At 34.5% G+C, this 72,089-nt stretch overlaps 2 protein-coding genes across 3 annotated transcripts in view; both read left to right on the forward strand.

Annotated features, from left to right (window-relative positions):
• The window catches only part of LOC145280070 (uncharacterized), a 24,733-nt gene extending 19,684 nt beyond the window's left edge, over positions 1–5,049 (forward strand). The window contains exon 4 of the mRNA XM_080131760.1: positions 3,957–5,049. Within this exon, the coding sequence (XP_079987886.1) occupies positions 3,957–4,011 (55 nt within the window). The 3' untranslated portion in view covers positions 4,012–5,049. The remainder of the gene's footprint in view (positions 1–3,956) is intronic.
• Positions 5,050–27,166: 22,117 nt separating this feature from the next.
• Positions 27,167–53,098, forward strand: LOC145280071 (uncharacterized). 2 transcript variants are annotated; one of them, XM_080131761.1, is made up of 4 exons: positions 27,167–27,508; positions 39,836–40,364; positions 48,204–48,347; positions 51,547–53,098. In XM_080131761.1, exons 2-4 carry the CDS (start codon positions 39,875–39,877, stop codon positions 51,942–51,944), a joined length of 1,032 nt encoding a protein of 343 aa, XP_079987887.1. In that variant the 5' UTR covers positions 27,167–27,508; positions 39,836–39,874; the 3' UTR covers positions 51,945–53,098. The 2 variants fall into 2 exon arrangements, with proteins under 2 accessions (XP_079987887.1, XP_079987888.1); XM_080131762.1 differs by having other exon boundaries at positions 27,451–27,595.
• The last annotated feature ends 18,991 nt before the right edge of the window (positions 53,099–72,089 follow it).

Below are 72,089 nucleotides of genomic sequence, written 5' to 3' on the forward strand. Positions count from 1 at the left end.
ACTCATTTGAACTATTTCTGAATTGCATGTAGTTATTCGGCACCAGTTAACTGAATTGCATGTAGTTATTCGGCACCAGTTAACTGAATTGCATGTAGTTATTCGGCACCAGTTAACTGAATTGCATGTAGTTATTCGGCACCAGTTAACTGAATTGCATGTAGTTATTCGGCACCAGTTAACTGAATTGCATGTAGTTATTCGGCACCAGTTAACTGAATTGCATGTAGTTATTCGGCACCAGTTAAACAAGATGCCTTAAATTTTAATTTCTTCTGAAGACCCATTAACTTTAAACATTTTTCTATAATCCAAAATCATTTATGGATTTTGATAAAAATTAGAATAAGGATTCTAGACATATGGTCTAGTAGCAGACACTTATGTATGTATGTATGTATGTACATTGTAAAGGTTATTAGCATATCAGTTTCCGAAGAAGCAACATGCTCAAACTATTAACACCTCCTTGTGAGCAACAGACAATCAGCCGAGAATGCTGTACACATCACAGTTAGTTTTTATTTGTGCCTTAAAAGCATTGTCTAAAGAGTTTTGTGCGGGTTGTCTGAAAGGAATGCTGTGTGCTAATCATTTAGTTTTGTCTGTGAACTTTGACTTTTGTCTTGAAAACGCCTTATTTCTATTATTATCTTGAAAAACTCTTGAAAATATGGAAAATTTCTTGAAAATGGTATTCTTTATGTCCAATAAAAATTTGTATGAAAATATTAAAAATAAATCAAAATAAATAATATTAACCCTTTCTAACCTGAATTATTATGTAGATAATTAAAAAATATCTATTTTTGATTTTAGAAGGCAGCATACTGAATGTAAGCAATGGCAAACAGTTACAATCTAGAGGTATCTGGCATCTACCCAGATACTGAACTAATATGTACAAGGCATGTTTGAATCAGTTCAAACTTTATTTATACCATTATATTCATTCATTTACAATTGAATGAATTAGTTCAACCAGGTCATAAAGGTTAAATTATTTTTTAAGTATTAATAAAAATACCATTAAAATATTTTTTAAATATTCAAAATAAAATAAAAATACATTGTTCTGAAATTAGCATAATTAAGTTTCATTTTAACGGCTTCAAGTACCCGTGACAGTTATCGAGTGAATTTCTACCACTATTTTGTATAATTTTTTATTTTTAAATCTTTGTCAACATTTCAAAAGACATTGCGGCTATTTTTTCTTGTTCTCGTGTAACGTTCGACACTACTTGTTTTTTAAACAGAATATACATTTACAACACCAAAAATTTATCAAGGTAGGTAGAAGAGTAACTTGCTATTGGTAACATTTATTTGTTTTTTGACCACTTTTTCATACCTCTGGATTGTAAAACAAACCCAATAAGTTATTCTTTTACTTAACTTGATAAGTAGTTTGTGTGTTTTAACTCATTTAAAAGTGTGGTCATTGTCGGTCATTCTATTTCAAAGAATTCATTTTTTTAAATATTCTTTTCTTTTCCATAATTAAAAACTTATGTTTTCTTATGTTAATAATAACAAAAATAAAATGAATACTTTATGTTCGTAAGTTAGTTGATGAACATTTTGTTTACAGATTTTTTTGTGTGCATCACGACGCACAACAATTCTCATGCTTATATGCGTTTGTCACTATTTCTGTTGACTTGTGCATAAGAAGTTTTTATCCAATTCTTTTAAAATTTTAGGACAAAAGAAAGTAATATATTCGCTATTCAATAGCGTTTGAACACAGTTTCTGTCTTTACTTATCTTTATGCTATAAAGCTTCAACTTTGAGGTATTCTAACTTTTGACTGGAAAGATATATTGTGTTCAAATTCTGTAGAAAAGACAATTCTTTTCTCTGATTTGCTAAAAAAAAAACCAAAAACTAGAAACATTGTCGACGGGTACAATTCTGCGTCGAGTATTCATGTGAACACACTATTTGCAAAAAATGATCTACCGCCAGCAGGCATATTATGCTGCCATGTTTCATCGCTAATAGTCGGATTTAAATAGTGATTTCTTCAAGTATTACAAAATCACAACAAAAAATATTGAAATATCATTTTAAAGTAAATTTTATTGTGAATCTAGTTATATAAGTTTTATTTTGATGGAGGTAGAAGTATACTTAATACTGATTTAAAGACTGAGTGTAAAATTAAGTAGCAGTGTGCCTCAGTCATAGTCGGAGCATATTTAGAATTATACTTGATAAAAAAAAAAAATGTTTTTAAATACAGAAAAATCTTTACAATGTATGTACTCATCATGGAACAAAGATGTCTTATTCCAAAAATCACATAAATTCATCAAATAGTTTTTTTTTTAATTAAGAAAATCAAATTTTACGATTTTTTTGTGATTAAAAAGATTCAACTAATTTTAAATACAAACAGAAGCTCTGCAGTTGAATTGAATTGTCACCCTCGAATTTTGGCAAAATTTAAAGCAATATTGTCACTTTCGACCTCCTCCTCGCTTCCTCATAATATTTGATTTTCTATATTTAAAAAAAAACTACTTGATCAAAGTATGAGTACATCACAGATATATACTGAGTTCGTTTCTTCTGATTTGTCTTAAAACATTATCCGAAGAGTTTTGTACAGTTCGTCTTGGAGGAATGGTTTATGCTGATGATTTGGTGCTTGTCTGCAAAACAATGGAGAATCTACATTTGATGAAAAGTTAGAGAAATTAAAGGTTTGAAAGTAAATGTTACAAAGTTTTTTTGTTTTTTGTTTTTTTACTTGGGAGTCACTGCTTATTAAGGCCCGAAGGCCACTCAAGGATAAGGGTTTATGGATGCAAGATGTTAGTGTAGTAATCATTAATAGTGTAAATTGGGTAGAATTTGATTATTTATCAGGACGGCTCAACAAGAACTTCTTTACATTGGATTTGAAGTAGTGTTGAAAATCTCCAAGACAGAAAATAACTCCTTGGCTCGGTTTGTGGAAAGGAAATCGGGTGTAAATAAATTTTTAATAGTACTTGTAAGCATTGGCTACATAAAAAATACAGTCAAATTACAAACGGGTTGAGAGATGTTAACGAGTTTATGTGCAAAAAGTGGAAGACTAATGAGAAGTCCAATGTGAAGAAAGTACTTTTTTTTTTTTTTTATGGAAATCGTTCCAGACAAAGCATGAAGCCACTTAATGTAAGGAGCTTTAAAAAATGCTACTTCAAGGTCAAAAAACTGTTAGATGAAATAGAAACAGCAATTCTTCCCTCTTTGTCAGAAATATCACTCTTGGAATTTGAGGAGTAAAGAACAACATGATGGCAGTGAGAATTTGAATGGCCAAACTATTGAGTTTGTCAAGAAGTTTTATTTTAGTGATAAACATTGGAGCACAAGGTAAAGCAGGTGCTGGTTTGATAGCAAGAGTTAGGAGTGGACGGAATAAGTTCAGGAAACTTCTACCATTACTAACTAGAAGAGGATTCCACCATTTAACAAAAAGAAGAATCTTTCAGGCATGTGTGTGCTGTAATAATTTATGGAAATGAAACCTGGCCTGTAAAGCTTCAGGGTGTGAGTTGCACAGAGAGAAATATGAAAATAATGCAATGGATGTGTAATATGATTTTTAAAGACAAATGTAGATCTGATGACCTCAAAGGAAGATTAAATCTGAAGAGTATGGTGAGATGTGTGCAGAACAGGAGACTTTGATGGTTTGGTCACATTGAAAGAATTAATAAGAGTGCTGAATCAGTTGGCAAGAGAAGGGAAAGTCCAAGATATGAGATAAAATGATAAAATTAGATTTTGGGAGAAAGGAATAAATGAAGACTTGGTCAGAGTTTGGAAGTCAATTTCTAAAAATCTGCAAACAAATGCCACCATGTAAAATGAATGTTAAATTAAATATGATGATGAATCAAATCTTAATGTATTTTTTTTATTTCATTTTATTTTATTCTATTTTATTTTGCAGAGAAGCCACTGAAATAGAAACCAACCCGATTTGGAATGGTACTGGTTTAATATGATGATGCAACCGGAAATTCAAACATAGTGGCCAATTAAAAGAAATATGTGAATGTTTTGTTGTTTTTATTTTTCAAATGAGTCTCTTGACTTTGTGGAACTTAAATTTCTTCAACATAATCTCTTGCATTTAATCATCCAAAGTAATTATTATAATAATAATTATTATTCATTGTGCATCTTTGTAAAAGGTTCTTTGGATTTCTGTGATGCCATTTTTCTACCTCAAGATCACCTGGTTTAACCAGTATCTTGTCAAAGTTTCTAAATCTTTTTTTTTTTCTCCAAGCTACTGCTTCTTCTTTATTGTTATTTATTTATTTTGGAGTTTTATACAAATTAACTCCAGTGATTTCTCACTGGCAACAATATGTGTTCCTTGAAATCTGAGTGACGCCAAGTCTCTTTAGATTTCTTATATACTCAGCGCTTCTTTTGATCACCTTCAAAAATCACTTTGCATTATTGCAACAGCAGTTTACCATTGACGTCTTGCTGGTAACAGCCATTAGATTTCTCTGGAATTTGAGTGGCAATAAGTATCCATGCATTCTGGTGGAGGTCTGACTGGTGCTTCTCTTCCTCCTTGGTCTTGACACTTCATGACCAATTTCTGTGGTACCAATTAATGCCGTTTTTTTTTTTTTTCCACAGTGAGGGTGCGTGTTTAAATTGCCTGGTTTGATAGGAGTGGTGATGGTAATATAAAAAAAAAAAAAAACACGCATTCTCTTCAGTGACTCTTCAGCTCAATTTATTATTATTAAACACTTTATCAAATATTGTGTAACTATGAAGATGTAAAAAAAAAAAAAATTGTTTTTGTTTAAGTTGAGAAAACAAAAACGGAAAATATAATTGCGTTATTTTATTTTTTATTATTAAAAAACAAATTAAGTAAAAAAAAAAAAAGTTTCTATCTGCTTTTCATGATTGTATCCTTTTATTGTGGTTTCTTGAAGATATTATAATTCTTATAAAACAACAAAAATCTCCAAAAAAAACAAAACAAAAGATAAATAAACATTGTTAAATATTTATTTTGTCTTCATTTTTTTTTTTTCATATTTGATATATGAGACTACACATTATTTTGATGGTTGAACGTAACAATTATCATCTTGGGTTGGTGCATAAGTTTTTGCCAATTTAAAATTTCAGCTTGGAAATGAAAGATTGTTTTTGAAAATCTTTATTCACAACAATAACGACCTTTGCTCTCTATAACTTGATTCCATCCATCAATAAGCTTTTAAAAATGTCTCACTTGCAAAATTCCTCAGGTTTTGATGTGAAATATGAACCTAACTTGTGTTCAATCTCCTTATGATGTTAAACCTAAGGCCATCTAAATAGTTTTTGTAATCCTTAAAATAAGTAATAATCTGAGGGAACTAGGTCATGAGAATATGCAGGATGGGGAAAGATTTCCCAACTAAATTCTTCTCAAAGATCTTTGGTCAGTAATGTGTGAGGATGAGCATTATGCTGATGAAAGATGACTCCCTTCCTGTTGACTAAAAAAGGGTTCATAATCAGCTAATGTACTTCCTACCTTCTGGCGTGGCTGCTACCGGAAGCAGTGACAAAACAAATCGGTTCCTTCACTTTTATTATTCTACAGTACTAGATGGGACTTACAGGTGTTGTATGCGCTTATCTCGGCATTGTTCCCAGCCATCTTGGACTTCTCCTTGCGACTGGACTCAAGCAATGCCGATTCAGGAGAGGTTGGTTGGAGATTGTGCAACCCTTGCCACACATGCACAGCTGCCCTTATAGGGGGGTATCCTTTGTCTTTTGAGACTGAACGGAGGGATCATCGACTTAACTTTTAGATAGAGATTAGAATCTCTACTATTATATAAAAGTCAGTTTGTGTGTGTGTGAGTTCCTTCCTTATAGGTTCCGAAATAGCTGAGCCTATCGTTTGCAAATTTCACACAAAGGTAATTTATGTCTGGTAGTGTTCTTAGATATGTTTTATAAAGAAATTTGTCCTATAACTATCAAAAATTGAAAAAATCCTATCCTAAAAATAGTGTTTCTTTCTTATAGATAAGAAAGAAATTTTACAGGGCAATATTTTAGGTTGCACCGGCAAGGGAGATAATAAAATCCCAACAAATAATTTCTTCTTAGAAAAAAACAGGTTTGTTAACATCTGGAAACATAGCTCAGTGGTAGAGCATTCTACTAGATTGAATGATCGCATGTTCAAGCCCAGATGCACCTCAGCATTTTATTTTAATTTTTTCTTATTTATGAATTCAATTTACGATAAAAGAAGTACCATTTAAAATCGCTGTAAATCATTTCTTTATTTGCATATTTTAAAAGTCAACAATCAGAAATGAGTTTCCAGAGTCAAGCCCAAATATCAGCTGACGTGATATTGTAAACACAGACTGAATTTGATCAACTACATTATCATTTATTTCATTTTATTCATTTATTTATTTTTGCAAAATAATCCACCAGGCAAATTTTTCCTCGTAATATATAAAATATTCAATAGAGGATTGATTCTATAATACATACACAATCCACAATCTGCATGAATTAAAATATGCTTAAGTGTATTGTACAACCAAGCAACGCCGGGTGTCCAGCTAGTTCTTATATAAAAGGAAAGAGACTTATTTTGCTGTCTTATTTACATAAGTATTTGTTTGTATGTAAATTATCTGAAAAAGTCACCTGTGCTCACAGACATCAAGAAATATTATTGTGATTGAATCAACATGGTGGGAGGGGAGGGACTGATCTAAATATATAAATAGCTGAAAGAAGTTGGTGATTTATTCGATTTACGTGACAGCTAATTAGAATAATTAAAACAGTTTTGTTGCTTTTTTACTATTAGTCACAAATGAAATTTGCATTTCAAGTAAAGACAATTTGATGTTCTTAACGTGTCATGCCAAAATAAGTATCCTCACTAAAAGTAGAGAAAAAAAAATCCCAGTATGAAGAATATTTTAGCACATAAATTGTGTTATCTATATATATAAAAGCGAAAATGTGTGTATGTATGTTTGTGTGTCCGCTAAAAAACTTTCGACAGACACAACGAAAATTCACAAGCTAGGTATCATATTGAAGCTCCATCCTTCGCTTGAAAAATTGGCCAAAAACGTTCATTTTTTTCACCCGAAATCGACAATTTTCGACAGGGTCGGGGCTCAACAAAAACGGTCCTCTTGTGACGACGACCAGTTCTACGCATGCGTCAGATGTCATCACCTGATTTACTTTAAATAGTTGAAAAAATGACTAAATTTTATGTACGTTGCGTTAGCTCAGTTGATTAGCACGTTGGTTCATTATCTAAACGTCTTGGGTTCGAATCGTGGTGTGAGATGTCTTTTTTTTTTTTTTTTTTCGATTTTTTAAATTTAAATATTGAACCAGTGTTATTTAAGCCATTTTTCACGTAACGTTCGTTTTTCTGTTTTTTTTTTTACTTTGCTTATCCACCCCCGACCACACACCCAAAAACACCCGGGTACCCACCGATTTTTTTAATTTTAATATCGAAACAGGCTTATTTAAGCCATTTTTCACATGTTCGTTTTTCTGTTTTCATCGTTCGTTTGCCTTATGTTATTTTTTTTGTGTGTTTTTTTTTTATGTTTTGATTACCCCCCCCCCCCGCTTAATTTTTAACATTGTTTTCTTTTTTTACTTCGCTTATAACAAACAAACCTGGTCATTAACCTCATTTGCTGAATAGCTTCTGTCGTCGATGTCGTAATGCTCGACGAGTTCCGTCTGCGCACCTGTCAATTTGGTTTTTACTTAAATAAATTCAAACATGTTTCAGTAACTCATTCTGACTGGCCGATTTTATTTTCAAACTTCGCCTCAGGGCTTCGGGTTCGATCTCCCCCCCCCCCCCCAGTTTCTTTTTTATTTAACACCACACACATGTACAAACACCCGGGCAATGCCGGGTACTCCCACTAGTCTATAATATAAATCTCACTTGTCTGTTTAAATGTATGTATGTTTGTATGTCTGCCTATAACTTTCGACAGTGGCGATGGATTTTTATGAGATTGGTATTGTTTTGAAGCTTGACCCTTTGGACAACAAATATCGAAAAATTGGCTAAAACACATTAATTCCTTTTCCCTCAACTGGGCACTTTTCTACATGGAGGGGTCGCTTTTTGCACCAATATTTTCGAAAGTCATCCCCTCTTTTCGATTGTCTAGCCTTAATTTAAACCTACATCACTTCCGGTTTGGCGATGGGTGCAATAGTAAACACACCATGTTTTTTTTCTTTTCCTCCTTGGCGATATGGGTTCGAGCCTGCCTGCGTACTATCACTTTTTTTTTTTTTTTGCTCAACACACACCTCCAAACACCCAGGCAACGCTGGGCACTCAGACTAGTCTTCTATAATATAAATCTCACCTGTCTGTTTAAATGTATGTATGTATGTTTGTATGTCTACCTAAAACTTTTGACAGAGGCGACAGATTTTCATGAGATCAGTCTCGTTTTGAAGCTCGGCCTTTGGATGACAAATATCGAAAAATTGACTAAAAAGACATTAATTGGTTCACCCTCCACTAAGCACTTTTCTACAGGGAGGGGTCGCTTTTTTTGACAATATTTTCGAAAGTCATTCCCTCTTTTTGATTGTCTAGCCTTAATTTAAACCTACGTCACTTCCGGTTCGGCGATGGCCACAACAGCTTACGAGTCACTTTTTTTTTTTTTTTCGCTTTCTTTTCCTCCTTGGCGGTATGGGTTTGAGCCTGCCTGCCTACTTCCACTTTTTTTGTTTTTTTGCGCCTCGCAATTTTCCTTTTTTCGCTCAACCAACACCCTTACACACACCTCCGTTTTCCTTTCTGCCTTCTACAACCATTTTTTTTTTTTTTGCTCAACACACACACCTACAAACACCCAGGCAATGCCAGGCGTCCAGGCTAGTTAAATTGTATAGGAACAAAAGCTTTAGAAAAACAAATGTTCACTCACATTTAATATAATAGATTTACTAACTTTTTTTTTAGATGTATTTTTCCAATTTGTTTTTATTACATTATTTACTCAATAGTAAGAAAGAATACTTACAAGACTGCTTATGAGGGGTGAAAAAAATAAAGCAGGGATACCCGGCATTGTGCAGGATCTTAATATCCATAAGTTACAGAATAATAATAATAATAAAAAAAACAAAACAATGATTAATTTTTTAATTTAAAATATTATTGGTTCATTTTTGGACAAAATCAGAGCAAAAATAATTATGCTCCCGGTGATATTTGAGCTCACAGCCTCTATTTCTAAGTGCAGCATGCTAACTGATTGACCCATCTCGACAAGTACAAAATTTTGATGCTGTTAAATAAATAGTGTCAGTGGTTCATGGTGCAGTGACATCAATAAAATTTGTAAAAGCAAACTCGTAGAGAGGATTTCCATTTCTAATATTCACATGAATTGAGGTAGAGCTGTAAGTTTTGGGTCTGCTGGAAGGAGAGAGTCTAATGATTGCAGGAGAACATCTCATAACACTGCTAAGTATATTTATGTTGTTGTGTCTTGTTTTATTTAAATTGGGAGGTACTGTTTTCAGCCTTTGTTAATTGGTTAACAAGCGAGATTTCATGAGAAAAAAACAAAAAAAAACTTTCTTACAAAAAATACCTTGGAGTAAGCTCCATTAAATTTTATTAAGAATCCCAGTAACGATAACGACAAATTTTTTTTTCCAGTTTCTTTAATAGATACTAGCCAGCATAGCCGAAAATAAATATTAGAACTAAAGAATGTTTAATATCGTAATTTGAAAATGTTTAAGTCCATTTTGAGACAATATTAGAATAAGATTGACAAATGCTGTCTCTACAGTATGTTAGGTGATTGACTCACATTATTCATTCAATACATAAAGCAGACTCTCTTTTTTGCTCTCTCTCTCTCTCTCTCTCTCTCTCTCTCTCTCTCTCTCTCTCTCTCTCTCTCTCAGGCTGTGGGGAAAAGGAAGCTAAAAGAATATCAAAACTTCCTTTCCATCTTTCTTTTTTACCCATAGATCTGCTGCTGACATCTAGGTCATTATTGAAAAATGTGTCCATTAATAATAATAATAAAAAAAAATTATTCCAAGGCAGTTAAATTATTTTTTGAAAGAAATTTTATATAAAATCTGTTTTTTTTTTTGTTTTGTTTTTTGTAATTAAGAACATGGACAACAAAATAAAACTTAGTAAATCAGAATTAAATGTCGATTTTTTTTTTGTATGAAGAAAGCTATTAACCTCACAAAAAAAAACGGACTTGCATTACTTTATATATTGGACGAGCTGTGTTATATATTTGCATCTTTTTCATCATTTTTGTGATGATGATGATGGTCGCTTAAATGATAATCTAATGAGTGCTGGACTCTGCATTATGATGAGTTTTTTTTCTGCACTGAAATATTAAAAGATAAACAGCTCTTCTTTACTGAATAAAACTGAACTGTTATTAATTCAAAATCAGGAAAAAAAATCAAAAACACAATTTTTCAATGGGATTGAGTTATGTTTTAATTGTTCTAATTAACTGTAACAGTTCAAGTCATCCACCTCTTTTTTAGCCAACTCCCCATACTCTGTTGCGTTAATCACATTAATATTTTGACAAACAATCAGATTAGCAAATTTTATTTATATATTTGCAGACTGTTATCCTCATCTTCAGAGTTGTTTTTGTTTCACCATGTTTCGGCCAACTCTTCCACTGGCCTTCTTCAGGTAGCACTGGATAGAGGCGTTGAATCTCTATGGTTCTAGGTAAGCATTGTCTGAAGATGGTATTTTCAGTCCTACCCAAATCAGGCCAGAGGATTAGTTGACCAAAAACATGAGATAACAACAACTATGGAAGGCAGTAATTACTGGGGATACAGTTAAGATACTCAGAATTCCTATTCTGTCGCAGTTAATCATCTGAAGAAGGCCAGAGAATGAGTTGGCCGAAACGTGGTGAAACAACAACTATGAAGATGAAGATAACAGTCTACAAATAAATAAAAGATACAAATTACTCATCTCAAAGGATTCCAATAAAAAATAAATATATAATCAGATCAGCATTAGAAACTGACTACAAAAAAAAGTGATATATAAGTGATCGGAATATGTTTTTTAGACTATGATATGAACCTTTTTGGAGTTAAAATCTATCTAGTATTGCATATGAAATATGAAGAAAAGCAGTAAATATGCTAGTATAATCAACATATTTCCAAGATCGAAGCATGATATGCTGCCATCTTGGAAATACTAGCATATTTACTCATTTGAAAAGTATTTTTCTTCAGATTTCATGTGTAATCTCTGTCTCTACTTATATAAAAGGCACTTTGTGTGTATGTCTGTACGTGTTCCTTATAGACTCCAAAACGGCTGAGCCGAGTTTTATGAAATTTTACACAAATATACATTATGTGCCTGTGAGTGTTTTTAGATATTTTTTGTATTGAAATACATCCAATAAGTATTGAAAACCTATAATTGAAAAAATTTAGTAAAGAACAGTCTGATTTTGATCAAAGTTTACACTTTTATACTGCCTAACAACATGTTGGTACGGGTTTAGGTTCTTCCAAGTCCCAAAACTACCGACCAGCTTTAATAATTACTAAACGTACAACAAGTATAAACGACAAGAATTTATTAACAAACATGAAAACATGACAACACTGCAATTCAGAACATTAAGGTAAAAAGATTACTCACTTCAATAGTGGGGTTTACGGGAGGAGTGAGGACTGTATTCTAGAGTTGTACTCTGCCTGTCCAACATTGTCTTTTAGGAGAAGAACTTTTTGCGTCCGTGCCTCATGTGTACGGACTCTCCTCTTCTTTTTTCAAGGGATCTCACTCCTTACCCTACACCAGTAATCCGGTGCTCTTATTTATTCCCTTACAGTACTCCCCCCCCAAAATACAGAGTACCTGAAATAAATGGGCAACATTTTTAATTTTATTTAAACCGTCACAAAATTTTTTAAATGTGCTGGCCATCTGACATGTCTACCTGACCGTGTCTTTTTCTTTTCTACTTTCTGAAGCGTCATATATACCGGCATGGCGTTTGGGGGTGATACTTTCAGATATGTCTCTTCCAGTGCTGCGGGTTTTAACCTGTCTACCGAAATGTTTTGTTCCTCATTCTTGATAAGCACCTTGAAAAACTTATTTTGTCTCTCCACAACCTTAAAGGGGCCACGATACGGCGGTTGCAGGGAATGCCTCCTTTCCGTATCACGGATAAAGACGTGCGTGCAAGTCTCTAAACCCTTAGGTACATATGGGGCCATGTTCCTATTCGAGCCTGAGGGAGAATATGCCATCTTGGCCATTTTTGTTGTTAGCCGGTCGACAAACGCTGTCATGTCCATAACTTTTTTTGGTGCTTCAAAAAAATATTGTGCTGGCAACCGCAATGTGGTTCCATATAGAGCCTCCGCTGCTGAGCACTCCATATCTCTTTTCACCGTTGTCCGCAGTCCCAACAATATTAGTGGCAGATGTTCTAACCACCTTGTATTGTCCATAAGCTGTGCCCGTAAGGAGGCTTTCAGACTGCGATGTAGTCGCTCGACCATGCCGTTTGCCTGGGGGTGATAAGCCGTGGTGTGTATACTCTTGGTGCCCAAAAGTTTTGCAAGTTTATGAAAAAGGTCTGACTCAAACTGTCGACCTCTGTCTGATGTAACATTTTGTGGTACACCGAATCTGGCCACCCAGCCAGCAAGGAATGTCCTGGCAGTTGTGTATGCCGTCATGTCTGGCATCGGTAGAGCTTCAAACCATCGTGAGAATCTGTCGATACATGTCAGCAGATAGCACTGACCTTCACATGTCGGAAATTGGTCCGGTGATGTCGATATGAATGTGCTGAAATCTCTCATCTGGAACTGGAAACGTGCCGAGAGGAGCCCGCGTGTGACGACCGACCTTGGCTTTTTGACACTCCACACACGTTTTCACCCACACTCTTGTATCAGCTTTTATTCGCGGCCAGACATATTGGTCTGTTAGTAGCCTTACAGAGGCATTGGCCCCTGGATGCGATAGACTGTGTACTGCTTTAAATATGTCTTTGCGTAGCGATGCTGGAACGTATGGTCGCAGTTTGTTTGTGCTTGTGTCACACACAACTTTTGTGTGGCTGGTAGGGTTGGTAATTGTCACTAGGTTCAATGAAGTTGGATTATTCTGCAGGAGATTTTGTAAATGTTCATCCTTCTGTTGTTCTTTAGACAAGGTGTCGACGTCAATTGCCGGCTGCAACAGGAAGGAATTAATTCCCCGCAATAAGGTGTCTGCTGGGATGTTGTCTGCCCCCTTGATGTGCCGGATATCCGATGTCAATTGAAGGATATAATCCATCTGGCGAATCTCTCTGGGAGAATATTTGCCCGAGGAAGACTGTAAAGCGCCTAACAGGGGTTTGTGGTCCGTGAGGATATGGAACTGCTGACCTTCCAAGAGCTGCCGGAAATGGCGTATCGCGGAGAATGCAGCTAACAGCTCTCTGGAAAATGTACTATAGCGTTTCTCAGTCTCTGTTAATTTTTTTGAGAAAAAGGAAATGGGTTTCCAGTCCGCATCACATTTTTGTTGTAGGACCGCTCCAATTCCAATTGCGGATGCATCCACTGCTAGGCACAGCTCCTGGTTGGGTTGGATGTGAGACAATTTTGCAGTCTCCTGCAACATAGCCTTGATCTTGTTGAATGCTTCTACCGCGTGCTCTGAAAATACAATGTCACACTTCCTCACATTTGTCAAATAAACTTGTCAATGGTAAAAGTACTTGTGCACAGTGAGGTAAGAACCTACGATAAAAGTTTATCAGCCCCAAGAATTGACGCAGCTGCCTCATTGTGGCAGGGATAGGGAAATTTTGAATGGACTTGACCATCTCTGGTGATGGGGATATTCCCCCCTCTGAAATATGGTGTCCTAAAAAAATTACTTCGGATTGACCAAAAGCACATTTTAATGGGTTTAGGACTATCCCATATTGCTTCAAACGTTCGAAGACCTGTCGCACATGACCGATGTGTTCCTTTCTAGTTTGGCTAGCAATAAGTACATCGTCAATATATGCACAGACGAATGGCAAATCTGACAACACCTGGTCTATGAACCGTTGGAATGTTTGTGCTGCATTCCGCAACCCAAAAGTAACTCGCATGAAATCGAACATCCCGAATGGAGTGATGATAGCCGTTTTAGGAATGTGTTCGGGCTCCACCGGTATTTGGTGATATGCTCAAATTAAATCCAATTTTGTAAAATAACGGTTATTTTGAGCCACTGCTGTCACGTCCTGGACATGTGGTACTGGGTATCTATCTGGTTTAGTGACTGCATTCAGTGCTCTGTAGTCCCCACATGCCCGCCATGTGTTAACACCTTTGTTGACAAGATGAAGAGGTGAAGCCCATTCGCTCTTTGAAGGGCGAACTATGCCTAACTTCATCATTTGCTGAAATTCAGCCTTAGTCGCTGTTACCTTTTCTGGTGCTAAGCGCCTAGCTTTGCTATGAACGGGCGGACCCTTTGTTTCGATATAGTGTGTGGTGGAGTGTGGCAAAACGTCCCTATGGAAAGAAGGCACTGAAATTGAAGGGTATTCCTTCAAGAGACTCAGAAAATCGTTATCCTGGTTTGCATGTGCCACTGCTGGACACAATGGAGTACCAGTCCTAACTACCCCACACGCTGTGAGATGCGTTTCTGGATCTTTCAGACGCTGGCCTGTTATATCCACCACCAAACCAAACGCCTGTAAAAAATCGGTACCTAAAATAGCACTGTCTACATCCGCCACTATAAAAATGTGGGTAAATGTTCTATGCAGGCCTAAATTAAGGTCCATACACTTCTCCCCATATGTGTGTATTAACGAGCCATTCACAGCTCGTAGTGTGAATTTACAGGGAGGGGATTTCTTGTCGGCTGCAGTCGCAGGAATGAGAGACACCTGTGCCCCGCTGTCCACCAAAAAGGACGTACCTGAGTTTTTGTCCACCACATACAATAGGTGGCCTGAACGAGATGCACCGACAGTTGATGCCGCATTCTTCTGTCGGTTTAAGCTTTTCCCGAACTCTTGTAACTACACGGTGGGATACAGGAGTTTGCCTTCTCCCCAAATCTCTTGTGCTTCCAGCAAATGGTCCTATCCTGCCTCCGTTCTCTGGAGTGGCTGTGTGCACCCCCCGCCTTTGCTTATTCTCGAGGGTAAGTCTCGCGATGTCCTCCGCCATTTTGTTCATGCGAGCTTCCAATCTGGTCTGTCCCTCCATTAGTTTGGAGAGTAGCTCGTCTTTCTCCGATGTCTGAACGCCAGCCACCGTTGACGACCGTGTCGACATTATATCGGCAATATGGTCGGCTATCTCAGCCACTCATTCCACTGGCATAGATTCATCTTGTGCAGCTATTACCACCTTATACTCGGTTGGTATGCGCTGTAGGAAGATGTGTTTGACAATATTATTGTCCATTGTCCCTTCAGCCAACTTCTGCAGGCGCTTTAGAAACTGTGACGGCGTGCTATCCCCCATCGTTTCCTGTTCTAATAATTGTGAGATTCGCCTGTGTGCTGAAACTGACACAGCAGTTGTGACTCTTTCTCGTAGGGTGTCATATGGTTTCTCCGTGGGAGGAGATATAATTAGGTCTCTCACCTCGACGGTAACATCCTGAGGTAATATAGTCGCCACATGGCAAAACTTTTCAGTCTGTCCTGATATCGTTTTCTGCCGAAAATATAAATCTAGCTGTGCGAAAAACAAAGCAGGGTCATTCTGTACATCCGTTGGAATCAGACTGAATGTGGGTGACGCCATTTCACATTTATTTATGATTTTTATTATTATTATTATTATTATTATTATTTATTTTTATCTTATTTATTCATTTATAGCGACAGTTAGCTAGATGACACCGTATAGTAGTAATAGTAGGGACAGAGCAAGAGGAAGACGAAGTGTGACGTAGTGTTCACATCAGCCAATCACGAGACTGGCGCCGCGTGCAAATTGAAGAAGACGCGGTCGGCCATATTTGTTGGGCGAGAAAAATGTGAATATCCCGATGAAAGGGTAACGATACTTGTATAAAATAAATCTCGGCACAAAAACGTAACTAGTCATTATTTTTTATTTTTTTATTTTTAACTTACGTACGTAAATGTTTTGTTTATTTATTTTTAACTACTCTGACGCCGGGATTCATGTTATGGATTATTTTTATTTAAAAATAAACTTTAATTTTACGCATTTTCCTTTTGTTATTAAAACATAAAAAAACGTTGCTTTGCGTATTCTATGTTGCTAGTTGGGGTCACCACTGTTGGTACGGGTTTAGGTTCTTCCAAGTCCCAAAACTACCGACCAGCTTTAATAATTACTAAACGTACAACAAGCATAAACAACAAGAATTTATTAACAAACATGAAAACATGACAACACTGCAATTCAGAACATTAAGGTAAAAAGATTACTCACTTCAATAGTGGGGTTTACGGGAGGAGTGAGGACTGTATTTTAGAGTTGTACTCTGCCTGTCCAACATTGTCTTTTAGGAGAAGAACTTTTTGCGTCCGTGCCTCATGTGTACGGACTCTCCTCTTCTTTTTTCAAGGGACCTCACTCCTTACCCTACACCGGTAATCCGGTGCTCTTATTTATTCCCCTACAAACACAAGTGCATTTGAGAAGTTTTATCACCACACAAACAGAAGGGCCCAGTGTATAAAATCAACAGTACCCCCCTCCCATTTGGATTTTATATATGCCGACACAGTAATTAGGGGAGGAGGAGGAGGAGGAGGTGACTGTAATTTGTTTTAACTATTTATTTTCAGGAGTCTATTTTCACATTTATTCTAAACCGACTTCTTAGTTGTTTTCTCATTGAGAAAGTCTTCCGACTTTTTTTTTTATGACATAACTCTCACATTATTCAGACTTTTTTCATTTCAACATTCTTGTCCTTCTGAACTCACCAAATAATCATTTTCACTGACGTGTACTTGAATGATACAAAAAATATTTACACAGAAACTAACAATTATATTGCACCAGCCAAAATGCATAACCTTTAATATACAACAATTGCCCTATCCAGCGTTGCCTGGGAATCTTTATTGTCATTTTATTTTAACTCTGACTTTGCTGTTTTTTGTTTTTTTTTAAATAGATTTTTTAAAGTTAAATTTGGTCATTAAATTATTTTATTGTTATAATTTTCAAACTTTTCTTACAATGTTTTTTGTATTATCTTTATGAAATTATTGGATGCATAAAAAAGTAATAAATAAGGTTCCAAAATTTTTAATCTTTTAATAAATAAGGATTTACTAATAATTTTAAAGTCAGAAATTATTTTTTATTTCAGTATAAGATGCTTTAAAATTTCAAAGTGTCACAAAGTAATTCATTTTTATTATTATTATTATCATTATTATTATTATTATTATTATTCAACTATTAACAAAAGATTAAAATGATTGACTTACTTAAAAAGAAATGGAAATGCATGTAGGTGGATTTTATTTCATAATTAAATCAAATTTTAAAATAGGATTTTTAAATACTCTCATCCCATCAGTCATAACTGGGTAGAAATCCTAAGTAATTCGCAATTGTATTTTTACGTGTCACCCTTACTAAGGATTGAACGCTCAAAAAGTGTAAATTTTACAACTGAATTTTACCAAGTACTCTATCCACTGCACCACGGGTGCTTGCGCAGGGAAAGATTCCCGAGCTCAACAGAAATATTCCCAAGTTTAACAAGATACACTAGTGAATGTGGCAGAAATGGTGGTTATAAACTACATAAGATAGTGGCTATCACGGTAGATGTATTGAATTTGTATGAGGCATCTGTTGTTGCAAACCTACAGTACTTTGGTCCGGAGGGGAATTTCTGCAGTCAAAATATTACATATGGAGATTATTGTATTTTTAAAAGTTCAGAATAATGATCCCTTGTATGCACATATTAAAAATGTAGATTGATCTATTAAACGACTGCATTTCAACTAATGAAAACCTTATTTTTCTGAAAAAAACATATTTTCATACGAAAGTGTAGTATAGTTGGTCCTTCTTCATTATTATAGCGAAATTTGAAAATTGAAATATTGATTTTCAAGTGAAACTGATCTGTTGTGGAGAGGGAGGGGGATGATGATGATGAGGTGTATATATTCTCGAGTATATATATTCTTGTGTGTGTGAAGTCTTAAGTTCGATCTTTCGCAGCGACGCCACAAACTAGTCCGGAAACCAAATCATATCTTTTGCGTGGGGGGAAGGGGGTGTTTGCTTATTTTGAGTCAGTGTTCATTTTTATAGCACATTAGCCCTTTAGAGGGGTTTATAAGAATGAAACAGAACGTACCTTTAGATCTTGTCTCTGCAGTTCTTGACCACGTCGGTTCCTCTGGAACAAAAGCTCATAACAACAGACATGTTTCATTTCTCTGGACAATTCGAACTTTATTTGTTTCACGGTCGAAGTCGTATCCCTGTTCTCTGCCTATCCTTAGAAGGAGAGTGGGAATTTCTCTATCGATTCATCTACCATATATCACTACCTCTCATTGCCTCCACGAGAAGTTTCTCATCTTCTCAGAATAACTGACGACTGCAGACTCTCAAATTCATACTGAACTCTGTCTAAGGACGTGTGCTCCCTCCTTTTATATTTGAGGACAGGGTGTTTTGTAGGTGGTCTCCGACTGAATGCACCTACAGCTAACATGTTCACAACACGTCAGAGCGGTGTCGCCGGGTTTGATGAGTCTTAACTTTTTGACCTCCATCGCATTTGACAACACTCCGCACTAATCGTGCTATTCATGTCATGGACTCCACAGCAAAACCAATGGTATCTACTCAATTGTCATGTTGTAGTAATGAACATATCCAAAAATTATAAAAAACGATTAGGTAGAAAATTAATTATTAATGAAAGCAATTTTTGAAGACAATCAGCGAAAATTAATTTTTGCTAGATTTTCAGTTTTCAGACTCCCTTTTGTTACAATTAGAACTCATTGTTTTTTTTTTTTTGTTTTTTTTGCAAAACTCATTTTTTGCTAATTGTCTTAATTTTGAACACTATTTACATTAATAAATTAATTTTCTACCTTATCGTTTTTTGTAAATTTTAAAATTTTAATTACTTTGATACAACAATTCTCTAAATAGGACACAAGAAAAAAACAAACAATAGTGCCAACTTATTTAACTGTTAGTGGGGGAGAGGGGGCTTCATTTCTGAAATAAAATGATTTACCTTAGCATTAATTCGAGCCAATTTTTTTAAAAAAACTATTTTTCAGGAATTACTCGCCTCACCCTAAAAAAAAGCTAAGCAACAAGCTCGTAACAAACCTGAAAACAGTTTCAGAAAGTTATTCGCTGTATATGTACATATTGTATAACTCGTGACAAAGTCACTACTTTATAACAATCTTTAGAACTGTGGTTGTGTGTGTTGCAATTTTATTGAAGTTGAAAGTAGGAGTGTATCTGCTGGACCATTAATGGTAAATTTAACAAAATCACCGATTAATAGAAAGGTTTCATCAATTTATATCCTTACATAAAAAATAAAAATAACTCCAGAAAATAACAACACTCGACAAAGAACACAAAATCATAGTATTAACATGAATTAAACAACATTTATTTACGTGTTAAAAATATTAGTTTAAATTGTTCAAACATAAGTGTTTACTTGTGTTGAATGTTCATAATGAAAGATTAATGAAATGAAGATCTTTGTGAGAATGGCATGAGGTTTGAAATTACCGATTTTTTATGATCAGAGTGCCACACTTGGGCTTAAAGTTAATGTGGTTATTTTCTGAGAAAAACAATCCATAAATCATATTAATGAATGCATGTGTGTGAGTTCATATCGTAATAATAGTAGTTCGAAATAAAATTGTTTAAAGGAAGATTTAAATTTTCGTTCAATGTGGTAACTTTCCATGATGAGAATTAAAGTAAATGTGCATGCCGTGTAAATTCAGCATGGGGAATTTTAACATCTCCCAGTGACGGAGTTATTCTGAACATGTGCTGTTCTTAAGAAATCAAGAGGAAAACTGATTTGATTTTTCATGGGCAAATATTTATATACAGATGTTCTCGAATGTTCCAGCTTGTTTACTGTATTTCTATGCTATGAAACATTATGTTCCTTTTGTTTTACATATGCATGTGGTTGCATCACAATGTTGTGTTCTTATACGTTCTTCATATGCGTGGGCGTTAGAAACGGTGACTACTATGAAATGTTTCTGCCGGGGATTCATTCTGGCTGGGCATAGCAGTTACTACAATATATATATATATATATATATATATATATATATATATATATATTAAGGCAATGTTGAAGGGAAAACGTATTCTTTCGGAATTCATTTTATAAAAAAAAAGAGACGGGAGCAAGAGCAATCGTATGGGGATGAATTTTAGAGGCTGATCCCCATATGATTGCTCTTGCTCCTGTCTCTTTTTTTTAGATTTTATCATTAAGAAAAACAACTTACTAAAAAATAAATCCCTCGATTCCAATTTTGATGAGTGAGGGCGAAACATGTCAATTGACTCGTTTTGATTTTTTTTTTTTCTATTTCCTTACTTTTATTTTTTTAGTCGCTATCCATTTTCCTTTTCTCCTCGGTCTTTTTTATTTTTTTAATATAAAATGAATTCCAAAGGAATACGTCTTCCCTTCATGATTGCCTTAATAAAGTTTTGTACCCCCAAGAAAACCATGAAATATATATATATATATATATATATATATATATATATATATATATATCTTGGCTGTTAATTATACTGTACTTTTATCTATTTAAGATATTTTTCTCGTATTGCTATTCCATTTTTTTTTCATTATTTTCACTTAGAACTTAAGGTTACAGTTAATGAAGGAGATTTTTTGAGAGTCATCTTTTTTTTTAAATTCTTGTTGAAAATAAAATGCAGATAATTATTTGCTGTTTATATATATACTAGCGAGGGGTACCCGGCGTTGCCCGGGTGTTTGGAGATGTGTGTGAAAACTCCGGGGGGGGGGGGGCTTAAAATTAAAAAAAAATGTTTTGGTAGGTAAGTATGAGGATCGAACCCGAACCCGAACCCTTGAGGCAAAGTTGTAAATTAAAGTGTGAAAAAAAACGTGCAGCGTTAACCATTGCCCCACCGCAAGATGCTAACAGAACACACGTTTGAATTTATTTAATTTCTTAAATTAGCAGGTGCACGTTTTAATGACTTAATGAGGTCAACTTTTGACTGCAGGGTAGCATTTCATTTCGTGCGGGAATGCTCTTCCCCCCCCCCCCAAGACGTTGGGGGTAGGGGGAAACATTATAGGAAAAGGCCTAACCTACAAGCGGCGAGCGAAAACTGTTGAATATTTACCTTCCCGAAGTTGAGCAAACTAAATAGACAGGCAAGCTACGTTGTTAACTGTGAGATATTACAATTTACATGTGATATAAAAAGTTGTGAACCGACTGACCGCTTCTCTGAAAAAAGCCTTTCTTGGACATACACAAAAAGTGAACATACATTTTCGCTTTTATATATATACTAGCGGGGGGTACCCGGCGATGCCAGGGTGTTTGGAGATGTGTGTGGTGTTGAAGAATAAAAATGAAACCGGGGGGGGGGGGGATCGAATCGAAGCCCTGAGGCGAAGTTTGAAAATAAAATCAGCCAGCCAGAATGAGTTAGTGAAAGATGTTTGAATTTATTTAAGAACCAAATTGACAGGTGCGCGGCCGGAAGTCGTCGAGCGTTATAACGACGACGACGTAGGTTTGTTTGTTATAAGCAAAGTAAAAAAAGAAAACAACGTTAACACTTAAGCAGGAAAAAAAACAAAAAAAAACCTAACGTAAGGCAAACGAATGATGAAAACAGAAAAAACGAACACGTGAAAAATGGCTTAAATAAGCTTGTTTCGATATTAAAATTTAAAAAATCGAAAAATAAAAAACATCTTACACCACGATTCAAACCCAAAACGTTTAGATAATGAACCAACGCGTTAACAAACTGAGCCAACATGAAATTTGTTTGGTTTTTCACCTATTTAAAGTAAATCAGGTCACGACGTCATCTGACGCATGCGTAGAATCGGTCATTGTCACGAGAGGACCGTTTTTGTTGACCACCCTTGTGGAAAATTGTCGATTTCGGGGTGAAAAAGTTAACGTTTTTGGTCAATTTTTCGATATTTTTCGAGCAAAGGATGGAGCTTTGATGTGATACCGAGTTTGTGAATTTTCGTTGCGTCTGTTTTAGCAGACATCCAAACATACACACATACATTTTCGCTTTTATATATATACTAGCAGGGGTACTCGGCATTGCCCGTGTGTTTGTAGGTGTGTGTGATGTTAAATAAAAAAGAAACCGGGGGGGGGGGATCGAACCCAAAGCCCTGAGGCGAAGTTTGAAAATAAAATCGGCCAGCCAGAATGAGTTAGTAAAAGATCTTTGAAAGTCGTCGAGCGTTATGACGATGATGTAAGCATTGTTATAAGCAAAGTAAGAAAAGAAAACAACGTTTTAATTAAGCGGGGGGGGGGTAATCAAAACATAAAAAAAAACACAAAAAAATCTAACGTAAGGCCAACGAACGTTGAAAACAGAAAAACGAACACGTGAAAAATGGTTTAAATGAGCCTGTTTCGATATTAAAATTTAAAAAATCGGTGGATACCCGGGTGTCGCTAAGAATAAGTGAAGTAAAAAAAAAAATTAAAAAAAACCAGGAAAACGAACGTTACGTGAAAAATGGCTTAAATAATACAGGGTTCAATATTTAAATTTAAAAAATCGAAAAAAAAAAAAACATCTTACACCACGATTCGAACCCAAAACGTTTAGATAATGAACAAACGCGTTAACCAACTGCACTAAAGCAACGGAGATGAAATTGACTCGGTTTTTCAACTATTTAAAGTAAATCAGGTCATGACGTCATCTGACGCATGCGTAGAATCGGGCATCGTTACGAGAAACACGTTTTTGTTGACGCCCCCCCCCCCCCCCCGTGGAAAATTGTCGATTTCGGTCTGAAAAAGTTAACGTTTTTGGCCAATTTCTCAATATTTTTCAAGCGAAGGATGGGGCTTCGATATGATACCGAGTTTGTGAATTTTCGTCGCATCTGTCGAAAGTTTTTAGCAGACACAAACATACACACATACATACACACAAACAAACATACATACATTTTCGCTTTTATATATATAGACTAGCAGGGGTACCTGGCATTGCCTGGGTGTTTGGAGGTGTGTGTGCTGTTAAATAAAAAAGAAACCGAGGGGGAGGGGGTAGGATCGAACCCGAAGCCCTGAGGCAAAGTTTGAAAATAAAATCGGCCAGCCAGAATGAGTTAGTGAAAGATGCTTGAATTTATTTAAGAACCAAATTGACAGGTGCGTGGCCGGAAGTAGTCGAGCGTTATGACGACGACGACGACGTAGGTTTGTTTGTTATAAATGAAGTAAAAAAAGAAAGCAACATTAACACTTAAGCAGTGTTTTGGGTGTGTGGCCGGGGTTGGATAAGCGAAGTAAAAAAAAAACAGGAAAACGAACATTACGTGAAAAATGGCTTAAATAACACTGGTTCAATATTTAAATTTAAAAAATCGAAAAAAAAAAAACCCATCTCACACCACGATTCGAACCCAAAACATTTAGATAATGAATCTACGTGCTAATCAACTGACCTAATACGACGTACACGAAATTTGTTCAGTTTCTCAACTATTTAAAGTAAATCAGGTCATGATGTCATCTGACGCATGCGTAGAACCGGTCGAGGGGACCGTTTTTGTTGATCCCCCCTGTCGAAAATTATCGATTTCGGGGTGAAAAAAATGAACGTTTTTTGGCCAATTCTTTTATATTTTTTGAGCGAAGAATGGAGCTTTGATATGATACCAAGTTTGTGAATTTTTGTTGTGCCTGTCGAAAGCTTTTAGCAGACACACAAACATACACACATACATACATACATACATACATTTTCACTTTTATATATATACTAGCGGGGGAGTACCCGGCGTTGCCCAAGTGTTTGTAGGTGTGTGTATGGAGGGGGGGGGTAATTAATAATCCTGCTTAAATATTATAAAAAAGACGATGTAAAAAAAATCTAAAACCAAAACGAAAAAAAAATGGCATAAATAAACCTGTGTATGGGGGGGGGTAAACTAAAGAAAAAGCGAAGTAATAAAAAAAACGTTTGGATTGAACCCGGGAGCTTTGACGCGGAGGTGGAAACCAATGCCAAGTACTTAACGGTCTCGACCACGAGTGAGAGTAATTGATTAATGTGTTAAGTTAAAGCTTATAAAGCTAAAAGAGGTTTGATTGACAGGACGACGCTAAATGAGGTCATCGCACGAACGTTATTTTTAGTTTTCACTTCACCCCAGATGATGGTGGGAAGTGGGGGAAAGCAGAGCAAAAGCCGAGAACCCAACGTTTTTCACTGTATTTATACTAAGATGCCCGGGTGTCTTGAGGTAAATCAAAACTCCGGGGGCGGGGGGAGTTTAAATAATAATAAAAAAAATGTTTTGGTAGGTGAGTATGAGAATTGAACCCGTACCCTTGAGTTGGAAATTAATGTGTGAAAAAAAAAAAAAAGTGCGCTGTTACCATTGGGCCACCGCGACATACAGCATTGACGTGTTTGAATTTATTTATGTAACTATAACTATTTGACCTAATTAAGAAGGTCAAATAGAAGTCACGCAGCGTAAGCGTCTGTTCCCGCCGCATTGCCGCGAACATGTCCGTTTGCGTTTAGTTTCATTTATTTATACTAAAAAGCCCAATCAACTCGCGAAAAGCAAAAATAACAATAATTTTGTAAAAATCGATGTAAATAAATCTATACGCTATGCGCTTTCCTAATTCCTAGATATTATGATATAGGACCTATATGCACAGTTTTAAGCGATAGTAACGACCCCGGGAGCACGTGCGAAAGAAGCCTTTTGAAGACATACACGAAATGATCACACACATTTTGCCTTTTACATATATATATATATATATATATATATATATATATATATATATATATATATATATATATAAAGTAAATTCTTGGTACAGCAAAATGGAAGGAGAAATTTCAGAGGAAACATAGTTTAATCAAAAAACAAAAAAAACAAAAAAAAAAACGGGCAGGTGGAATAGTTAAAATTTCCTCAAGGCCTTATTGTCTGACCCTCTAAGAGGAAACGTCAGAATGATAAATTAAAAGTTAAGAATCGAATGAGGAAAGAGGGGAATCTGGTTTCAGTTGGAAAACCAGTGAGAAATATATATATATATATATATATATATATATATATATATATATATATATATATATATATATATATATATATATAATTCTCACTGTTCAGGTGGTTTTAAATCAATAAATATTTCCAACTGATGTTTCAAAATCTTTTGTCTACAAAATATATATATATATATATATATATATATATATATATATATATATATATACTGTGTAAGCAAAAACAAGACTTCAAAACAAGGTGTTGGTGGCAACAAAAAGTGTATTTCAATTTACGTTACAATTGTTTCCATGTCCAGTTCGACAATTTCAAGCATTATGTTGTTTGAAAATTTTCAAAACCAGCATTTCTTCAGACTTTATGAATAAGCACACTTTTGGCAATGGAGCATTTTTTGAAGAGAAGGAAGGAAGGAGAAATCCCTAGCTAGAAAGGCATGCGAGAAACATCTACCTTTGTTGTTTTGGCTTAAAGCCACATATTAAAAAATCGATCTGTCGACTCTATCTTGACAAGCACCAAAAAGAGATATTTTTCCAAACTTAAGAGATTTTTATTCAAATTTTCATACCTTCTTTCTTTTTTTTATTTTCGTATAGTCACTATGTATAACAAAGGTAGATGTTTCTCGCATGCCTTTCTAGCTAGGGATTTTCCCTTCCTTCCTTCCTTCTCATCAAAAAATGCTCCGTTGCCTAAAGTATGCTTATTCATAAAGTCTGAAGAAATGCTGGTTTTGAAAATTTTCAAACGACATAATACTTGACATTGTCGAACTGGACATGGAAACAATTGTAACGTAAATTGAAATACACTTTTTGTTGCCGCCAACATCTTGTTTTGAAGTCTTGTTTTTGCTTACACAATATATTAATGCTCAATTATAAAATTTGATAATTTTGTAGCTTACTCTTTAAATCAACTATTTTTGGCTTAAAACTCATTGGTATATGAAAATTTACTGAATTTCACGAACTCAGTATAATTACATATATATATATATATATATATATATATATATATATATATATATATATATATATATTACTGATTTTTTATGATCAGAGTGCCACACGTGGGCTTAAAGTTAATGTGTTTATTTTCTGAGAAAAACAATCCATAAATCATATTAATGAATGCATGTGTGTGAATTTCACGAACTCAGTATAATTACATATAAGTCTCTCTCTCTCTCTCTCTCTCTCTCTCTCTCTCTCTCTCTCTATATATATATATATATATATATATATATATATATATAAATTTTATTTTATTTATTTATTATTATTATTTTTGTAACCTAAAACATACCTTTTCCAACCCCAATACCAAATCTAAGTTCGTAGTGACTATACGAAAATAAAAAAGAAAGAAGGTATGAAAATTTGAATAAAAATCTCTTAAGTTTGGAAAAATATCTCTTTTTGGTGCTTGTCAAGATAGAGTCGACAGATCGATTTTTTAATATGTGGCTTTAAGCCAAAACAACAACACTTACTTGTGTCGAAAATAGTAATATATACAACAATTACGAAAATTCACCCAATAGAACAACTGCTATTGTGTTTTTTATCCCCTATCTTCAAGATGTTCACATCCAGGAAAAATGCCATTTCCCCCACTTTTCCGTAAAACTTACTTTTAACTATAAATAATTTTCTACTCAATGAATTTTCGTAAATTTTGGATATATTACTATTTTCGACATGACAATTAAGTAAATAATGTTTTTTTTTTTTCTTAAAACAAAATTTTTAAAAAATTGATCTGTCGACTATCTTAACAAGCACTCTTTTTTATTGCTTGAAACGCACATTTTCAAAATGTCGTCTTCATGTTTAATACGCTTGTGCACATGTATAAACGTTATTATTCTTCATTTTTACCTGTTTTTATTTATTCTTCAACAAAGAATATTAATACAAGGTGTAAGTCACGCAATCGCTGGAGAAACACCAACACCTAAAACACACGGGAAGTTGTTTTTATAAAATTGTGTTAAAATTATAAAGAGAGTCAAATCTGTGTCCGTTAGGTTAGTTCCCTTTGCAAAGTGGACACAAATGTCTTCCTCTCATTGACAGGTGAGTTAACTTGAACCGATCCGCCATTAGAGTTATTTCCTTGGTTTATATTTTTCAGATATACTAAAATAAAAAGAAAAAAAGAGGGTAAGCCGTTATTGATTTTTTTTTTGTTACTTACCTATCTGTTTGATTTGACAAGTTAATGCTGAATTCGGAACTTTTTTGTGCGTTTTTCTGTTGACTGTCGTCCTTACCTGGGTAAATTTCCTGTGTTGACATGGCCGCTATACAAAAGCGCAAACCTGTTGTCACCTCCCTCTTATTTTTCAATATTTTCAGTATTTTTTTCAATATTTATTTGACTATTCACTTTATCCCCTCTTTAATAAATATTCTAATTTGACTTAACGAATTATTATTACATTTGTTTTTAACCTTACCTTTTAACTTTTAAATTTTTTTTCGAAAACTTGAATATTTTTTTTTCTTTTATGAAAAGAAAGAGGCTATTTTTTAATAGTATTTTCAAGTTAAATTAAAGTTTTACGTTTTTTTTTTTTTTTTTTTTTTTTTTTTTTTTTGTTAGGTGAAAATACAGAATAGTTACAAAACACCCCTCTCTCCCCATGTTCAGAATGGGTTTCTAAATAATGTTATTATTTCAGCGTGGTAGAATAAGGGTATTAGTACCAAACAAATTTAGTTGCAAAATCAGTACTTTAATTAAATTAATTAAAATCTGAATAATTTCCAGTTGGTTTTGTAAATTTATATAAAAAATAATTTTTAAATAAAAAAAATAATTTAATAATAAGCAAAAATTGAAAATAATCTAAAATGTTTTCTAAAATAAGCAATCTGAGTTATGTCCCTTGTTTCTGCAAATATTATATTGGCTTATTAAATGAAAACTGCAGTAAAAAAAAAATGTAATTGAAATTTAATAAACCGTTGCATGACATTCTAAATACGTTTTATCCGTATGTTATAGTCTAAGACTTTAATAAAGTGGATACTTCTTCCCAAATCAATGCATTTGCATTGCAGAATGCAGTTCGGATATACTTTTTCGAGTTCCTAATGCAGTTTAGTGTTTTTCTTTTATGAAAACGTTACTATTGGCGACCTAAAATATTTTAAAGGAAATACAGTTGGGAAATTAAATCCTAACAATTTATTTTGTTGTACCTACTATTCGTGACCTATTTGTGTGGAATATCGGATCTAAACAGTAAACAAGTGACTATAGAAGATGGTTAGATCAAGAAGTTAAAATACTTTTCGGGTTTGTTTTACTGTACACATAGATTCGAAAACGTTGTCACAAAACAAATATAGAACAAATAAATTTTATCAAAGGCAAGATAAGTTACTTTTCTACCCAACTGGATATGTTTTTAGTGTTCATATTTAATGTAACATGTTTATTCAGCTCGAAAAACATACAGTGCTTACCGATGTATTGGAAAATTTAAAATGGCGGCCGACTCTCTCTCGGAGACGGTAAGTTTGGAAAAATGAGTTATAAATAAAAAAAACAAGTCAAAATACTGTTAAAACCCCGCCGAATATATGCCAGCCCATGTCACAGTATTGAACGAGTTTCTAACAGTATTTTGTCTGTTTTTTTTTATTTATAACTCATTTTCCCAAACTTACCGCCTCAAAGAGAGAGTCGACCGCCATTTTAAATTTTCCAATACATCGGTAAAGTTTACCGATGGTAAACACTGTATGTTTTGCGAGCTGAATAAACATGTTACATTAAATATAAACACTAAAAACATATCCAGTTAGGTAGAAAAGGGACTTATCTTGCCTTTGATAATATTTATTTGTTCTATATTTGTTTTGTGACAACTTTTTCGAATCTGTGTACAGTAAAACAAACCCGCTTTTTCGTTATAAGAACGAAATGCGGTAGTCGAAAAAATGAATTTTTATTTAAAAACTAGCGGGGGTACCCGGCGTTGCCCGGGTATTTGTAGGTGTGTGTATGAGGGGGGGGGTAATTAATAATCCTGCTTAAATATTATAAAAAAGACGATGTAAAAAAACAAACAAAAAAAAAAACAAAACGGAAAAAAATGGCATAAATAAACCTGTGTATGGGGGGGGGGGGTAAACTACAGAATAAGCGAAGTAATAAAAAAAACCGTTTGGTCGGGAGGAGGGATTGAAACCGGAAGCTTTGACGCGGAGGTGGAAACCAATGCCAATACTTAACGGTCTCGACCACGAGTGAGAGTAATTGATTAACGTGTTAAGTTAAAGCTTATAAAGCTAAAAGAGGTTTGATTGACAGGACGACGCTAAATGAGGTCATCGCACGATCGTTATTTTTAGTTTTCACTTCACCCCAGATGATGGTAGGAAGGGGGGAAAGCAGAGCAAAAGCCGAGAACCCAACGTTTTTCACTGTATTTATACTCAAATGCAGGACGAACCGGGGACAAAGCGAAACAGCGCGAATCTCATAAAAGTCGACGTAAATAAATCTAGAGACGACCCGCGTTCCCAAATCCTACATATTATGATATAGGACCCATATAAACAGTTGTAAGCAATAGTAACGACCCCGGGAGCGTGTGCTCGAAAAGTCTTTTGAAGACATACACAAAATGGTCACAAACATTTTGCCTTTTATATATATAGATAATAATAATAATAATAATAATAATAAAACAATTCTATCTATTTAATTGCCATGCCGCAATTAACAATTACTGCATTAAAACATGTACTTTGACAAATCCATTTTTCAGTGATATGTGCCATTAATTGTAACAAGATAGGCATCAGTTACTTCCCCTAACTTCATCCCGTTTATCTATAGTCTTATAAATTTATTTTATGTGTATTTATATTAAACCCCCCTTTTTTTATTTATTTAAAAAGAAAATACAATTTTGTTATATATAGGCCGTGGAATTTCATTCATCTACAAAAGATCTAGATAATTTATATATTCTTATAAAAATTTTAATTAATTCCCTAACAATTTTATTTTGTTTTTTTATGTGATGATCATCTTTAGATAACTAGTACGTGTAATGTTAGAAATTTAATCTGACATAATTTAGAACTAACTAGCAGAGAGTAATTGACACAACGAATGAAAGGCAAACTTACCTGCTATGATAAAAACCAGTCATCTTTCTTCTAGGTTGCAAAACCATTGCGTTATTTTGCATCTCGGCTGAGTCTGGTAGGTGATGTTTCGCAAGAAGTGTTAGTTAAATCTCTACTCAGTAGAGTTTGAATGTTCTTGGTAAACGGATCCATTTATTTATGATTCCAATAGAAAGTAGGCAGTTCTTTCTGGCAAATAGTAATTTCAATATCAACATTTTTAGTTGATTTCAAGGAGATGATATTACGTCAAGGAATGAAACTTAATTAGTTAGGTAGAATAGTCTCACAGAGGATAGAAGAAAGGACTCCAGTTACCCTTAAATTAATGAATCCATGCATGTAAGGAAAGACGAAAAAATACGTTCATCATTCAAGAAAAATATATGTGAACTGAATATGTCCTTTAACTGCTTGCACATTCATGGGTTAAAATTCAAATCAACCAATGAGAAAGGCTGTGATAAAAACATGACATCAAATTCTTATCAATTAATGAATATTCACATTTTAAGTTATACAATTTCTGACACACTGCCAAAGGAGAAATATTTGGAAAACAGTAATGGATACCCATTGATGTTTTCCAAATATTAAATACAAGGTAACAATGTCAATCGACAAGTAAATAATTCTATTAGTCACAAGGACTAACTAACGATCGTAGGTTTTATTAATTTTTAAAAATTTTTTTAAAAGTAACCACATGTGACTTTGTCTGCTTATGAAAGATAACTGAATTTATAACCAATAAATCTAGTTTCACTAGATTACCAATTTATTAACGATAACAAGAACGATAACTTGAACATAAGTCAAATGACGACATAATAAATACTGAGTTTAAAGAGAGAATGAAAGGAGTTGAGTGATTTACTTTTTCCGATCAATTCAGACAATTCTATTCCCCACAAAATATCCTGCTGACTCACCCGAACACAGTCAAAATGATACCAACTCTCACATGCATCATAGCACACTATAGGAGATGATCCATCATTTGCGATGGAATAAGACGGACACAAGAAGGGACCACCTTTTTTCATAAATTCTGTAAAAGACAGCACAGAAACGGCTTTTAAATCCAGGGGAAATAAATGTTTTAAGAATGAACCTGTTCGCGACTGTATCTTAATACACAGGCCGAGTGAACTTTACCATCGTTCCCATTGATGAGCCTAAGTATTTTGCCTAGGCTCCAAAAGGATCAAGCTTTATTTGGAGATTTAATTAGCATGATTTCTGAAGGTGATCGCCCATTAAATTGGCATTTTCATTGATTCGAACGGAATTAAGAGAAAGAAGATTCTCTATACAGCGTTCTGCTGAAGATTCTTAAAAAAATGGACTAAGCGTGTCTGAAAAAGAGGAGATAGGACTTAATATACTATCATCCACCAAATATGAAGAACAAGCAGGTAATGATCAGCAAACTTGATCAAAGGGAGGCAACTCATTCTGTTTCCTTATTTGATTTGGGCTTCAAAAAATTACACCCATCCCCAAATGGGATAATTCTATTCAAAATTTTCCAAGCGGTCCCATTATGAGCTTTAACCACAAGGAAATTTTTTATTTGCTGAGTTCCAGGCTGATGAAACCATGTAGCACATTGCCATTTAGATCCTTATATCCATGACATAGACGAAAACCTGCCTCAGTTATGTTAGACGTAATCTCGTCAAATTTGTCAACTTGAAATTTCAAGTTAAGACTTCGTGAACAGGGCAGCGAAAGGAAAGGGTTTCTGTCAACCCAATTTTATAAAGACATAAAACTCCAGGAGGTCCATGGACTTCATTTCAATAAATGTATTCACAGGCATATTTACAGGTCTAGGTACTAATTTTTCCCTAGATTTCAGTTCCTGCAAAATAGTCTGGGAGAAAAAAGGTTTTTTACTCCCAGTGTCCAAAGTCCAATGGAAAAACACTGGGGGTCCTTTACCTTTCAAGGACACTCTGATAACAGGGAATATACAATTTTCCCCATCAGATAAAATAGTCCTTCCTATAAAGGATTTTGATGTCTTGGGGCACATTACAGAAAAATGAGTCTTTAACCCACAAAATAGTACATGGGTAAGGAAATCCCTTCTTCTTACATTCTTGTTCCAAGTGACCACCAAGACACTGAATACATAATTGAACCTCTTTGGCTCACAAAACTTTTGAGCCATAAGAATGTTTGTACCTATTTACTATGCCTCCCCACGGGACAGAGTTAGACACCAGGGTCGTTTTTTAACGTGGAGAAAAGGTACAAAAATAAAAAATTGTCTCAGTTGCGAAGGACTGATCCTCCACCGAAAGAGAACAAGAAATGGAAGTGCAGCACCTGAAGAACAGATACTACACTTTGATCTTGACAAGAATGTTTGTAGTAATTCTTAACGGTATGGTCTGCTAATTTACACAATTTACAAGTTTTATACTGATCACCAGTATTATTAAGAAGTTTTGGGAATTAAAAATCTTGCAATTTAAGCTCAAAACCAAAATTAATAATATCAATTTTGCAAATAAACTATGTAAGCTCAAACTAAAATTAATAAATTACTGGTTTTGCAAAATAAACTATGTGAGAAATTTAATCTCACATAATTTAGAACTAACTATCAGAGAGTAATTGACACAACGAATGAAAGGTAAACTTACTTGGTATGATAAAAACCAGTCATCTTTTCTTCTAGATTGCAAAACCATTGCATCATTTTACATCTCGGCTGAGTCTGGTAGGTGATGCTTCACAAGAAGTGTTAGTTAATTCTCTACTGAGTAGAGTGTGAATGTTCTTGGTAAAAGTATCGATTTATTTATAGAGTAGGTGGTTTATTTTGGTGAATAGAAATTTCAGTATCAACATTTTTAGCTGATTTAAAGGAGACGATATTACGTCAAGGAATGAAACCTAATTAGTTAGGTAGAATAGTCTCACATAGGAGAGAAGAGAGGGCTCCAATCACCCTTAAATTAATGGGTCCATGCATGTAAGAAGGAAAAAATGAAAAAACCCATCCACCTAAGAAAAATATACACGAATTGAATATGTCCTTTAACTCTATGAGAAAGGCTATAATAAAAAACATGACATCAAATTCTTATCAACCAATGAATGTTCGCTTTTCAAGTTAGGCAATTTCTGACAGTAATTCATGCAGATATTCTGCATGATTTATACTTGCGTAATATTTGCGTAGAAAGGTTATAGTAAAGGCAAACCTCTTTTTATATATATTTATGTATGCATATATATATATTTGTTTAAAAGATTTTGCCTACCAAACTCCTCTGTTATTTTTTTGGTATACAGACATGAAATTTAATATGAAGGGTATTCAAACCCATGCAAAACTTTATATTTGGTTTTTCCCCAGGGAAAAATCTGTGCAAAAGTGAAAATTAAAAATATGGAATTTGGCAGGTGAAGATTGAACGATGGCATTATGTATGTGTAACGTAATAGCTATTGGTTCATTAGGTGTGTCAGAAACTTCATGAAAACTATTGAATAATTCGACCTCCTGTCTTCCCAAGCTTATAACTATTCGAAAAATGTAATTCAAACCCTAATTTTTTTTTTTTTTTTTCAATTAAAGGGGCAAGGACCAAGGTTTCATTTAAAAAAAAAAAAAAAAAAGTACAAACAACGTGGTTTAAAAAAAAAAAAAAGGTTTTAAACTTCGGACTTTACAGGTAAATTTCCAAAAAAAAAATTTTTTTTTTTTTTTGTTTTAAATTAGAATATATTATTTATTGATCTTTTATCTTCAATTTGTGATACATAAAACTTTGGCACATAAATTAATTATTTACTTTTTAATAGGCATTTCAAAATGGGGGGGGGCTTGAATTAAAAAAAAACGTTTGTCTAAAATATTATATTCGGTTTATTGGAAAGAGCATAAAATTTCACATTGACCCTGAAAATATCGTAAAAATAGAATCAATAGAAAAATTTTGATAGATTTTTAAAGTTTAAAAATTGAAAAATACTGAACTCGTAAAATTCAATTAATTTCATTACTGTGTTTTGTTTTTGTTTTTTTTTTTAAATAAAAAAATACTATTTCTATGACTTTTTATACAACTTTAATAGTTTATTTTGGAAGTATAATCCATAAAGAAAATGAACAACCCATTTTTAAAAGAGAAATTACGAATTCTTTATATTTTATTCGCAGTTTCGTGTTCGGGGTGTCAAAAATTCCTACAAAAATTCTGATGATACACCTATTGTCTTCATAGTTCAGGCATTAACGTCAAATGAAAAAGTAAATAGTAACTAAATGTTTTGGTTTGGTGACGCACAAGTCATTTTTTTTTTTTTTTTTTTTTTTTTTTTAAATCATTACTATATATTGGGTTCAAATATAAGATAATAATAAAGGTACATTTTTAGATTAGGTCCACCTCCACAATTTTCTTTTAAATGACGACTTTTTTGATTATGCTGAATACGGAAATCGCATTGAAATTTTGCAGAAGTAAGTATTTATCGAGATATAAAAAATTCTATTATGCATTGTATACTTTGGCGGTTGTCTTTTTTACGCGCGTGTGCGCCATAAACAAATCTACATGCGTAACAAAGATGGCCGCCAAAGAATACAATGCATAAAACAACTTTTTATATAAATTTCAATGCGATTTCCGTATTCAGCATAGTCGAAAACTTATAAGAGTCGTCATTTAAAAGAAAATTGTGGAGGTGGACCTAATCTAAAAAATACCATAATAAATACGAAATCTGCATTGATCAAAATATCATATTTAAGCGTATTTTACGACCTGGCAATGCCGAGTGGCCTGGCCTGCTAGTTTATGTATAAACTTGAAATTTTCTCAAACTATTTTCACTAATAATTAATTTTTTATCTTATCGTTTTTCGTAATTTTTGGATATGTTTCTAAATTCGACGCGACAGTTAAGTAAGTACTATTGGTTTTAATTGAAATTCAATATTTCAATTTTCGAAAATCGCTCTTGTAATGAAGAAGCGCGAGTTCAGTTATCGTCCCTGGTCCCTGAGAATAGACTTTTACCAAGGTCCTTTGTAATATTACGAAGGTCACGCTTTTACCCCCGAATTATCCTGAAAAGTAGAATAAATTTTAAAAAATTAAAATACCCTAGTCATGATTAAACTGTATAAGTACCCCTGAATCCATTAATGTGGTCTGAATTTTTAATTTTAATATAAAAAATATTTATAAAAAAAATAAAATAAATTTCGCTAAAAGAATGAACGATTGTCGTTGGCGTTTTCTATTTTCTTCCGTGTAAAAAAAAAAAAAAAAAAAAAAAAAAGGTTATAAACTTTAAAACATTGTTTAAATTCAGATGAGGAAGTAATTAATAGATACAGTTTTGAAGTTTGACATTAAAATGTTTATAATTGACTTTTGTTTTTGATTGAATTTATAAAAGAAAAGGTTAAAACCACGCCCCATGGAAGAAGGTGGGGGTGGGGTAATTTTTCCTTTTCTTTTTTTTTTACACCTGTTTCATCGTTGAACTACTGTCACGTGACTGTTATTTACGTTACGTTTTAAAGTGGAAGACTGACATTCTTTTATTTTCGTTAACTTTTTTTTTATTTATGTTACTGAGAAATAACTTCCATTTTTAGAATTAAATTGAAAACAAATAAACAAAAAACGGTAAATTTATACAAACACCGTGACAGCGAATTAACCCTAACCCTAACCCTAACGCTGTCACGGTGTTTGTATAATAATACCCAAAAAACAAAACAAATGACTTGTTTACCTAGAAAAACGTGTGGATAAAATGTCGGTGCTATTTAGTTTATTATATTTGACTGGAACAGTTTCGTTTCGGTTAACTTGTGTTTTGTATTGTCTTCTCTTACTGATGTCAATTTTGTACCAGATAATTAACTTTTTCAGAGTACTCATTTATACCAGATGTTTTAAATTCTTTCATATTTGATATTATCTTTTTTATTTGTAATTTGTCAAAGCATTCGTTACAGTTTTCGGTGCTTGTTAAGATAGTCGACAGATCGATTTTTTAAATATGTGGTATTAAACAAAAACGGCACTTACTTGTCATGTCGAAAATAGTAATATATCCAAAAATTACGAAAATTGAGAAGAACTGTTATTATATTTTTAGTAAAAAAAAATCTATCGTTTTAAAACAAATCGTCAGCCTTTACATTGGCGAAGAGGGAGATAAGTGTGTTCCCTGTATTCGCAATCTTCAAAAAAATTTTTATCTAGGAAAAATGCAGTTTCCCCTAATTTTCCGTAAAAATTACTTTTAAGTGTAAATAATTTTCTACTTCATGAATTTTCGTGATTTTTGATTACTATTTTCGACATGACAAGTAAGTACGGTTGTTTTTGCTTAAAACAACATTAAAAAAAAAAGAAAACAAAACAGTCGACTCTCTTAAGATTTCTAACCTAATCTTAAACCTAGATGGCAACCATTTGAAGTACCTGAAGACAAAAAAAAAAGTAGCTCTAAAACACTAGAATGGAAGGAGGTCTATTTTATGTTCAGTTTATATACAAAGCTGATCCCCCACTCTAAATTAATTTTTTTTTTTTTTTTGAATGTGTGCATTTGTTTTGAACTTTTTGTTTTTTCTTTTTTAAGAACTCCTTTCGGAATAGATGGAGATAATTCAAGATAACCCTATCCAAAAATGTCCAAGTTTTGCATAACTTTTAGTTAAAAACAAAACAAAAACACTGTAAAGTAATACAATAACACAAAATAAAACATTAATTATTCGAACATTTATTGAATAAAAATAAAATTAAGGAAATTCTGCACTTGTGCATTACTGTTAAAAAGTTACAAGCATTCTAATATTAACTGTTCAAAACTAAATTTTAAGGCGTACATTTTCATATGACAACTTTATTCATTTCATTTCGGCAATATATATTTTTATAGATAAAGAAAATAAAGTAACATCATAGTAATAGGCTATACAAAACCTCAAATTAACTAAAACAAAATTTCTCTAGTCCAAAAACACCACAATTTCAAGGTTTAATCAAACGGGTAGGCGGGGGGTGGGGGGTCACAGTCCTGCTTCTCAGTACCAATTAATGCAACCAGGCCGTTTCTAGTCTCTAAACTCAAGGGCTAACTCTAATTCCCCCGTAGCTGCACTGTTATCTTCGTCTAGTGATGAGCCCTTCAAAATGTAACTAGACACTTACAAAAGTACCAAAATTTCAAGATGTAACAAAAAAACTTATTCCAAATTAAATTAGAATTTGTCCATCACTTGTTTTGTGAACAGATACAAGCACTTGATCATTTTCAACAAAATAGAATGATTATCAGGTCTTCATAAAGATTTCAGTAAAACTGGAGCCTCATACCCTATGTTAACACTCTCGTGCACACCTATGAGATTCTACTTATTTTTTCACAATATATGACTAAAAATGCAGCCTTGAAGAAATGGTAAATCATAACAAGGGCTATGACAACAGCATATTCTTTTCATTGTTTTGACTCTCGAGTATATATCCGACACAGTTAGACACAGTTAATCAACCAAGAACCACATCACTCTATATAAAAGCATATATTATGATATCAATGGATACACACTCAAGAGTTAAAACAATGAAAATAGTATGCTGTTGTCCTAGTCCTAATCATAACAAATGGAATTTCATCTATATATATAAAAGCGAAAATGTGTGTGTACGCATGTGTGTGTACGCTTTCTGTGTATATCTGCAAAAGGCTTTTTTCGTCGGCCTTCTCAGTCGGCTCGCTCCTTCTTAAAACTTTTTATAGCACGTCTAAATCGTAATATCTACGACTTAAGAACGGGTGTCGCGTGTGTATTTAATTTGCCCAACTTTTACCAGCTCGCCGCGTCTTCGAAAAGCAGGGGAAACAGTAACTGGCTTGCGGTGTAAAACTAGGTCAAACATCACGCCACTTCCTCGCACCTGTATATTATACTTTATAAACCTTAATTTAACGCGCTTATCAATTCGTCTTCCCTCGTGGCCGAGATGGTTAGGTGTCTGGCTTTTTTCCCTTTCGTTTCCACCTTCGCGTCAAGGCTTTGGGGTTCCATCCTACATTACTACTAAAATTATTTTTTCTTTTACGCCTCCAAACACCCGGCCAACGTTTCTTTTTTGTTTGTTTTTTTAACACACACACACACACACACACACACACACACACACACACACACACACACACACACCTCCAAACACCCAGGCAACTCCAGGTACCCCCCGCTAGTTACAAATAAAACTAGTTATAGTCAAGATTGTCTGCTGTTTTTGATTTCCGGTTTCTGCTCTGCAGACTGGGCAACATTTATTTCTAATTAATGATTATTTTCCTCTCAGATAACTTGAAAGATCCTACCCTCTCCATGTTAAGAATGGTTTTCTTGTCTGTTTGACCATGTCTAATTATGCAACCAAGTGGCTGGTAGAAACCGGAAGTCAAAAAGAGCAGATAATAAACTTAATCATAATGGAAGCAATAGCTTACTTAAACATTGGACAAAACCCCATTACCTCTAAAAAGAAAGGGAAAAAAAACACAAAAATGACTCAGAAGCATAACTTTGTTCATATAAAATTCATTTCAACAGCTAACATATTGAATTTTCTTGCTATAGCAATGTAAAGTATTATGTGCAAGTATTATGGGTTTTTTTTCTAAGCTGTTCACTTCTTGTAAGTAAAAAAAAAAAGACAAAATAACAAAGCTGAGATCCAAATCAAAGTGAATCAAGTATGATAATCGTTAGACCAGCATCACATGGTCTTTAAAAGGTGTTTTCAAAATACTTAACATAAGTAATATGTAATGTGAACTATTTATGCATGCGCATTCGAGATACGATTAGCAAACAGATAAAGATCCAATCACTCTCATGTACCAACTTTTCTATTTTGACTCCTTAGCAGCCCCTTTTTCTGGATGAAAACTGGTTAAAAAGTTTTCCACATGTCTGAATATCTTATACTAAATTTCAAGTCTGTAGATCAAATATTTGTTGTGTATATAGGTTGAGAAGTGATCTCACACACATACTCACTTTTATAGATATATAGATTTAACATGTTATTGGATAGCGATTCATGGCAGTTATGGCTCCAGAATTGACATGTACTTCTGTAACATACTTTGCTAATAACTATATCTCTGTGTTTGCCTTGACTATTACAGGCCTGCAAGACTACATCAGCTATTTATTTTTTATGTTTTTGCCCTTTTCAGGTTTCCATCTTTGTTTTTTCTCCTCATCACCCTAACAAGATGGGTTGCCAATATTGGATCGAGTACCGTCGGATGTTTATCATCTCCAACTTCCTGTTAGTAACACTGCTTCTCTGCCTGACTAGCCTCTTTTTACCATATTGGTTTGTTGTGGACTTTTATCCCGGGCGAAATGAAATTAATCCGACCAAATCGTCTTTCACATACCGACAACCCAGCACCACTGTTACCACCACTACTCAAAACGCTAGCACAACGCCAGCCAGCACAACTGTTAATATCTTTGGTCGAAGGAAAAAGCGAGAGGCTGCATTTGAGTTGATATTTAAAAGTAAGTTTTTGAAGCGTAGGAAACGCCAGGGAATTGAACCAAGTAAGGTGTTTGATGACCTCGTCATTCCTAAAGTTCATGTCGGACTTTTTTATATGCTGTATCCATACGCTGATTTCATGGATCTTAGTATTCTAAGTACCAGGATGGTATCACTTGTTCACCTGGAAAAGAACTCTCCGGACTTTGTTGTTCCAAGTAAGTTTTAATTTCAAAAAACTTTTTTTCATTCTCATGTTCTCTTTTCTTACCTAGCTTATTTTGACAATTAAATTGTGGAGAGTAAAAAAGTGGTGGTTGGAGTTACTTTCATCTCACTTGTGATTCTTGCTTTCCTCATTTTGTCTTTTAATCTTCATATTCCATGAACGATGTTTCTGACAAAGGGAGAAAAACTGTTTTCTGAATCTATTGAATTCTATCTACATAACATTTACCATTGGCTAGTTTGTTTGTTTTTTTAAGTGTTTTTATACCTTCATGTTTCATGGATTCATGTTTTGTCTGGAGCAATTTCCGTAAAAAAATTAGTTTGAGTTAATTTATAAAAGTCTTTTATCCTCATCGGTTTAATGTGTGTTTTGCATGGTGACTTTTGTGCTGGATGACTTTAAGAAATTGACTTCCAAACTAACCTATTTCTAATCAGGTTTTTATTTATCCATTTTTCTGTCAACTCCACTCTTACCAATTCCTTCTACAGGGTGGAACGATAAAGTTGTCGCCCTAAAGAAAACAACACTACAGCTTTATTTTAAAACTTTTTCGAAAAAAATCGAGTTTAACAAATCTACCTGAACAAGGTCAGAGGTTACATTGACCGAAACATGACGCAGATAACATCTCAAGATGAGAACAGTAGTCTGAAGAATCCAAATAATATGAATAATTGATTCTCATCTCAAAAATTAAGAAATGAAGTATGTTTCAGTTTGAACAAAAGTGGTACAATAATATTGTGTGGTCTGTTTGCACTAGACATTCATAGAATGCTAGGTAGTAATATACAGGGTTGAACAATAAATGTTGTCCTAAAGAAAACAACACTACAGCTTTATTTTAAAACTTTTATTGAAAAAATCAATTCAGATAACTTGATTATGTAGTAGAGCTTACATCTATTGAATGTAGCCGCCTTCAGCCTCTATCACCACCTTGATACGGGTCCTTAATTGGGAGCATGCCTTTTTCACAAGCGCCAGTGGGAGCTTGGTGAATACTCAGCAGATGGCGGCGATCAGGCTGGCTTTAGTGTTGTGGGAGGTCATGTTGGTGATGTTCTCGACGTATGACCAAATGAAGTAGTCCAGCAGGTTCAGGTTAGAGCAGAAGGGGGGTCAATAAGAGAAGGGTACTAAGTCGTAGCAATCCTTCTGAAGCCAAGCCTGGGTCTCTTTAGACATGGGCTGGCACTGAGTCCTACTTGTTGTTAATTTTCAAGCCGACTTCAAAAATGTGAGGTGGCATGATGTGGCCCTCACTTGAAACCACACTAAAGACCATAATCGTAGCCGGAAACTTTTTCATCACCTTGGGCATGTCTCCTTTATCCAGTGTTGCATTTTGAGGATGCTAGCAATGGATCGGTAGAAAGCATGAGTTGTACAACAGCACATCTCCGATCTTGCTCGTTAAACATTGTGTCATTTCAGACATGATAGAAGGCTCCTATTGCACTTGGAATTTGTACACAACTAGTAGATGGTCTGCAACAAAAAAAGAAAGCTGGTTTTCATCAAACAGAAATGGAATCATGTCGTCTTTTCTAGGGTGACAATTTTATCGTTTCACCCTGTATATTTTCCTTGGTCTTCCTCTGCCAAGAGATCCTGCTTACTTAACTGTTCTACATCCACTAATCAAATAATTCCCTGCCGTTCTTTCAATGTGGCCATACCATCAAAATCTCCTGTTCTGCACACATCTCCAAACTGTCCAGATTTAATCTTCCTCTGAGATCATTAAATCAAAGACCATTTTTAAGAAATCTCATTACACATTCATTATATTCTTATATCTCATTCTTCTTGCATTTGGTTGGATATCAAACATTTTATTATACCGCAAAATTGATGGGGTGTAAATGAGACCAAGAATTATTCCTGTTTAAAAAAAAAAAAAAAAAAATTGAAACGGTTCGAACATTTGTGGACAACAATCAAATAGTGACCAAAACTAGTACAAGGCTTTGAAATATATATATAATTCATTTGAATAATTAGAGAAGGAAATAAAACCAGTATGATTTTTGTGGGGAGTGGATGAAGGCATGCATGCATGCATGCATAGTTCTTTGTTTGTGAAACTTATCACTACGTCAGGGAGTTGTATGCCACCATAAAAAAAAAACTATCGAGGTAGATTCCATGAGCAAAGCTTCTTTCTTAGAACTGCACGCCAGTGGAACTCTCTGCCGCTTGCCTGTTTCCCACCTGACTACAACTTGGACGTCTTCAAGTCTAACATAAACAGACTCCTGACAAACCACCCCCTTAAGACACTCTATCAAAACCCCCAATACTAATGATTACTACAATACTATCTCATTGATTACTGTACACGCAATAACCCTTATCCCTGAGTGGCCTTCAGGCCTTGATAAGTGGTGACCCCCTATGTAAAAAAAAAAAGAAAAAAAGATAAGCAAAGGCCTTTAAAGAGGTCAAGTTGTGCACTTAGGAAAAAGGAAATCCGCAGGACTATTAAGCAATCTTCTATTCCTCTGTTAAATAGTCTCAGAATTTTAATGGAAGAAACTTTCACTGATGAGGACAAAGTTCTTTGTTGCACACATGTTTAAAAATCCCTCCCATTATCATTTATGCAAACTAGACTTTGCTGCTCTTTGGCCCATGCGACTATTTAATATCCATGTCGCAAGCAATTTTGGCATTAAAATCTCCAATGCCGATGTTCTATCTTGAACCGTTTAGGTAATAGCAAGCCATTTGTGATCAAACTCTATTTTGGTCTTCTATTCACTTTCGTTTGTTGGAACATAGCACTGGATGAAGTTTATATTTATCCTTCTCTGCTTGATTTTGAAGCAAACAGTATGAATTTCTGGACTAAACAATTTTAAACAGCATACAGGTCACCCTTTGACTGTGGGATGTGTTGAGGGTTCTTCTCTATTCCAAATCCATTCACTATAACTCATTAATTTCGATCATCTTAAGCTTGTACCATTTCTTCTCATCTGACACCCGTGTTGCCTTACCGATCTGCAACCTGGTTTTGATGTCCCATGTTATTGTCAGTCTAATAAATTCCAGAAGGCCAGATGTTTATTTATCCCTCTTTCCTTTAGGTCTATATTTATCGCTTCTTTCTATGGCTTTCCCCTGTGAACTGAACCTGTTATTTCAACTGTTCTACATCTATTAACCCAAGAACTCTCACCCATTCTTTCAACATGGCCATACCATCAGTCTCCTGTTCAACACGTACCTCCCTATACTGTCCAGATTTACTCTTCCTCTGAGAAAAACTGTCCTCTTAAATAGTCAAATTTTTGTCAATTCCATCTATTTGTTTTGTACCATTTTCTGATACTAGTGTTTCTCATTCATTATAACACTTTGACAACTTTTTATTTAGATAACATAAAAATAATTATTTGTAGGAAGATTCCTGTCTGGATGTTACTTTTAGTAAAGTCTGGGTTATTTTCAAGCTTGATCAATAATTCTAAGTCTACGGATCAGTCTCTCAGTGTCATGCTGCACAGTGAGCAGAAAACAGTGGCCTGGGCGATTTACAAATTCAGTCACTAATCCTAAGTTTGCTGATCAGACTTTCAGTAATGTGCAGTTTGGGGAGGAGAAAAGTGGGATCTGTTTGACTGGTTCTTGATCTTATTCTCTGTCTCTATGCACGAACCTATATTGAGAATTCCCGGGAGATGACTCTGTTCTCCCATGAACAGAATTCAATTCTCAAGAACACAATATTGGTAATTTACACTTCTCAACTCTGGAGAATATATTATCAGACCACGATTAACCAATGGCCTTTAGGGTTGCCTCTCTTCCTTTCTCTATTACTATGAATGGGAGGTTTCTCCTCACATTTTGGGTTGGCCCTTTATAATCATAATTCTTCATTTAAATCTTTTCCCAACAGCTATCCCATTTCACCATCATCGCCGGGCATGTAGGTGAGGTCTCTCCAGCCCTCGTTTTAAACTATCTACCTCAACATTTTTTTGGGAATTGGATAGATTATCGTTCTGTCACTGATCATTATGTTTAAATTAAGGCTAGATAATCGAAAGGAGAGGATGACTTTCAAAAATATCGGCAGAAAAAAGCGACCCCTCCCTGTAAAAAAGTGCCCAGTTGAGGGTGAGAAAATGAATGTTTTTAGCCAATTTTTCAGTAATTGTCATCTGAAGGGTCAGGCTTCAAAACGATACTGATCTTGTGAAAATCCGTCGCCTCTGTCGAAAGTTTTTGGCACACATGCAAACATACATACATACATTTATATATTTGTAACTAAAAATTTTCGACCCAAACCGATTAAAAAGCTTGCCCTATCTCTGAATACCCTTTATGTAAAATTTCAAATGTTTAGACCAGAAATTGTCTGAGTAATCTGGTAGAGACCGCAGAGGTATTTTTTTTTTTTTTTTTTTTTAACTTTGACCCCTATTATGACCCCTTAACATTTATTTGTGCTTTTGGATAATAAAGAACAAATCAGCTACTTAATCGTTCTGAGATATCAAAGGCCACTCTCCTTGTCTGAGAGGACTTGATATCATTTAGAGAATCTGATTAATGGTGCCCCGCCCCGATTTTGGTCAGTTCATAATTTAGTAGTGAAATAAACAAACGGACATTTAAACCTTCAGAGATATCACTGCTGACATTATTTTGTAAATTAACCCAGTTCATTCGTTTTTTTTTTGTTTTTTTTTTTCTGTCTGAATTTTGATATGTGTGCTTATGTTTAGTTACTCCGTTATAGGCTGGAGTTTCCACATTGTAGGCTGCGTTGAGGAACCAGTTATTGAGAAAGTTGTGTGTTCGATTACTAATAGGTTGAAGGTCGTTCAGTTGTAATTAGGACAGTGTAATAAAACAATCAACAAATAAACATGCGTCACGAGTACATTTCAGAACATTGAATAAAGCCTGCTAAAGCAGGTTTACATATATACAGAGAATATTTATTTACATAGAAGTATTGTACAATATAGAATGTGTTTGTGCACATATACAAGAGTTCTTGTGTATGTAACTAGCATGTATTAATGTTTGTTGTCAGTTCATTGTGTACGTACGTATGGAGTTAGAATGTTTTAGTGTATGTAAGAGTTCGTTTAGATATAACAAGTATTCATTCTTATGCAAGAATTAATTAAAGCATACGTGTGTATGGGTTCGTTGAATGTTCATTCCTACCTTGTAAGAATGCACAGCTGTCGAGGCACGTGTGGAATAATTGCTTATATCACATCGTAAGCTAGACAAGAAAAGGAAGTGTATTGTCATGTCGATGTCTCGAATGGACAGAGAGAGAAGAGAGAGGGGAAACGGAACAGGAAATAGAACGCTACCTGTTGGGCAAACGAGGATGGCAGGGGCAGGTAATCGGTGCGTTATTTAAAGGTGTATATGGTTTGAATAACGCATGTTAGATTTAAAAGGCATGTGTCTATACATGCGACGTGTCAATCTTTTTTGTTCTCTTGGTTCTTCTTTTGGTCTAACAATATTGTTACAATTACTACAATTCTTCTTTCTGGAATTTTGACCTGCAATAGAAAGGAAAGTAGATAGACTATCTCGACCACCCTTTGAAAAGTCAAAATATACAAATAACAATATTCTACCCTAAAAATAGTCTTAAATTATTTTAATGAAAATGAGCGGTAACTGTAAAATTTCAAAAATATTTCTTAGCCATCAATATGTGTTACGATCCTCCTGTATGGCAATGAATTCTGACCAACATTTGATGATTGGAAATTTTGCTTGACTTCCTCTCAGACAACACGGTAGATTTCTCCAGCAAAATTAACTACATCAGACAAGTCTTTCTTATGCTAACTAGGCCATGCCCTTCATCAACTAGGAGAATTCATTTATGATTTGATTACCTCAACTCTGCTAAAGGGTTGGAAAAAGATGTGGTGAAGAAAGAAATGATGTATGAAGCTGACCTTGAACCCAATGTGTAGCTCCAAATCTATAGATTTTGTTGGTAGTACAGCAAGTGGCTAGGGATCATCCAATTATTAACTTTAAATCGTCAGGCTTGATAAGCCTTAGTGATGGATATAGTGGCAGCATGAATGTCTAAATTAATCAGCCTTAGTGATAGATATAGTAGCAACAAGAATGGGTGAATTGATCAAGCTTAGTGAGGGATACAGTGGTGTTATATTAGAAAACTGAGTGTATAGAAGCAAGAAAGCAACAAATGAAAAGGCTGAGTTTAAACTTTTATTTAAAATCAAAACGATCGTGAAATGAACTGCTGAAGGTGTCAGGATATGTCAGCGGCGGAGGCAGTGGGACGTCGGTAGGAATGCTGGTCGGGTGTTGATATGAATTCGGCAACAATCTGGTGTTATTATCAGGCTGTGGCAGGGGCAGCGGCGACAGGAACATGACTTTGGTGTTCTGGTGTCTGGAATACAGTGGCGGCTGCGGCAACGGTGAAACAAGGGGTTTGGCAGCAACAGCAGAAGAGGAGTAATCTTAATATCTGCTGTCGCTGATGGGCGGTTCAGTGACTGTGGCTATTAGGCATTGTATTGTTGCAGTGTTTTATGGGATAATTATTTGTGTTTATGTGCTGCCAGAGTTGGTCTGCTGTGATGCTTGTGCTTTGGATTTTGATTTTTCTTTCGATGGACGGCTTCGTCTGGTGGTTTTCTTTGTTGAGGTGAGTTGTGAGTTATTCTGTTGATGTGGGTATATAAAGAAATAGGCTTTGATGTTGTTGTGTGCGTTTAGTGTGATCATTTATGTTGTATTGACAAGGGGTTTGTCTTAGCATCACAATTATTGTCACTGTCACTGCTCCTGCTGGTTTCTGATTTATTCATGTAAATGTGGAGGGATATGCGTTATATAACAGTGGCAAGAGTGGTTGAATTGATCAAACTTAGTGATGGATACATTGGCAACAAGAAATGGGTGAATTGATCAGCTGTAGTAATAGCTACAGTACAAGAATGAGTGAATTGATTAGCCTTAGTGATTGATTCAGTGACAACAAAAATGGGTGAAGTCAGCTCAATCCACATCTGGTGAACCTATTCTATTTCAAATAGTAGTCTGTTTGATATGAGATTCTGGATATTGTAATCTGATCATGAAATATTGGACGCAGTAATCTCTCTGTGGATGTTACTTAGGACTAATGTTAATGTTCATTTTACTTTTTTCTCTTTTCTTTTATCTTTTTTTCATTTTTAATTTTGTCTGTTTTCTTTTTTTCTTGTGTTTTGGTTTAATTTTTGCTCTTTTTGTTTTGTTTTTTCTTTTTTGTTTTCTCTTGCTTTTTCCTGATTTTTTTTTTTTCTGTTTTCTTATTTTTTCTGTTTTCTCTTTTCTTGCATCTTGTCTTTCTGTTTTTCCTGTTTTCTGTTTTTCCTGCTTTCTGTTTTTTCTGTTTTCTCTTTTTCCTGTTTTCTCTTTTTCCTGTTTTCTCTTTTTTCTGTTGTCTCGTTTTTCTGTTGTCTCGTTTTTCTGTTTTTTTCTGATTTCTCTTTTCTGTGTTTTTTTTTTCTGTGTTTTCTCTTTCTGTTTTTTCTATTTTCTCTTTTTTCTGTTTTCTCTTTTTTCTGATTTTCTCTTTTTCCTGTTTTCCTTTTTTGTTTTCCCATGTTTTTTTTTTCTTCTGATTTTGTTTTCTTTAAAATGCTTTTTTGTTTTCTTTTCTCTTGGTAATATGGTAGCTTTCACACAATATCAGTTTGAAAGAACAGCACAAAATAAGGGATTCAAAAATAGTTTATTTAAAACAAAAAAAAAAAAACTATGGAATAATAAAATATACTTTTTAATTTCTTCACAGAAATAATGTATGTTGCTCAGATCTTCTACTCGTTTGGAATGCTGGGGTTGACAATTGGCACAACAGCCGTTTTCATCTTGGCCTGTCGTAAGTACAGTTCTGTTGTTGGTGAAATCGCTCTTGGTGGAGTTCTTATATTTACAAGTAAGTACACAACAATTTTTTATTTTCTAAAGAAGAAACTAAATCAAATTTTTTTATTAATAAATACAAATGTTTCTGTGTCTATGATGCTTATATTCTTTATATATTCAGCTTATATGATTGAAATGAACTTGCACAATCAGGAAGGAAACTAACCTATACATGTCATAATAAATCATGTCCTATTATATTTTGTTGTGTTATGCATGAATGTTCATTAATTTATTTAAAATGTCAACAATCAGATTTAAAAACCTAAGAAACATTAAATGATCAACATTGTATTTAAATATGAGACCAACATCACTGTACATAATTTGCCATACACCTCAATACCAACAAAAACCCTGATAATATAAGCAGTACTTTATCTACTTAGTTGTCTGTCTATATTTTGAATTTTCATAAACAAATATTTGTCTATCTACGAAGGGAAAATATTACATTAATACTAATATAGCATTTTTTTATGTGGACTAAATAATACATTCCTAACCAATAAAGTGGATTCTATGACCAGACCAGGAATCAAAACTCAAACTTTGAGGTTTCCACTCTTTCATTTGACAGACTGAGCTAATTCGCAAATATTACAAAAAATCTTGGAAATTCACTTAATACCCTTAATTTATTCTGCTGATAGGTGTTAAATTTTTTACGAAGTATTTATTGCTTTAACTACATATTGGTGTTAAAAACAATTTGGTAAAAGATAAATATAAATAAAAAGTAAAGAAAACATAAGAAAAGTATTCATGTTTTTTTTTTATGCAGAGACAGGTTCTGGTCTGTATAATTATAATGTTGGGCTATTGCTTACTCTAACAGTGATATTAAAACAACACATATAGAAACGAGTGTATCTTTCTGATATGCTTCATAGGTATACGCAACATACACCATAATGTTAACTAATTTGTATATTGATTTCCCAAAAGGACATTTCATTAATTAACTTTTTGTTTTCATTGGTTTTTAAATTCAATTAATGTTTTGAGTTTAGCTTAACACCTTCTCTTTTAAAAATACTGTTTTATTTCATGGCAAGATTCCTACAATTATGCTCATTAGTTATTATAGACCAGGTTCAAAAGAGTCGCCAATCTGATAGGCCCTGAACTGGCATCTAAGCTTCAGCGTCAGCCCCATCGACGAAACGTTGCATCCTTCTGCCTGTTCTACAAGTATTTTAATGGTGAATGCTCTGATGAACTGCAGACACTTGTGCCCCCACGACGTAGATACCCTCGACAAACCCGACAGGCAGCTAAATCCCACCCCCACACAGTAGAGATCCCTAGATGCAAAAGATCTTTCTACTCCAGTAGTTTCTTCCCCAGAACCGCTAGACTCTGGAATTCCATTCCAGGTCCCTGCTTCCCCAACTGTACTGACATGCAGAAGTTCAAATGTAACGTGAACCGACATCTTGCTGCCCAAATCCCAACATAGTACCCCAGTAGTTGCTGCCCCTGATAGTAGCCCCTTACACCACAGTGGCAATGTGCCTTGTTTGGGGTGAAAATGTAATAATAAAAAAAAAAAAGACTACTTTGCTTTTTTCGGTGAGATTCACTTCAGTATTGGTAAAGATCTTTGAATAAAATTAGTGTATAGGCAATAATAATATTAACATTTTGGAGTTTAAATCAATGTAGAATTACATAGTAATAGAAAAAAACAAACATTTTAACACATTTTTTTTTTCATCTTAAGCAATACAAAAAAAAAGTATTGAGTTTTGTTTGAAAAAACTTTTTTCCCAAAGCATAACTCAATCCTGAAACGGAAGAATATTTTAGCATGTACTGTGCGACTAAAATATGGAAGAAAAAACCTTAGAGGAAACAATTTAATTACCTTTGTTTTAACACCTCACTCAACAAGTTCGGGCCTAATTAATAAAACAATAGAAAAAATTTTACTTTATTCATCAACCTAGTTTCCTTAATAATTCACTTTTTTTTTTTTTTTTTTTTTTTTTTAATTTAAAAAAAAAAATTTTTTTTTATTTATTTATTTATTTTTTTTGTAAAATGATTTGTCTTTTGTAATCAATGTGCATTGCAAAACAACAAAATACTGTTAACAGGCTCATTGAGAATCCATCAGAGATCACATTAGAAACGGCCCATGAAGTAAAATCTTTTCTCCCTCCCTGATCAGTACTCAAATGATAGTCAAATCAGGCATAGAAGCATATGTCCCAATGAAGAAATTCCATAATAACCCTCACTCTTCCCAATGGTTCAGTTTGACCTATGTAGTTGCTATTAGCCATATGCAGTAAACATTTCACTGATTTAATTACAAAAACACGAAACATAGCATCAAGAAACCATTACAAGAGTATAATAGCCACAACTAAAAGTAGATATACCTAATCTGATAGAACTTAAATTTTTACACCTGCCATTTGAAGGTTAGTACTTTATAAAAATCATATGGATTTTTTTTTTATTAGTCTTGCTTTTTATATGTCAGCCCAGGGAATTATTGATGTGTTAATATAGTAATAGATACTAGCGGGATATGAGGAAATTCCGCAGCAGCATCTTTCAAATGTAATTGCTGAGCATTCTGTAGATGTTCAGCATGAATGAAGACCCCACAATATTATTGTATCCCTTATGTTAAAACTGTAAAAGTATTTATCTAAGTAATCTGGTTAATGTAGTGTCAGAATATATCTGGTTATTATGGTTTATTTCCTATATCTTTATAAGAGTCTGATATTTCCATTGTATGGCTGCCTGGCACAAACGGAAACCCCACGATATCATTATATCATCTTTAAACAGTACAGATACTACTCTTGTAGACCAGATACTATATTTTAGTTTCAGATACGACCCAAAAGTGACATGATTTTTTTTTTTAATTTTAATTTGTTTTACATAGTGTCTTTGATCGGGAGATCCTATTTATTAAACAAACATTAAATTAGCATATCTATATACTAATTTAATGTCCGTATGTTATCACCTATCTTCCTTTTTAATGAATAGGATCTCCTGATCAAATAATTTCTAATCTGGAAACTGTGACACACATACATACATATGTTAAAGGTACTACTATATTAATATATGAATTATTCAGGTTTCTTTTTCTTTATTTGTTTGTTTTATTTAAATAATTTATAAATTCTTTTTATAAACATGGTTTCTTATATTTGTTGTCTTTGATAATCTTCCAGCTATGATGCTGATAATTGGTGTCATCCTGGCCGGCATTCACACTGAAGGTGAAATTTGGGATGATTTTCCTGTCATGAACACTATCATTTTGAATCGAGCCCCACAGGTAAAACTTGACTGGGGCTATTACTTTTCCCTGATAGGTCCCCTTTTGTCTATCTTGTGCACGTTTCTTACTTGGACACAAGCCTGTTCCACCTGTATAGATGTTGAAGAAATCCGCAAGCAACAACTGAGTGAAATCATTGCGCCTGACGTAGCATACCAACCTTTGGTTAGTGACCGGCCTTACAAGACTGGTCATGACAACAAAATCTTGACTCCAGAGTTCAACCTTACAAAATCACAGCAGGAAAAAGCTTTGGAAGCCGGTCTAGGTGAAGAATTTTCCATTTAAAAGTTGTGCAAATCACATCTGGTAGTTTTGTAAAATATAACATTTTTGTAGAAAAAATGTTCGTTTATAATCTCGGATCCTTTTTTATTTTTAAAATCTTTTTTAAAAATTGTGGATGAACAAAAAAAAATATACTTTTTTTTTTCCTTTTTTATTCAGAAAAATATCTCTTGGATATTAGTAAAAGGAAAAAGATCTTCCAAGACTTTTCTATTTAAAATATAGTATCCTTTATACTTCTGAATTTTTGAGATGAGGATTGATGTGTATTATTTAGATTATTTGGACTACTGTTCTCATCTTTTGTTGTTTTAACGTTTCAGTTGATGTAACCTCCGACAGTCTTCAACTGTATCTTATCGAATTTGGGAATCTTTCTGTTGAACTCTGGAATCTCTATCGAATGTTGAACGGAACCCTTTATTTAATCCAAAGAGGTAGCATGACTTGTTTCATCAGCCATGACTGGATAGAAGTCTTAAGTAATTCGCAATTGTATTTTTGAATATCACTTGCACGAAGGATTGAACCTTCAACCTCCAGAAGAGTGTAACTTACAACTGAATTTTACCAAGTATTTTATTTGTTACATCATGTAGACTAAATAAAGGGTTTCGTTCGAAATTCACAAATTCAACAGAAAGATTCCCGAGTTCAACAAGATACACCTGAAGAAGGTTGAAGATTACGTAGACCGAAACATTGTGAGAATAACATTTTAGATGAGAACAGTGGTCTGAAAAATCCAAATATGAATAGCATCCTTTGTGTACATTTAGCTCTATCAATTGTACGAGAACCATTTTTTTCCTCAAGTAATCCACCATTTTGTTCCACTATTTTCCATGGTTCTCCACATTTCACCATTAAATGCAGAGAGAAAATGTTAATGTTGTTTGAGCAAAAGTAAGAGGGTAAAAAAAAAAAATTTTGTACAATTTTGTATTTAACAAAATCAGTATTCACCAATTCATCTAAGACCCATCCGTATATAATTTTTTTAACTATTAGGGTCACCATTTATCCTTAAATGACTCTTGTCCTTGATAAGGGTTAAAATGGAGGATAATAGATGAAAATACTGTTACTTTATAACTTTCCCTCTTTCCAGTATTTTGCTTAAAAATAAAAAAAATTAAAAAAATGAGACCTCAGTATTCAAATATTTTATTGTTTAATTTTAATAATCAATTTAATTTTTTATATTCCAGTAATGTAAAATACTTTAAAAAAAAAAAAAAAAAGATGTTCTCTTGTGAACTTAAAAGCAAGTAGATCTTCAATTTTGTCATTTCCATAATCAATAATATACAATATATCCATGACTTTTATATAAGTGCCATTTAGTTCACAACCATCTTTTATATGTGAAAAATAATGACTGTTTGTATTTCTTATTTATATATCGACTTTTTATATTCATATGAAAAACTTAACTTTTGTTCAATTGTGATTCGCTTTTCTCTCTGCTCAGAACATACAAAGCTATGGTTATCTATAAAGACTAACAAGATCCAACTTATGTTTTGAAATTTTTTTAGATAAGGATTTATAATTTGGATTATTCTGACTACTATTTTCATCTTTTTTGATTTGGTCGGTGTAACATTAAACCTTCTTTAGATACCCGTCGTTCAAAATTTCTTAAAGGTTTCCAAATCCAACATAGATTCCAGACTTTAACTGGAAGTTGCTAAATTCGAAAAGATGCTTCTAAAGATATTTGGAAGTCACATCGGCCGAAATGATGTGAAAATAACAATGCGGGTGAGGACGGTCCGAATAATCCAAATGATGAAGAAACCATCCTTTTTAACTAAAAATATGTACTACTGAATCTGAAAATGATTTGATTTTCTTTCCATCCAATTAATTGCTTGAGTGTATAACCTAACTGATACCAACATAGACTATGGAATCAGCAAGGTGACTTTCAATCCTATCAATTACATTCACTTTAACTTTTTATACTTTTTTTTTTTTTAAACTGAAATCACTCCAAACAAGGCATGAGGTCACTTGATGTAAGGCGTTTAAAAAAATAGTACTTCAAGGTCAAAAGCTTGCTGATAAGTGTTAGATGGAATAGATTCTGACCCAGAAAACAGTAATTCTTCCCTCTTTGTCAGAAACATTGCTGCCATCATGAAAACCTATGATTATTTTTAGGAAATAGTCATACACTTGTAGAATTTTGGTGAATTACAATAACAAAAGATTATTTTCCGGCAATTATTCTGTTTGATAATATTTTGAAATTTCAACATGGTGCTGTACAAATTTTTACAAAATATTTAGAATAATTTAATTTTATTTTTAAGGAAAACATATCTTTTGTTTTGTTTTTTTTTTTTCTACTGCTATACGGTTTTACCAAATGGGATTAATAAAATCTTTTTTAGGAGTACAATTGAGTTTTAAAGAAAATAGTTATTTTCAAAGTTTTGAAAGATTTTTGTTTTTATCATTTTGAACTATTTTTACCATGAAAATTGAAAACGATTATGTGATCAGAATAATTTATCAATCACAAGTTGATTAGATAACTCATGCATTTAACGAAAGGTGACAGGTGGAAAGAACATCAAATGTACTGAGCAGTATATAAAAAGTATAACATGAAAAATCCATTTTATATATATATATATATATATATATATATACCTATATTTTTTCATAATTCGGTGCCATGAAAATTTATTTTATGTATAGAGACATCGATATTTTGTACTGTGCAAAATTTGAAATAAACTTTGTATTTTATGAATTGTATAAGATAAAAAGAAATAAAAAAATTTTAACAAAAAATAAAAATTCTTGTTTGTAAAAATTTATTATTGGAATGTTTGCTTTATTTAACAATAGTTTATATCTCGGATTTGGAGCCATTCTTGTAATAGAAAAATGTAGTTGTTCCAAAAAGAAAAAAAAAATGGCAGCATCGATCCAAGTAAAGAATTAATCCAGTCAGGAGCAGCATAGCATAGCAGTCTCCTCGTGTCAAGACAGAAGGCTATCATTGAAGAATTCAAAGAGATTCAGTATATTTTATAAAGCGATTCTGGTATCTGATTGGTTTGTTCATGTCACCCATGTTTATACAGGATAGAATGGGGAGTGTCGTCCTAAAGAAAACAACACTATTATTTTTTTTATTTTATTTTGATTTTTTTTTAAGTTTTTTTTTTTTGGGGGGAAAAAATCAATTCAAGTAACTTGATTATGTAGTAGAGCTGACATCTATTCAATGTAGCCACCTTCAGCCTCAATCACCAGCTTGCTACGGATCCAGAACTGTGAGCATACCTTTTCCACAAACACTGGTGGGAGCTCAGCAGATGGTGGCAATCAGGCTTTGGTGTTGTGAGAGGTTATGTTGGTGATGTTCTCGACGTATGACCAAATGAAGTAGTTCAGGTCAGAGGAGAAGGGTACAAAGTTGTACCACTCCTGAAACCAAGCCTGGGTCTCTTTGGACTTATGCGCTTGCACCAAGTCGTATTGCCACATCCAGGGTCTGCCAGCAACAACCTGATTGCACTACACTCTTCAGCACATCCAGGTACACGTTGGTATTGACTTTCAAGCAGACTTCAAAGATGTAAGATGGCATGATGTGGCCCTCATTTGAAACCACATCAAAGATCATAACCATGGGTTGTCCAATGCATTGAGCTGTGCCCTCAAACATTGAACCATCCCGATTTGCATTTTGATGGTGCTGGCAATGGTCCCGTTGTCATAACTTTAATCAGTAAAGAGCATGAGTTGTACAGCGGCACTGCATTTCTGCTCTCGCTTGTTGAATATTGTATCACTTTCAGACATGATATTAGGTTGGTGCAAAAACTGTCGCTTTATATAGTCAGTTGAGCATAAAAAAAAAAGCAACATTATTTTTGCACTAACCTAATAGAAGGCTCCTATTGCTTTTGGGATTTGTACACAAGTGGCCAACTAATAGATGTTCTGCAACAAAAAAAGAAAACCGGATTTCATCAAATGGAAATGGAACGATGTCTTTTCTAGGGTGACAATTTTATCGTTCCATCCTGTAAATATGATCGTCCAACTCTTTGTAGCATACCTTTCTCCACATGCCCAAAATATTGCAACAGTATGTCTTGTCAGCAAACCTTCATTTTGACATGTTTAATTGCGGTTTTTATCATAGTCTAACAGTTGCATATTACTTTGCAGTGATTTGCGAACATACCCGTATTCATTGCATCAGTTTAGGACAGACGGATCATTAAGATTTGGTTGAAAAATGTTTATCCAAATTGCAAGTATCATTGTAACATCTGAAAAAAGAAAAATTCTAATGAAGACAAGTGGAGGATCACTGCTTGTTCAGTGACGACACACAAATGCAAGTTCACAAGAGTTGGTTTGTTTGACCAAACAATGTGGGGAAATATTCAAAGTCAAGAATAGTTGCCGTCTAATCCTTAGTGAAGTTATGAAAATAGTAAAATTGTGTACATTGATCAGGTACACTATAACTCCTCAGGAATATGTGTGCATGTATGGGGTAGATGGCATATTTGATGTAGTTTGGGCGAATTTTAGGAATTGTAAAGGTTCTAAAGGATGCAGTGTCTTGGTAGCGAATAGCTGACGTAGGCATGTTAAATGTACATGTTGGAAAAAAGGGGGTTGGGATTCTTTTTTGTTCTTTTTAAAATCTATTGATAAAATAATTTCGGGTGAGGTTACGTGTTTTTTTTTTTTTTTTTTTTTTTCTTAGATTAAACTGTCTACAAAAATACCATGTGACGTAAATTTTCCAAAGCCAGAAATTTGGGTCTGCCTAAATACATCAGTACCCATCAAATACTAGCCAATCTCGAGTATCATTACTAATCATCACGGTGTTGTGTCCCCCATCGCCCTTACACTCATTTAACCCTTACCCTCAAGTGGAGTTTGGGTTTTAACTAGTGATGGCTCCTTAGTAAAAAAAAAAAAAAAATTAGTGATGGGATGATTCCAACATGTTTTCTCAATTCTGATATAATTATCGATGTCAATTGTCTTTTGAAATATTTAGCCATAGAGTTGGGTTTTTTTTTTGGGGGGGGGTCATGGTAAATACCTGTGTAATATGTGCATATATTTTCGAAAACGCAAAAATATACTGGGGGTTGAGGATCTATAGATTTTAATTTTATTGGTAATTTCAAATATATAGATATTTATTATTTTATCAGTAGTACCAATAATGGAAAATCAAGTTTTAAACAAAGACAAAATTAAAATGATTAAAAGAATTGTTTTTGACATCAGAAAATAGGAATAAAATTTTCCTATACCTCCAAGTTCCTTTTTTTTTTTCCTATTCTTGATTCTGATTAATCACTGCTGCGCTAATGAAAATGTTTTCCTGACATTTTGTTGCAATATGCAGCAGTTGCAAATGATCAACTTAGAAGTGTGACTTCAATATTTTCTTAAATGTGTTTGTATTTACTTGCCTCCCCACAAATAATCAGGTTTGTCTTAGCTCTTGAGATAAATCTCATTAATAATTTATTGAGTTTTCCAAACTCACGACTGCTGAATATGTAATCCATGTACATCTAATTATGCAACCATACGTTCTCCCGTGCTCAACACCAAACACTGGAACCCCCCCCCTCCAATGCTGTTTCCATCATCTTTTATTTTGTCTTCTGACCATATCGTCATCTGTCACATTGGTGGCTGCCGAAGAGTGCACAGTGGCTCACAATTACAAAAATAAACTAACGCAAGAGAAACAAAAGAAAACACAAACTGTGACATATTCTGCAGATATCCGTTGCACTTTGTGTGTGTGACACCATCGACTCTCTGAGCACTAAGGTTCACATCTAAATATTCTTTTGAGACTGTGGTCATTAGTTGCCGTCAGCCAATCTTGATCCACTTCAAGCTACAACTTGCGTTCTACTGTTTCAAACTGGAAAACTATCTTCAACTGTCGCGAACCAAAGATTGTCCATAAACTGTCCCTAACTATTGCAAACTGGCAACATTCATTGCCACTCCTTAAAATGCCTGTAAACTAATGTGGCACTATGTGTTTACTTGACACTTTCGGCATAGTAACGTAGATATTCCTTATGCATGATGGGGCCAGTCGTATGGGAGTTCGGCAATAGATATCCCATGGTCTCATTCTTACAGCTCTCTCTCTTTGTCTGACCAGCATAGGGTGAACACACATAATTTTGTCTCTCCACAAAAAGGGGGGAGGCACAATGAGCCATTAAAAGGTAGCTGAGTCTGTTAAAAGTTTCATTGTTATTAGTTTTTGTATTTGTGACATATTGTAATTTTTTGTAAAATAAATAGTTAGGACTCTTTTATTTAAAACTAGCAGGGGTACCCGGATGTAGAGGTGGTGTAGTAAGGCATCCCTAGGTGGGGGGAGGGGGAAAATAAAAAAACTGGTAGTAGCGGGGAGGGGGGGGGATAAAAACAACAGTAAACAGTTTGGGTGGAGAGAGGTGTTAAAAAAAAAGTGGTTGTAGGCAGGCAGGCTCGAACCTGTAACGTGAAGGAGGAAAAGATGGTGAAAAAAAAACGTAACATCTTAGCTGATGTGTCCATCGTGCAATCAGAAGTCACGAGTGTTGGAATTAAGGGTAGTCAATCAAAAGGAGATGGTGACTAGCGAAAATGTCAACAAAAAACAACCCCGAAGCCCTGAGGCGAAGTTTGAAAATAAAATCGGCCAGTCAGAATGAGTTACTGAAAGATGTTTGAATTTATTTAAGTAAGAACCAAATTGACAGGTTCGTGCGCCCGGAAGTCGTTGAGCGTTACGACAACGACGTCAATGACCAGGTTTGTTTGTTATAAGCGAAGTAAAAAAAGAAAACAACGTTAAAACTTAAGCAAGGGGGGGGGTAATCAAAACATTAAAAAAAAAAAAAACTAACATAAGGCAAACGAACGATGAAAACAGAAAACGAACACATGAAAAATGGCTTAAATAAGCCTGTTTCAAAATTAAAATTTAAAAAATCGGTGGGTATCCGGGTGTTTTTGGGTGTGTGGTTGGGGGTGGATAAGTGAAGTAAAAAAAAACAGAAAAATGAACGTTACGTGAAAAATGGCTTAAATAAACACTGGTTCAATATTTAAATTTAAAAAATCGAAAAAAAGACATCTCACACCACAATTCAAACCTAAAACGTTTAGATAATGAACCAACGCACTAATCAACTGACCTAACGCGACATACATGAAATTTAGTCAGTTTTTCAACTATTTAAAGTAAATCAGGTAATGACGCCATCTGACGCATGCGTAGAACCGGTCGCCGTCACGAGATGGCCGTTTTTGTTGACTCCCCCCCTTGTCGAAAATTGTCGATTTTGGGGTGAAAAAATGAACGTTTTTGGACAATTTTTCAATATTTTTCGAGCGAAGGATGGAGCTTTAATATGATACCAAGTTTGTGAATTTTCGTCCTGTCTGTCGAAAATTTTTAGCAGACACACATACATACATACAAACATACATACACACATTTTCGCTTTTATATATATAGACTAGAGGGGGGGGGACCCGGCGTTACCCGGGTGTTTGGAGGTGTGTGTGGTTTTGGGTAAATCAAAACTCTGGTGGGGTGTGGGGGGGGGGGTAAAAAAAAAGTTTTGGTAGGTGAGTATGAGGATTGAACCCGAACCCTTGAGGCAAAGTTGGAAATTAAAGTGTGAAAAAAAAACGTGCAATGTTAACCACTGGGCCACCACGACATACTAACAGAAAAACATTTGAATTTATTTAATTACTTAGAATTGACAGGTGCACGTTTTAATGACTTAATGAGATCAACTTCGACTGCGGGGTAGTATTTTATTTAATGCGGGAACGCTTTTTTCATTTTTATTTTCCCAAGATGTTGAAGGGGGGGAAGCTCCCCTTGTCCAAATTGAATAGCAATTGTCTGATATAAGGAAAATATTTCCACATTGATCAAAGCTGATTGCTTTTGGACATTTCTGGCCATCGCGACCGGAAAAATACCGCCAGAATTAATCCACTTACGGCGAGCGAAAAATGTTGAATAACAAGCGGATTATCCAAATGGAATAGCAATTGTCTGATATAAGGAGAAACTCCACATTGATCAAAGCTGATTGTTTTTGGGCGTTCCCGGCGATTACACTGGGAACGATAAGCTCCGTTTCGCTTTTATTATTATACAAAAAAGCTTAATGCACATGCAGCGATCGAAAATTGTTGAATATTTATCTTTTCAAAGTTGGGCAAATTAAATAAACAAGGCGACCCCGGTTGTTAACTGGTAGATATTATCATTTAGGCGCGATATAAAAAGTTTTAAGTTGTGAGGCGGCTGATCGGCTCTCGGAAAGAAGCCTTCCTTGGACATACACGAAAATGCACACACACAAATATTTTCCATTTTATATTTATAGATAAACTGTGTTGCATTTCATTGTTCACCACCGAGCCCGTTCATGCCAGCAGCCATTCCAACCAGAAAACTAACACCAAGAAGTTGTGAGCAATCCAATAAAAGAGGTACGTCTCCATTTGATTTTCCAAAGAATTACAGAAGGGAGCTGGTTGGAAAACCAAGAAACACTCCCCTCCTCCCTAAGAAACTGTTGCTGTTACAACCAGAGATAGACAACAACGAAAAAGAAATCCAACAGACTGAGGTATGTTTTATTGTTTTTGGAAAACCGCTTGTTAAAAAAAAAATGGCAGGGCCTGGAGTCGTCTGCATGATGAAGCAAGTAACTCTCCCTGGTAAATGATTGTTTGTAACATCGATGGAGCAGAGGGGTTCTTATGATGACAGGTAACACGTATATTACCATATTGGTTACCGTTCCCGGGACGTTTCTTGATCAAGTTAACCCACCATAGCTCCACGTATATTGTCATACTAACTCTAAATATATTTCCGGTCTTTTCTCCTCTGCCACACCTTGATTAACAATCCTATTTTAACTGCCTTTTGTGTTCTGCTGATAAACTTATTTCCTCTTTTTTAATATTTTTTCCTTTTTTTAAATTTCTTAACACATGAGGGATGACGTAGATAGTATCACATGATCACAACAAAATGGTTGATTGGTTTTGTTTGCTTTTTACGCCATACAAACTCTATTCGGGTTACGTAATGTTTGCTTGTTAGATCCTTCTTCAAATGATTTGCAATTTTAACCACTGTTGCATCATTGCAGTGTTGCATCCCCTGTGCTTGTTTTGCAAGTATTTCCACAGAACGTGTTCTGATGAACCTACTGCACTTGTATCTCCCCTCAACCAAAGTTACTCTGACCCACCTAACTAGCTGTAAATCCCACCCTTTCAGCGTCAAAGTTCTGAGATGACGGAAAATTTTTCTGCCTTTTCTACTCTCATAGCTTCTTTCCTCGAATTACACGATTTTGGAATTCTCTCCCTGCTCCCTGTTTCTCTGACTGTATCGAAATGCAGAATTTTTTAAATGTCATGTGAACATACATTTTATTGCATAACTCTGCACTTAGGTTGCCCCCTTATCATAGTAACCTCCTACACTTCAGTAGAAATACTCATTGTTTAGGATGAACAAAAATATAAAAGAAAAAAAGTCAAGGATGGATATTTTTGAAATGGAGTCTGACTTGACTTGTGCATACTCTAGAGAGCTTCACTGCATTCTTTTGAGTCAGTTTTTCATCTGTCAGAAATGGCATGTTAATATCAATTTCTATCTAGTCAGCCATTCTCTTTGGTGATTATCCACTTTTGATTTTTCTTGATTGAAATCTTTGTATGCTTTCTTTACAAAACTGGGGTCTGTTAGCTGCAAAACATATCCAAAACATCTAAATACTAATTTACTTGTCCGTGTGTCCGGTGTCAGAAAAAAAAAAAAACACCATCATTGCAAACATTAATTAATGAGAAAAGAATTACCTCCCTTTATAGTCGATCTTTATCAGTTAAAAATCATTAAAACCATTTGCTCTCCAAAATTTTCAAAAAAAAAAAAAAAAAGAACATGTCTGTTTAAGGTTTCAAAATGGCTATTTTATTTTATAATTTAAAAAAAAAATCACGTTGAGAGAAAACTATAATGTTTTTTTATTATAGTTTCTTTTTAAAATTAAAAAGAAAAATGTGTAAGTGAATTAGCATCTGGTCCTTTATAATTCATATAAAATATTATCCAGAAAAAAGCAAAAAAAAAAACCCAACAATATGTGATGTGACGAATTTTCATTGAAAAAAATCTAAATTCTTTAAACAAATTCTTTTTAGCTTTAAAAGGTTAAAAAAAGAATTTGCTAAAAAATTGTTTTAAATTTGTCGTTATTTGTTTTATTTTATTTTTTATTCATTTTATTTATAATATGTTTTAAAATTTTTCGACTACCATGGAATTTATATAGTTTCTGCTAGTATTAATTAATTTATTCATTTTGTTTCAAATAAGATTGTTGACTGTTTATATAAAGCCTTTTTCTGATATCTACATGTCTTTGTCTATCTCACTAAATTACTCCAACTATAATCCTTAAACTTGAAATGTGTTGGGAATAACCAAAATTTGACATTAATCAGTCTATCTAGTGTAATCATATGTTGTGTTTCACATTTTGTTGATTCATGTAAATGGCTGCTGTTGTAATTGTTAGATGCTTGGACAAAGAGAGAAGGGAAGGGGTGCAGAGAGCTGAAAATATCAGATCACCCAAAAGATATTCTCTTTGAAAAAAAAAATGCCACATTTAATGAAAAAAGTCCTGCTGGGATCTTTTGTGAGAAAAACAATATTCAGAATCATTTGCAGATAGGCCCGAAGAATGGAGACAATCTTAGATATTATCTTCAGTGGATTTCTCAAAAGGGCAACCTTTGAACAATGACCACTAACAAAAGGCTATAATCGACCAAGGATGAATATATTCCAGGAAAATAGAAAGGAAAGTGGTCATGTTCAGCTTTCCTGAGGAAGAGGGAGTTCAACGTTGAGCAGTTGGTTTTGGTGAGAGGTATGAGGCAGTTGAGTCAATGTGCCCCTCTGAAGATGATTAGGCTCCCTTGGGGCTTTCAGTAAATGAGACTTGTGTTTTTCAGTCTTTGGTCAGGCAAACATCTCATTCTGCAAGTCTGCTATTCAACTTTTGAGAAGCAAGTTCCACTTATCCCAAATAATAAATGTCATGAAAAACTCTATTTTTTCATCTCCAGGACTTATACAGACTAGCTACCCATCAGAAACTATTTTGAAATTAAACATGGCTTTCAATTCAAAGCAATACTAGTTGCAGTTCCAGTTTTGAGGCTTTCAGTTGTTATTACACAGCAGCAGCATGAAATTGTTACTTGTTTGAGTAAGTATGCAAACCTTGCTCTGATCTCGCAGTTGTTCACGTACTGGATGGCATAGCCATGGCCATATTCTATGTAGCACATATGTCAATCAGTAGCATAAAACTAACCTGCCTCTTGAAATTAACCATAGTTTTCAATTCAAAAGGTTATGAGCCCAGCACATTTCCAATACCCACTCATTGTATAATTCTCAGAGCATTTCTCTCCATGCAACACATGTCCTCAACCCTCAATGGCCAGATTTCAGTTCCATACATCATACATGTACCAGATAGACTCTTCCTTTGGTCAATAGTAGTAAGTTGGTTAGTAATCGGAGCCATGAAGCTATTCCATCCACTTGTAACTCGTGCAATCACACTAGCATCTGCTCCATCCTCTCCTCCAATGTCATCACTAAGGTAACAAAACTTTAACAACCTCTATAGCTTTGCCATTCAGTATACTTTGTCTACATCTTAGTTCTTATCCATCTCCATTGTCTTACACTACTTACATATATAAACTGGTTTTGTTCTTTTGAATTATGAGTACCTCTAGTGCACTTCTTGTGCACGCAATGCTTACAAGTATCATAGAGAGAAAAAGAGGTAAATGACTGATTATGTCTTGACAGCTTATGTCTCTGGCAACCGATTTATTGTATAACAGCAAAAAAATTAATCTGAGACATCATCAATTGTTGACTTAAAAATAAATTGAACTATAAATAAATAGCTTTTAAGAGGATCATAAAGGAGAAGATCAAGAATGTAAGTGTGAACATAAGTTCATTTGAACTGGTTGTTCGGTAGTTGGAAAGAAAACACTTAAATATTTATTTATTTATTTATTTGCAAACTGTTATCCTCATCTTCATAGTTGTTGTTTCATCACGTTTTGGCCAACTATTCCTCTGGCCTTCTTCAGGTGGTTAACTGTGACAGGATAGGACTGCTGAGTTTCTTAACTGTATCCTCAGTAATTACTGCCTTTCATAGTTCCCCTGGCCTTCTTTGGGTAGGGCTGAAACTGCTATCTTTAGACAATGCTCACCTGGAACCATAGAGACTCGACACTTCTATCCACTGCACCACAGACCCCGAAGGGCGATCAATGATTTGATCAGAGGATTAGTTGGCCAAAACGTGGTGAGACAACAACAACTATGGAAGGCAATAATTACTGAGGATACAATTAAAAGACTCAGTATTCCTATCCTGTTGCGGCTAACCACCTGAAGAAGACCAGGCTGGTGCATCTGCTACTAGTCTCTCGCTCCTTGACAAGGTTCAAAAGAGAGTCACAAACCTGATAGGCCCTGAACTGGCATCTAAGCTTCAGCCTCTGTCCCATCGACGAAATGTTGCATCCCTCTGCCTGTTCTACAAGTATTTTAGTGGTGAATGCTCTGACGAACTGCAATCACTTGTGCCCCCACGACGTGAACACCCTCGACAGACCCGACAGGCTGCAAAATCCCACCCCCACACTGTAGAGATCCCTAGATGTAAAAAATCTTTCTACTCCAGTAGTTTCTTCCCCAAAACCGCTAGACTTTAGAATTCCATTCCAGGTCCCTGCTTCCCCAACTGTACTGACATGCGGAAGGTCAAGTGCAACATGAACCAACATCTTGCTGCCCAAATCCCTACATAGTACCCCAGTAGTTGTTGCCTCTGATAGTAGCCCCCTACACCAAAGTGGCAATGTGCCTTGTTTGGGGTGAAAATGTAATAAAAAATTTTTAAAAATGTAGCGAAACAACAATAACTATGAAAATGTGGATAACAGTCTGCAAAAAAATAAATAAATAAGTAAATAAATAAATATACAAATTACTGATCTCAAAGGATTCTATTAAAAAATGTTTTAAAAATAATATATAAAACGTTTAAATGGTGTAGGGGGGGTTCTTGAAAAATTACAATAACTAGATAAAATATGCACTTAAACAGGTATGTAAAATTAGATAAAAAAATAGATTAATAAATAAGAAGGTGACCAATGATAAACACGAATAAAGACTCGTTTTAGATAAAACTAGCAGGGATTGATCAGGATCAAAAAATGTTCAACACTTCCAATACTTTTATTGTCCTCGAAATCAATGAAGTCGCCCATTCGTTCATCAAATCGATTTTTTATTTTTCCCAACTTCTGCTGCCCTTTTATAATCCCCTCCCCACTCCTCAAGTCATCCATATTTCTTATTTATTATTTCATAAAGCAATAAGATTAACTTATTTGGCTGAATGTGTTAGATTAACTTGAAAGAAATATTGCAATGTCATATATATATATATATATATATATATATATATATATATTCAGTAAATTAAATACACTCTGCTCTTTAGACTACTGTTCTAATCTCCTTTAAATTTATATATATATATATATATATATATATATATATATATATATATATAAATTTTAATTTTTCTTAAATCAGCCTTGACAGCCGTGTTTTAAAATCTCTCCATTTCTTATTTCCACACAAAATTTATCTTTCTTTTAATAATAATATTTGAACTCATTCTCTTTTTTCCTTTCACCCATTTGTGAATTATTCCACGGAATTCTGCCTTTTGGATTACTTTGAACCATCTTCCATTAACACGATTCCTTTGGATTTTACTTTTGGAAATGGAAATTTAATCAACTTTTTTGGATTTTACCGTTATTGGATATTTTACCCTTCACCAGAATATCCATTCACGTGAAATCACCTTTTTCTCCCTCCTATTTCCTCTGTTTCACTATTTTTTACCAAGTAAGATCTATGACTTACTTGTAGTTTGATTAAATACTTTTGCAAGCAAAATCCGATCCCCGCATTTTGCTAATCACTACCCTCTGATGAGAAGGGAAATATTTCTTCGAAACTGCGGATTAAGGACTATCCACTTATTTTGTGCTTCCTTTTTAAAATTAAATATGGCTTTAACTGTTTTTCAAAGTGTTTTTAACGTGTTTTATTAACTATTTGTTCTTATATATATATATATATATATATATATATATATATATATATATATATATATATACACACACACTAGCAGGGAAATCTGACATACCCAGGATTGAATGAGGATCAATGAATAGTCCACACTTGCAAACATATTGTCATCAAAATCGTGAAATTTAATATATATATAAAAAACTAAAAAAGAAACGGATCACACACACACACACACACACACACACACACACACACACACACACAAAGCGCCTTTTATATATAAGTAGAGACATATATACACAGACAACCACAATGAGATATGTCACACAAAGTAATTAAAATGAGAAAAACGAGAATTAAATTCTAACAATGAGAAATTAATTCTTATGCAATTTATTTACGAGAAAATCTATATAGATAAAACAGTAGATGTATGTGCGCGATAAACTCAAACTACTGATCACATAACACAGACATTACCAGGAAATATTAATTATATGCCAAAGATGTTTTATAACGAATAAAATCTTAATTTTATTTATTGCGGACTATTATCCTCATCTTTTCTTAGTTGTTTCATGACGATTCGGCCAACTATTCCTCTGGCCTTCCTCAGGTGGTAACCGTGACAGATAGGGACTGAATCTCCTGACTGCATTCACTGCAATTACTGGCTTCCGTAGTTGTTACCGTCTCACCACGTTTTGGTTAAGTAAGCCTCTGGCTGGCTTTAGGTAGGATTGAAACCGTTATCTTCAGACAATTCTCACCTGGAACCGTAGAGATTCAACGTCTTTATCAACTGTGCCACCGGCCCCGAAAGCAGTAATTGCAGTGAATGCAGTCAGGAGATTGAGAGTTCCTATCCGTCGCGGTTACCACCTGATGAAGGCCAGAGGAACAGTTGGCCGAAACGTCGTGAAACAACAACTAAGAAAAAGATGAGGATAATTGCTCGCAATAAATAAAATTAATTAATAAAATTAATAAATAAAATTAATAAATAGTACTCATCTCAATGAATTCCAATTAAATAGAATAAAATCTTTGTTTGCATGGATGAATAGCACCTATAGAAATATGTTGGCAAAGTGAAATATAAAACGTTCATTTCAACTTGCCAACATATATCTATTATTTTGCGCATGCGTAAACTAATCATAGCTAAAAGTGGCTTAATTTTATAACTTTCTTATCTGTTGGGTTAGCTCCAACAGAAGCGAATGTGGCTGGATTGCTAAACCAAGCTTCTCTCTTTTCATCATAATTGTTCTGACCCCTATCTGGTCTCAATTGAAATGAATGGCGCCCATCTGGGAGAAGCACCATGTCTTGGCAAACTTCTGAGACTGACCTTCACTCCTGATCAGAAATAGAGCACATACATCAAATCTGTTACCAAGATTGCTGGAAAAATAATTGGATCATTCTACCGCTTCAGTAGTGCCAATGTAATCCTCTATCTGTGTAAGAGCCAAATACGTCCTAAAATGGAATACTGTTGCTACACCTGGGCAGGAGCTGCTTGACATGCCCTATCTTACCTTGGACGAGTTCAAAATCAGCTTTGAAACCTAGTAGGTGATGCCCTTTCTCTTTTCTACAACCTCTTTCCTAAAGAGGAGATGTTTTGGCAAATAGCAAACAGAATCCTAAACAGAAACGTGTGCTCTATTTCAACTATCATGAATGGACCTAAGGTAATCTCATCAGCATAAGACAAAATTTTCGCCACTTCCGGTTTGGCGATGGACGCAATGGGGAAACATGCTACTTTTTTTTTTTTTTTTTTTTTTTTTTTTTAACGCGGTACGGGTTCAAGCATGCCTGCCTACTACCACTTTTTTTGTTTTTGTTTGACACACACCTCCAAACACTCTGGCAACGCCGGGCACCCAGGCTAGTTTATATGTGTGAGAGAGATTTATCTTTTAAAGTAATACCATTCATCACTTAAATGAAAGTCTTTGATAGGGTGTAACAAAGGTTTGCTTCATAAACTTAACTATTTATGAAATATCCAATAATATCCTTGCTCATCTCTATCGATATATACTAGCAGACTGGCCGGCATTGCCAGTCGTAAAATACAAATAAATACATTTTAATTTGTGTAAATTTCTCTATGATAGCGGCAATTCTCTATTGATTATGATCCGATATAAAGTAATGATATGACTTGGGTACCATTGCTAGAATCGAAACCAGAACGTTTAGCACTCCAGCCTGTTGTTATTTACCTCTCCAGCATTGGTACTGTCTTAGCTACCGACAGATGGATATAAAATGTTAAAAATTAAACGACTTAGAGCTATGAATGCTGTAATATTGTGCATGTGTTAATTTAACAGAAGTAATGTTTTATTTGACTTACCCTTACTTTGCCAAAAACTTTGCAGCTAACTCTACCCTATGCAACCAAGGCCGTCAACCCCCCCCCCACGTATTTCTTCCTGTATGAGAAAACATGCTATGTGACATACAAATATCTGTGCGTGATGTTACGAAGTTAATCAAAATCTTTGATTCCAGTAAAGTAACTGGCCCTGACGGCATTTCAATTATAGTGTTGAAAAAGCTTCAACCAGAACTGGCTCCTATACTTACAAAACTGTTTAAGCATTGTCTTAAGGAGAACTGCTTTCCAACACCCTTGAAAATCTCATCAGTATGCCCTGTATTTAAGAATTCAGGTGATCGGTCCTCTTCCTCTCAGTACAGACCAATAAGTCTCCTGTACATCACGAGTAAGTTGCTGGAATCTGTGTTAAATAGAGAAGTAATTAACGATCTCACCAAAATTACCTTAGTGACATGCATTATGGTTTCCATTCTGCTAAATCTACAGCAGATGTGCTAATTGTTATATCTCATAGGATTAGTGAATCTCCTGATAAATGCTTTCTTTCTAGGGCAATTGCTCTTGACATATCAAAGGCCTTTGATAGGGTATGGCATAAAGGTCTACTTCACAAGATCTCCAGCTATGGTATAGCTGGAAATTCAATTATGAAATCATTTCTTTCTGATAGGGTCATAAGAGTAGTGGTTGAAGGGCAGAAATCAGAAGCTCATAGTATTAATGCTGGAGTCCCTCCGGGCTCAATCCTGTGCCCAACTCTCTTCCTAATCTACATCAATGATCATTTAAATCACATCCTAAGATCATTCGTAGACATTTATGCTGATGACACTACCATCTATGGCAACACATCAAAAGCCATAAATGACCAAGCACATGGTACAATGGGGAAAGAGGTGGCTGGTTACTTTTAATGCTGCTAAAGCCAAGCTTCTATCTTTACATCATCAACGCTCTGATCCTCATCTGGCATCAATTAAAATGAATGGCTCTAGTCTTGGAGAGGCTCCATGTTTTGGCAAGCTTCTGGGCTTGACCTTTAGTCCTGATCTGAAATGGAACATGCATGTACATTAAATCCATTGCCAAAGTCGCTGAAAAAATGGTGGGATCCTTCTACCACTCAATTAGATATCTCACTGCTAATGCAATTCTCTACCTATATAAAAGACAGGTACATCCAAGGATGGAGGACTGTTGCCACATCTGGGCAGGGGCTGCTAGAAAGAATTTATCTTCTCTTGACAGTTCAAAATAGACTTCGTAGCCTAGTGGGGGATGCCCTTTTCTCGTCCCTGCAGAAGAGACTTTGCAAGCCTGTCTCTGCTTTATTGTTATTTTGATGGCAAATGCTCATCTAAGCTCCAATCTATGCCCCCCCCCCAACTTTCACAAAAGAAAATACTCGTCTAGTTGAAACCATTATCAAGAATAGCGTAATATTACCGCTACTCTTGATCTGTGCCTAAATTTAATTGTACTTTCTTAGAACTGCACACTTGTGGAACTCTTCCATTTGCCTGCTTTCCAGCTGACTACAATTTGATCGTCTTCAAGTTCAACATAAACAAATTCTTGTTGAACTGTTCCCTTAAGTAATCTAATTTACCAAATTTCCACTACTAATAATTGCTATGATATTATCCCATTGACTACTGTAAACTTATTAACCCTTATCATTGAGTGGCATCTGGGCCTTGATAAATGGTGATTCCTATAAAAAATTTAAAAAAAAAAAAAAAAAAAAAAAAAAAAATTGTTGTGAGCCTGTCTCTGCTCTATCATTATTTTCATGACAAGTGCTACTCGTCTGAGCTCCAATCTATGGTACCCTTTGCCAAACTTTCATAACAAAAACACTCAACTAGCTACAGTCACTATCATCAAGTTTCTCCACTATCTGCCGAAATCTAAATGCAGATTTTATGGTAAAAAACTTCTAGAATTGCTTGCATATGGAACACTGTTCTATTGGCCTGCTTCCTGGCCGATTACAATATGGTAGTGTTTAAGTTCAATGTAAATAACTTTTTGTTGAGCCGTCCCCTTAAATAATTAAAATTCTACCCAATCAACACCATTAATGATTATTACACTAATACCTAACATCCATTAACTTTTTTTTTTTTTTTTTTAACATTTTCACCCCATACAAGGCACATTGCCGCTTTGGTGTAGGGGGCTACTAACAGGGGCAACAACTACTGGGGTACTATGTAGGGATTTGGGCAGCAAGATGTTGGTTCACGTTGCACTTGAACTTCTGAACGTCAGTACAGTTGGGGAAGCAGAGACCTGGAATGGAATTCCAAAGTCTAGCGGTTCTGGGGAAGAAACTACTGGAGTAGAAAGATCTTTTACATCTAGGGACTTCTACAATATGGAGGTGGGATTTTGTAGCCTGTCCGGTCTGTCGAGGGTGTTCACGTTGTGGGGGCACAAGTGATTGCAGTTCGTCAGAGCATTCACCATTATAATACTTGTTGAACAGGCAGAGGGATGCAATGTTTCGTCGATGGGACAAAGGCTGAAGCTTAGATGCCAGTTCAGGGCCTATCAGATTTGCGACTTTCTTTTGAACCTTGTCAAGGAGCGAGAGACTAGTAGCCGATGCACCAGCCCAAATATGACAGCAATACTCCATACATGGGCGAATGGTTGCCTTATAGAGGTACAGGATACTTTCGGGTGTTAGTAGTTTTCTAGCACGGTAGAGAGAACCCACCTTCCTTGCAGCGGCCCTGGCAATGCTCTCGATGTTATTGTTCCAACTCAGGTTTCCTGTGAACGTTAGATCTCTTATCCTCGAGTGGCCTTTGGGTCTCGATAAGTGGTGAATTACTTATATATAAAAAAAAAATGTTTTGGTCTACAGTTACAATCTGATATAATATATATGTGGTATTTGGGCCTGTAGCACACTTTCAATTTGGTTTTTACCCGGCAAAAATTGCTGCTAAGGGTTCAAAATTGAAAACAAAACAGTTGACCGTGGCAGGGTAAGTCAAATAAAACATTACTTCTGTTAAATTAACACATGCACAATATTACAGCATTCTTAGCTCTAAGTCGTTTAATTTTTAACATTTTATATCACTCTATCGGTAGCTAAGACAATACCAATGCTGGAGAGGTAAATAACAACAGGCTGGAGTGCTAAACGTTCTGGTTTCGATTCTAGCGATGGTACCCAAGTCATATCATTACTTTATATCGGATCATAATCAATAGAGAATTGCCGCTATCGTAGAGAAATTTATACAAATTAAAATGTATTTATTTGTATTTTACGACTGGCAATGCCGGCCAGTCTGCTAGTATATATCGATAGAGATGAGCAAGGATATTATTGGATATTTCATAAATAGTTAAGTTTATGAAGCAAACCTTTGTTACACCCTATCAAAGACTTTCATTTAAGTGATGAATGGTATTACTTTAAAAGATAAATCTCTCTCACACAAACTAGCCTGGGTGCCTGGCG

This window comes from Euprymna scolopes, chromosome 7 (assembly GCF_053919585.1).
Source record: "Euprymna scolopes isolate OS-2025 chromosome 7, ASM5391958v1, whole genome shotgun sequence".
Taxonomy (NCBI): Eukaryota; Metazoa; Mollusca; class Cephalopoda; order Sepiida; family Sepiolidae; genus Euprymna; species Euprymna scolopes.

Bases quoted from the DNA above. Each gene is read 5' to 3' on its own strand.
- LOC145280071 (XM_080131761.1), top strand. From the start codon at position 39,875: ATGGGTTGCCAATATTGGATCGAGTACCGTCGGATGTTTATCATCTCC. The intron at 40,365-48,203 runs GTAAGTTTTAAT...ATTTCTTCACAG, and splicing joins TCCGGACTTTGTTGTTCCAA to AAATAATGTATGTTGCTCAG. The intron at 48,348-51,546 runs GTAAGTACACAA...ATAATCTTCCAG, and splicing joins TGGAGTTCTTATATTTACAA to CTATGATGCTGATAATTGGT.